The sequence below is a fragment of the Caretta caretta genome, chromosome 23 (assembly GCF_965140235.1).
Source record: "Caretta caretta isolate rCarCar2 chromosome 23, rCarCar1.hap1, whole genome shotgun sequence".
Classification (NCBI taxonomy): Eukaryota; Metazoa; Chordata; order Testudines; family Cheloniidae; genus Caretta; species Caretta caretta.
This window is the reverse complement of record NC_134228.1, coordinates 5,867,624-5,938,120: the sequence shown is the minus strand read 5'-3', so window position 1 is coordinate 5,938,120 and position 70,497 is coordinate 5,867,624. Positions and strand designations below refer to the sequence as shown.

The window sequence follows — 70,497 nt, the reverse complement described above, 5'->3', positions numbered from 1 at the left end:
GCAATGGGGCCCCCATCTCAGTGGGAGCCTTAGGCACGACCCTAACAAGCCTGATTAATAATAACCTGCTTTCGGCATTGTTTTGGGGCCTCTGGTGTTTTTCTGTTTATGTGTCTATTGCACCTGCCCCCCTGGTGCCGCTCTGTCTGGAACAAGTTGGAAGTTTGTATCTTTCCCTGGCACTTCCCCTCCCACAGAGCTCTAGGGAGGTAAGTTACAGGCCCCTGACTGCTGCGTGAAACTGACCAGAGCAGCTGTTCTCAACCTTTCCAGATGACTGTACCCCTTTCAGGCACCTGATTTGTCTGGCGTACCCGCAAGTTTCACCTCACTTAAAAACGACCTGCTTACAAAAGCAGACATCAAAATACAAAAGTGTCCCAGCGCGCTATTCCTGACCTGCTGCTTCCTTTCTCATTGTGTCCGTGTGACGTTTTAGTTTGCACCGACTTTGCTCGTGCTGTTTACGTAGCCTGCCTGTTGTAAAACCAGGCAAATGTCTAGATGAGTTGATGTACCCCCGGAAGACCTCTGCGTATCCCCCTGGTGGAGAACCACTGGACCAGAGCCAGGAGACGCAGACAGTTCAGGGCTGGAGCTGCAGAGTGAGCAAGGGCTGACATACCTGTTCCGTCTGGGTGGGTGGGGTGAAGCTCAAAGTGTAAACAAGCCAGACAAAAAGCCCCCTGTGACAAAGTGGGGATTTTCTGTGATATGTTTATGACGCCGATGTGTGCCTCAGTTTCCCCCTAAACTTCACATTGTTACCCAGTGGAGGGCAAAGGGCTAAGTCTGCTTTTGGAGGGCAGGTCAGGACACGAGGTGAGGAGGGGGCACACTCATGGGGTTCCTCCACCAGACCGCTTAAAAGCCACAGATCCCGTGGAGTTGTGACACACACAACCCCCCCAGTCACTTGATCTTTGACTGTGAGGCTGGATCAGGGCCAGTGAAAACACAGGGCGGGGGCTGAGAGGGGGTGTCTCATGGTTGGATTCTCTCCTGAAAATCCACCGGGAATTCCCCTGCTGCTGGGGTGGGGGGGCAGGAGGGGGAGAGAGCACCCCTGTCCTTGGCTTCCCTGCCACAGGCATCTGTAGGGTCCCGCATTTCAGGGCGGGGCCCAGTGGGGCGTTCTAACCCCAGAAGATTGCTTGAGGAGCCCTGAAGGGACTACCCCCTGCCCAGACCCGGCTGGTATGGATGCAGATGGGATCCAAGGGTTGCATCCGATTATAGGGGACTGGCACCTGTGCACTGGGGGGACTGTGCCAGGGCTGGGCCATGCTGGGGGCAGCGTTGCAGCGGGCAAAGCTCTTTAAAGGCCTTTGTGAGGGTCTGAGGCTCGAAGAGAGACAGCAGAAGGCGGATCTTGCAGACTGGGCAGAAAAGGGAGCGAGGCTGAGCCGTTCGGGGAAGAGGCGCGACCAGACACGCACGATCGGAGGCAGGCCTTAGAAAGGGTGATGCCGCCACAGGAGACTGACCAGAGGCAGAACCAAGTGCCAGCCCCAAAGCCGTGCCCAGTGGAGCGGCCCTGGCAGGGCAGGTGGGCGTCCCAGCAGACAGAGGCCAGAATGGCCGAGCGAGAGAGTTTGGGGCCCTCTCCCCGGGGAAGAGGGGGACAGGAGAGCACCCACAGCCCCCTGCACCGCAGCCGGACCGAGCTCACTGCTCCCACAGGTGCAGCTTGAGAGAGAAGTGCTGTCCGTGGGCCCAAGCAGCTTGCAGACCCCGGTGCAGGAGCAAGGGCGCAAACTGGAGAGGCGCTAAGCGTTGCTGCCAGAGTTGAACCAGCCCCAAAGCGCGGAGGGGGAGGTTTCCGGGGTGCAGAATAAAGGGGCTCTGAGTCACGCTGCGGTTGCGACCCAAATGAGGGGCTATGTAGGGACATTGGTGCTGGGGGCGGGCTGGGGCATGCCAGCTGTGGCTGAGGTTTCTGAGCCTAGAGCGGCGGGCAGCTGGGAAACGGACGGACGACAATGTGCGCAGCCGGCCGGGTTCCAAGAGGAAACCCAAGGGGAGCCGTTCCTGGATGGGCCCCTGGAGGGGGCTCCCCAGAGATGGGAAGGGGGAACCCCCAGTGGCAGAGATCTAGATGCTCTGACTGCCAGGGGACACGAAGGGGCAGAATGCCCAGGGCTCAGGCACCAGGGGGCCGGCAATGGCTCACAGCTGTTCAGTTACTGCCAACCCAGGCAAAGGGGCAGCCGGCACCCCGAATCACTGGAGCTAACAGGGAGGCAGTTCCCCAGGAGGGGCCACGATCTGCAGGATGCTGAGTTCAGTCCTCAGCCGACCGTGACTATCTCCCGCTGCTTTCTATTTCACAGGTTCAGGGAATTTAAGGCCGGAAGGAGTCATCCTGTCCACTAGGCTGACCTCCTGTCTAGCCCAGGCTCACATCTAGACGTTCACCCGCTCGCTCCCCCGTATGCCGAGCTCAACGACCCTAATTAGACGCCAGCGTTTGGGTCCTCGGCAGGCTAAACTCTTGTGTGCCACGTGCAGGGACCGGAACAGACCCGAGACCTGCCCAGATCCATGCCCCACCCTGCCGGAGAAGGGGAAAAACCCCAAAGTCCCTGCCGATCTGGGGGAAAATTCCCTCCCCACCCCAAACCTGGCAAATCAGTCGGGCCCTGAGAACAAGCTGCAGCAGTCAAGCTGCCAGAGAGGGGGTTCTCTGGACCGCCTGCAAGCAGTGAGGAGTAAAGGGGGGTGGGAGTCATTTCAAGAGTGGAAGGACAGCCTGGAGGTGGGGAAACTGAGGCACAGCTGGGTGTTGCTATAGCCAGAAGTGGGGAAACTGAGGCAGTTGAGTACTGCCCCACGTGGCTCCTCCCAGAGGGTGAGATGAGCACAAAGTCAGTGTAAGCAGCCAGGAGGCTGCTGCCTATAACAGAGGAACCTTTCCAGAGGGCAACCATGGATCTCATGGGACCCCCTTAGTAAGGGACCCCAAATCACTTCCCACCATGGGTGGGATGGAGAGCGGAATTTGGCCCCAGGGGTGTCAAATATTCACCCTTGGGTGTGAAAACAGATTCCTCGGACACCCTCAGCCCAGGAGTGGGGCCACCTCCCTGGGAAGGATGGGGGCAGGGCCCTGGATACAGGACCTGACCAGCTCTGCAGCAGGCCAGGCCTGTCCTAACCACCCTGACCAATCCAGGGGGTGCATCCCCATCCCCAAGTGGGGAAGCCCAGTGCCCAGTCGGTGTGGCTGGCGCCCTAAGGCACCAGCCATCATCGCACTTCATGATCCATAGCAGACGAACACGGGTGGAGGGGTTTGCAGGGTCAGATCACAGTTCAAACCCAGAGGCTTGGGGGTAAAAGGGGCACATGGGTTGCGTGAGAACACCCTATGTGTCACCCATCCGGTGCGAGCCACAGGGGGAAATCACCCACGCTGGAACTGAAAGGATGGTCTGGTGAGTAAGGTACCACCCTGGGACCCGACAAACCAGTGCTCAAGGCCCTGCTCTGCTATAGATGCCCTCTGTGACTGTGAGCAAGTCATTGCCGTGCTGTGCCTCAGTTTCCCCATCAATATGATGGGGATAATGGCCTTGTCTCACAGAGGGTATGTGTGGCTAAGTACCTTAGAGTCTTACAGATTGTGAGCTGCCCAAATACTATGGTGATGGCCAGATAAGCACCCGAGATAGGAAGGAACCGCTCTGTAATGACTTATGGATGTGGTCAGCTGGTTGGGGTGTATGGTATGACGTTTGAAAGAGGTGTTAGGATCTTCTGGGGTATCCCTCAGCTGACCCTCTTCAGAGGGGGAAGAGATGGGGCAGTTTGGGGAATGGATCTGGGTCCAGTTGAGAATTCCTGTTTGCTTTAAGAATCACAGCCCTCCGGGGGACTCGACCCTCTGGGAAGCTGATATCAGGCCATCAAGGGGCTATCAAGGCTGATGGGACAACAGGGTTGTGCTGTCTCGGGGCCAGGAAAGAAGGGGTTAAGAAGCCCCTTTGCAAAGCTGGTGTTCCTCACTTTAGCGGCCAGGTGGTCCCCCAGGAGTCACACTGCAAACCGGTCTGAGCCCAGGAGGGGGCCTTCAGAGCCCCAGGTGGACACCACAGCCAGGGCCGGCTAGCAAGGACTTTGGATCTGATGATGCCAGTGACTGGCCACTAGGGGGCTCCACCAGTGATGGTTGTTACTTTGTTAGATGGCTCCGTTTCCTGGCCAGCTGCTTTCAAAGCAAGTCACCTGGCCCTGACCCCAGCCCCAGACCCAGCATCAAGGGGCCAGATTTGGCCTTTGCCCAGTGGCCGACTCTCAGCAAACCCTGATGAGTCGGATCTCACAGGATCATAGAAATCTGGGGCTGGAAAGGACCTTGAGAGGTCACCTCGTCCAGCCCCCTGCACCGAGGCCAAACCAAGCCCACCTAGACCAGCCCTGACAGGGGTCTGTCCAGCCTGGTCTTAAAAACCTCCAGTGACGGGGATCCACCCCGCCTCCCGTTCCAGAGCTGAACTCCCCTTCTAAAGTGTGTCCTCAGAGCCAGCTTCACTCTTCCTTGCTGCAGAGTAAGCCCATCGCCTCTTGTCCTACCTGCAGTGGACATGGAGAAGAATCGATCTCCGTCCTCTTTGTAGCCGCCCTGAACGTATTTGATGACTGTTCTCAGCCCCCCCCCGGCTTCTTTTCTCAAGTTTTCAACCTTTCCTCACTGCTCAGGTTTTTTCTTGGATCATTTGTGTTGCTCTCTCTCCAATTCATCCACATGAAGGGCGGCGCCCAGATTTAGACCCAGCGCCCCCGCTGAGGCCTCACCAGTGGCGAGTAGAGCGGGACAATTATCTCCCGGGCCTGACAATACCACACTCCTGTGAATACACCCAGAATGATGCTCAGCCTTGTTAGCTGCTGCTTCATAGGGTTGATTCGTTCAATTTATGATCTGCTAGAACCCCCCAGGACCCTTTACAGCAGTACGATCGCCTAGCCAGTTAGTCCCCATTTGGTGGCTATGCATTTGATTTTTCCTTCCTAAGTAATTGAAACATGGGCACAAGTGTCTATTTAGGGTTACCACCTGGCCAATATTTGACTGGTCTGGTTGGGTTTTTTATGGATTTGCCAGTTGCCAGAAAAAATAATTTGATCTGCAGCGTTGTTTTTTTTTAACGTGGGTCTAAAGATTTGCATTATTATCCCAAGACAAGGGGATTAGCTAATCTTAACAGTTGCTGTGTCCAGCTAAAGATGCTAAGACGTTGCCGTTCAAAATAAGAAATTGCTGGAAACTACAAAATCAAAGGGCAAATACAAATTCAAGAGATGGACTCAATGGGTTTTCTTTATGTATAAAATTCCAAATAGGACTGGTGATTAATCGCAGTTAACTCAGGTGATTAACTCGAAAAATTAATTGCGATTAAAAAATTTAATCGCAATTAATCACAGTTTTAATCGCACTGTTAAACAACAGAATACCAATTGAAATGTATTAAATATTTTTGGATGTTTGTCTACATTTTCAAATATATTGATTTCAATTACAACACGGAACACAAAGTGTCCAGTGCTCACGTTATATTATTATTTTGATTACAAATATTTGCACTGTAAAAATGATAAACAAAATAGTATTTTTCAGTTCACCTCATACAAGTACTGAAGTGCAATCTCTGTATCGTGACAGTGCAATTTACAAATGCAGATTTTTTTTTGTTACATAACTGCACTCAAAAACAAAACAATGTAAATCTTTAAAGCCTACAAGTCTATTCAGTCCTACTTGTTGTTCAGTCAATTGCTAAGACAAACAAGTTTATTTATGTTTATGGAAGATAATGCTGCCTGCTTCTTCATTACAATGTCACCTGAAAGTGAGAACAGGCGTTCGCGTGGCACTTTTGTAGCCGGCGTTGCAAGGTATTTACATGCCAGATACGCTAAAAATTCATATGCCCTTCATGCTTCGGCCACCATTCCAGAGGACATGCTTCCATGCTGATGACACTCGATAAAAATAATGCATTAATTAAATTTGTGACTGAACTCCTTGGGAGAGAATTGTATGTCCCCTGCTCTGTTTTACCCGCATTCTGTCATATATTTCATATTATAGCAGTCTTGGATGATGCCCCAACACAATGTTCGTTTGAAGAATACTGTCACTGCAGATTTGCCAAAACGCAAAGAAAGTACTGAGATTTCTAATATACAGCACTCGACCCAAGGTTTAAGAATCTGAAGTGCCTTCCAAAATCTGAGAGGGACAAGGTGTGGAGCGTGCTTTCAGATGTCTTAAAAAAGCAACACTCCAATACGGAAACTACAGAACCCGAACCACCAAAAAAGAAAATCAACCTTCTGCTGGTGGCATCTGACTCAGATGATGAAAATGAGCAGGCGTCGGTCAGCTCTGCTTTGGATCGTTATCGAGCAGAACCCATCATCAGCATGGACGCATGTCCTCTGGGATGGTGGATGAAGAATGAAGGGACATATGAATCTTTAGTACATCTGGCACATAAATATCTTTATGTGCTGGCTACAACAGTGCCATGAGAACACCTGTTCTCACTTCCAGGTGACATTGTAAACAAGAAGAGGGCAGCATTATCTCCCGTAAATGTAAACAAACTTGTTTGTCTGAGCGACTAGCTGAACAAGAAGTAGGACTGAGTGGACTTGTAGGCTCTAAAGTTTGACACTGTTTTATTTTCGAATGCAGTTATTTTTTTTACCTAATTCCACATTTGTCAGTTCAACTGTCATGATAAAGAGATTGCATGACAGGACTTGCATGACGCGAATTGAAAAATACTATTTCTTATGTTTTTTACAGTGCAGATATTTGTAATCAAAAAATAATATCAAGTGAGCACTGTACACTTTGTATTCTGTGTTGTAACTGAAATCAATACATTTGAAAATGTAGAAAACATCCAAAAATCTTTGACTGAATGGTATTCTATTGTTTAACAGCTGCCGTGGGGGGGCAATGGAACCCTGCAGCTTCCAGCCACAGGTCAGGCGGGTGGCCCCGGAGCTCCCAGCCACCTGGTATCTGCCCAGCCACTTTCCTAAGATTTTGTCATGGATATTTTTAGTAAAAGTCACAGACAGGTCACAGCTTCCCTGAATTTTTGTTTATTACCTGTGACCTGTCCGTGACTTTTACTAAAAATATCCATGACAAAATCTTACCCTTAACTATAAGTGGCTGTTGAAGGGGGATGGGTTGCGGAGTTGCCTTGTGGTTGGGGTTTGAGGTTGTGGCAGGCTGGCCTTGTGGGGGGGGGGTGCCTTTTTTTTGCATTTCAAAGGTGGTAATGCTAGCGTAGATCCGAAGCGTCTCCACTTTGGGGATGGGACCACATTCTGATCTGAGCCCATTGGTGTAAATCCAGAGTGATTCCAGATTTATGCCAACATTACTGAGAGCAGGATTTGGCCCTGGTGGGGGATGGGGGGGCAGGAAAGGGGGTGACTGAGACCCAGGAGGATAGTAGGAAATCCCTCGGGAACCTGTAAGGCTATCTCCCTGCTCACCCCGACACTGCTATATGCCTCACCCCCGTGCTGGGGGGAGGGGGGGCAAGGGGTGGGCTGTGCTGAGGCTGCCAGTGAAGGGGCCAGCTAATGTCCAGTCGGGAGCTGGGCTGAGAACTCACAAACTCGTTTCACCCACAGGCTACCCCCCAGACACCCCGATGGGTGTGGAAGCTTCAGAGCCAGACACAGGCATTCGATAGTGAGCCAGCAGGGGATCCGATTTAACGCCCCGGCGCCGGTGGGCACTGCGGGGGGGACGGGGGGGCGCAAAGAGAGGGCCATGTGCTCCAGCCCCTCTCGGGGAGGAGCACATACAGTGCTGGATTTAGGGCCTTCATTTTCGGGGCCCCCCTCAGGACCCAGCCAAGAAAAAGAACATTCTCTCTTGTCTCCCCCCACCCCTGTTTTTCATTCTTTTTTTCTTTATCCTTCTCTTATATTATAAGACAAGTCATGGGAAGTAAATGAAAATAAAGTGAGGTACCTTGATTGGGGCAGGGGTTGGGGTGCAGGAGAGGGTGAGGGGGCAGGCTCTGGGCTGGGGCAGGAGGTTGGGGTGCGGGACGGGGGCAGGGGGGCGACACTTACTTCGGGCGGCGTGGCTCCCAAAGCGACCGGCACAGCCCTCTGGCAGCGGCTCCTAGGTGGGTGTTCCCGGCCAGCGGGAGCCTGCGGAGTTGGCGCCCGGGGCGGGGGCAGTGCGCAGAGACACCCCCACCCCTCACCAGGGGGCCGCAGGGACATGCCGGCCGCTTCCGGGAGCGGTGCAGCGCGGTGGGAGGGAGGCAGAGCGGGCAGGGAGCCACCTTAGCCCTGCTGCTGGCATGTCTCTGCGCGCCCCTTGGGGGCAGGTGGGCAGCGGGCAGCACACGGAGCCACTTCCCCCCACCAGGGACGTGCCAGCAGCCGGCCGCTTCCGGGAGCGGTGTGGGGCCACCGGCCACGGCGTGCAGGCAGCCTGCCTGAGCCCTGCTGCACCACCACCCGGGACTCGGGGGCAGGTTGTCAGATGAGATTTGTCCTGCATTTTGGGCGCCCCGGGCCACCGCACGGTTTGTTTCATGGTAAATCCGCTCCTGAGCATATGGCCCCCTGCCCTGTCTCACTTCCTCTTTGGGGTGGGGGGAAGGGCATGGCTAATGCAGACCAGGGCGTCCTATTGGCCAGAGGAGGGACACGAGTGTTGGCTCAGCAGCCCTGGCCCGTTTCATCTCCAGTCATCAAAGGTGCCCTGGCACTTGCTGAACGGCTTGAACTTGTGCACTGCTTGGCCGCCCCCGCCTCACCCCAGAGGTGGCTGCATTTCCAGTGGGTAAAGCCAGATTTCTGCTCCGTTTCTGCTGCTGTGACCTGGGCTGACTCCACTGAGTGGAATGGCTTTGCTCCGGTTTCAGAGCCCCCTTTGCTGGGCCTGTATGCTTGGCCTTGCCTGGTGACAGTTAGCGTGGCCTTGGGGCTGCTTTAATTCATGCTCTGCCTCCTATGAACCCTGGGGGGCAGTGAATAGCCACAGCACAGTGCACTCCGGTCAGGCCCCTGATCTGTCCCTGTGGACCCTGGGGGGCAGAGAATTGCCGCAATGCAGTGTGCTCTGGCCATGCCCCCGATCTGTTCCCTATGGACCCTGGGGGGCAGTGAATAGCCACAGGACAGTGTGCTCCAGCCATGCCCTGATTCATTCTCCTAGGGGAGAGGCAGGGCCAGGGAAGCCAAACGGGCTGAGACGAGATATTTGAGCTGGAACTGGCTGGATCAGCACCCATGAAGGACGGCCCCCTGGAAGATCCAACAGAAAAGCCCAGGACGGAGAGGGCCGTTAATGCATAAGGACCGGAAAGCCCCCGCAGCCTGACTGGGTGAACCCAGTGTGGCTGGGGGCCACAGGGCCGAGGTGCTGAGCACTGGGCTCCCAGCCACACTGGGTGCGTCTAGGCTGGAGCTCGAGGTGCCATTTCCAGCCCTAGGAGACGTCTGGGGATTCTCCCTCCTGGCTGCTGGGCAGACGCACCCCAGAGCCAGAGACGATGGCTGCATGCCAGCACCTGTGCTTGGCTAGCCCCCCAGGGTAAAAGGAGTTTGTCTGCCAGCAGAGGAACCCCCTCTCCCCGAACAACGGGGCCTTGAAAGCAATATCTGGCCGGCAGAGCCAGGCCTGGGTATGTTTTAAGCATAGACCAGCCCCAAAGGGACCAAGGCGTAGGGCAGCCCCCGTAAATCCATGACTGGACAATCCTCCAGGAGCCGTTCCTGCCCCGTTGATGCTGCCGGAGGGGTCTGAGAAACGGCCCCAGAGACGCCAGGGCGCCCCGTAACCAGCCACCCCACAAAACACGGCCTGCACATCGCAACCGTTGGCAGACGGGAGGGGAGTTTATTCCGGGCCAGCGCTCCCGCTGGCTTTGTCCATCGCGGAGGGGGTGTGGCTCCCGGCTCCCCCGGCAGGTGGCTCGCCCCTCATGTGTGGAAAGGCTCTATATTTTCTTCTCTGCAGAGAGACATGGGTGGGAAGGGCATAGGGAGAAGGGGACAAGGGTCAGGAGTTGGCTGGAGACATCCCCATTCTGCTGCGGCAGCCGGTGGGGCTCATAGGCTAGTAAAGTATGTCCCATTCCCAAGCTGTGATTCAGTATCCAAAAGGGAGAGTCGAGGGCACTCTCCCCTCATGGCCAGTGCAGGCCCCAATGCCCCAGTGTGACACTAGGGGGCGCTGTGCTGCAGGGAGCAGGGTGGGGGCTCAGTAGGGGGCGCTCTCCCCTCACAGTCAGTGTACCCCAGTGTGGCATAGAGCCCGAGCTCCAGATGATAATGCTGCTACCCCAATTTACACCAGCTGCGAATCTGCCTTATCAAACATAGGTTCTCCCTACTGCGGCCAGCTCTCTCTTTGGGTGCATCCACATCCACCCTCTTGAAGTTCCACTTAGACACAGGCTTCTGCACTTCCTGTCCTAAAGCACTGTGTCGCTGTTAAACAGCTGCTGGGCCCCACCCCAGAGGTGGTTGCATTTCTGTGGTGGGCAAGCCATCCCCACGTCTCCCTCACAGAGAAGGTTAATTAGGGAGCCCCAGATGGTTGACCCTATAAAGCCAAGAGTGGCCACCACGCCTTTGGGGGAGACTCTCCTGCCAGCCTGCAGAGCGCATTGCGAGGGCTCCTGAGGGCAGAGGATTCAGGGGGGAGTTTGATGCTAATTGGATCTGGTGGGTTTGAGCCAGGGGAGATGCCTTCCGGCTCGTAGCCCTCAGCACTGGTCTGGAAACTCCAGCTCCGAGTCTCCCATCTGTTGCTAGTGCAGGTAGGACTGCTCCTTGGGGGCCTCCGGACTGTGCTCCCAGCCTCCCACCCCTAGGAGGCAGCGCACAGGGATGCCAGGGCAGTGTGGAGCTGGACTGGGAGGAGGCGGGCTGTGGGGACAGAAATAGAGGGGAGCGGGGCTGCTGCCGGCTCAGTGCTGCTGGGGGGAGAGTTTAATGGGGAGTTCAAACCTTTTTCCTTCACGGCAAGTGCAGGCACCTGGAAGAGGACACACAGGACAGCAGGGGTCAGCTGGCTGCAGGGATCTTGGTGCTGTTCATCTCCTTTACCCGCCCTCTGCCCCTGCCCCCTATCCTAGAACCCCCAATCCCGTCTATACCCCAGCTTGTCCCCCTGCCTGTCCCACTCTGCCAATCTCCCCGGGTGCCCTGCAATGTCACCATGGGCAGATCCCCTGCTGGTGTGCTCTGACGCCGCTCTACAGGAGCCAATAGCGCGGTGCAGATTTACCCCAGCTCCGGATCTGCCCCCGCGGCTCAGCGAAATCAGGGCCATGCTCTGGCCTTTTCTGTTCCGCCTCCGGGTTCTGCGGCCGGGGAACCCTTCACGTGCGAGCAGCAGTGACGCGTACGCCATGGTCCCCCTTTCCTTGAAGGTCCCCATGATATTTACAGAGATGCTGGCAGGGCGAGCGAGCCCTGGAGTGAAAAGAAACCAAACCAACCCCCAAGGTTTTAGGGCCCCGAAAACCGACCGGAAACGTTGCTGGAGCTTTCCAATTCCAACGGCAACGTTTCGGCCTGAGATCACGTCCGCGGCTCTCTGGTGCCGGCAGCCCCAGCATCACAGCCTCAGGGGTTCAGGCCGCCGAGCTCGGCCCTGGAGTCCGTGGGCCCCCTCGCATGGGGGAGTGCCCAACGCCTGAGTGAGGGGCCCGTTGCCTGCCCTTGGAGGGGCCAGTATCGATGTCAAATAGACTGCGGTGGGCAGCGTCCAAGCCTTGGATCAGTCACTGCACTGCAACTCGGGAGAGCTGGCTTCGACTCCCAGCTCTGCCCCAGACCTTGGGGAAAGCACAGCCATGCTCTGTGCCTCAGTTTCCCCACCCCACCCTCTGTCTATTCAGACTGCAAGCTCTTTGGGGCAGGGCCTGGCTCTCACTGTCACCTTGTCCACACACTGAAGTCACATGGCTTTAACTCACTGGCTGTACGTAAAGGAGTACAAACTCCCTAGTTATACTGGTAGAAACATTCTTCTCCCGGGACAGCTATCTCCATACGGGAAGGGGGAATCAGGGATCTGGGGATAAGGAACCTTTCTACCAGCGTAAGGGTTTGTCTACACTGCAGGTGGGAATGGCCCAGCTCTGATGCTGTAGGAACTCCACCTCCTGGAGAGACCGTCTCTAGGGCGATGGAAGCATTCTCCCATGGACTGAGCTGTGTCTACACTGGGGGTTCGGTCAGCAGAGCTACGGCGTTCAGGGGGATGCATTTTTCACATCCCCTGAGCTCTGTAGCTCTCAATGTGAAGTGTAGGCCAAGCCTCGCTGGGTCTCTAATAGGGGTTGTATCAGTGTAGCAAGATGGGTAAAAAAAAAAAAATCACATCCCTAACCCATGCACAAAATCTGTATATAAAACAGGCCCATGTATCTGGGCAGCGCCCGACACAGAGAGATCCTGAGCTCGTTACTATGTGTCTCTTCAGTGCCCGGAACAGTGAGCCACTGATCTCAGTTACTGTGTGTCTGTGTGGCACCTGGCATGACAGGGCTCTGATCTCGGTCAGTGTGTGTCTCAGCAGCGCCCGGCGCGACGGGGCCCTGATCTCAGTCACTGTGTGTCTGGGCAGTGCCCGGCCCGACGGGGCCCTGATCTCGGTCACTGTGTGTCTCGGCAGCGCCCGGCGTGATGAGCCCCAATGTTGGTTATTGTGTGTCTGGGCAGCGCCTGGCACAATGAGGCAAGTCATCCTACTCCTGTTAATAAGTTAATTTCAGACTCTGACTCCTGCTGGACCTGTGAAAATTGGATTTTGACCCCCACCAAATACCCAGCCTGCCCCACAAAACATCGTCGGGTCGGACTAAGCAAACTGAAAGGCCTCTGACTCCTAGAAAGGGTGCATAAAATCCAACCCTTTGCTCCCGCCTTCCCAGTTCACTCTGGTAGGCGCTGGTATGCCAGGTCCTCAGCTGGTGTGAATGGGCCTAGTCCCCTTGGCTTCAGCGCTCATCTGAGTTCCAGTAGAAGGGGGTTTGGCCCCCGCGTCGGGTACTTACACAGCTGCTCTTCCAGGATGTAAATGTCGTCTTGCTGGAAGAGGAGAAAGAGAGCTGCTGTCCTTAACCAAACCCACAGGTTGGCTTTAAGCGTCTTTATCCACCCGAGTTCTCTGCCCCTCCAGCACATCCCAGGACAATGGGGTGTGGAGAGCAGAGCGCCCCCCTGTGGCAACACACTTCATTGCACTGCGGCTATTCTCTGCCTCCCAGGGCCCATCGGGAGCAGAGCATGATTTAGTGCAGCCTGAGGGCTGCTCTAAGTGACACTGGGGGCAGGGCCCAGAGTACAGGGAGGTCAAAGTCACTTTACCCTCTAAGCCAGGAACAGGATGGGGTAGCTGGGAAACAGCCCCAGTATCTCAGTAAATGCCCCCAGGCCGTCTGGTGCGAGCTCTCATCCTGGCTCTTGATGGGTTGGTGTCTCTGCAGGGTGCAGAGGTGCTACATAGAGGGTCCTAGAGCAGGAATCACAGGGTGCAAGGAACACCCCTAGGCAGGGCAGGGGCATTTAAAGGGGCATGCACACAGCAGATGAGCCCAGGGCTCACCTGAGGGTGAGGGGATGGTGTGTTAGGGCCAGAATGGGGCTGCCCATAACCCATAGTAGGATCAGGCCTGGAGGGTTGGGGTAACAGGGTGGGGTGGATTGGTGTGTGGAGCTGGTAGGATGCCAGGCGGTGCCAGGGCCATGTAGCCTCCCACACGGGCTGAGCCCAGGGACAGACCCTACGCCAGCCCACAGAGCCCCGCTCACCAGGCTCTCCTGAAGCTCCGTCAGCTGGATGATCTTCTGCTTGATCTTGTCGTTGTCCCTGGAATTCAGTGCAAACGTCCACGATCACGTCCCTCCTGCTCCCCATGCGAGGGGCGCTGCATGCTGGCGCCTGGATGGGGCCACCCCACACCGCCAATGCTGACCCTGGCACTGCTGTAGGGGGCGCTGTGCTGCAGGGAGCGGGGCTCAGCAGGGGGCGCTCTCCCCTTACTGTCAGTGCAGGCCCCCAGTGTATGGGATTTTGTAGCTGGAAAGCTCTATGCCTGAGGGCGAGGGCGCTTTCTGCTACCCCCCCCATTCTTCCCTTGAGATGATGCCCAGGGAGTTGTGACACTCCTCACTCAGCTTCCATCAAGGTTAGATGCCTGTCACCTCTTTTAATAGCTAGATAGTCCTGACTGCCAGCCCCCTCTGCTCTAACCCTTAGACCAGTCACATCTCTGGGACACACTGAATTGGCCCCTTGGTATCATATTTATTCTACTGCCATCTGGACCTTAAATAATGACAATCCCTAGCTCCCATATAAGGCTTTCCAAAGGAGGGCAGTGTCATTGTCCCCATTTTGCAGAGGGAGAAACTGAGGCACAGAGTGGGGACATGACTTGTCCAAGGCTGTCCAGGAGGCCAGAGGCAGAGCCAAGTCCCTTTGAGTCACAGTCCAGAGCTCTGGCCACTAGGTGGCCACAGACTGGCCATGATTCCCCCTCCCCCCCGCAATCATCTCTGTAACGTTCAGCCCCTTTTAGAATCGGGGACCAGATCTGGGGGTAAATGGGTGAACCTGGGGGGATCCGCCCAGGGATCAGGGAGGGACGGGATGGTCACGTACCTGAGAAGGATTTCCTCTGTTGACTTGAAGACTGGGGCAGGGGGATGAAAGAGTGAAGCTGTTACCAACATGTGTGGTATCGTACAGAGCCAGCTGCATTCAGCACCCCCAGCGCTGGTCACATGGCCAAGACCCAGGAGCGGGTTAGTCTCCAGCCAGGAGCAGGGTCTAGTGGCCAACATAGGTTTTGTTCATAGATTCCAAGGCCAGATGGGAGCACTGATCATCACCCCCCCCCCTCCTGCCCCCAACAATAATTCCTGGAGCAGATTTGTTAGAAACACATCCCAGCTTGATTTAAACAGGGCCAGCACTGGAGAATCCACCCCGAAAAATTTACAGAGGAGCGTGCTGGGTTCCCCAGCACTGACCATTTTAAAACCAGGATTGGATCTTTTCCTAAAAACCCTGCTGTTGGAATTATTGCAGGGCACGTCTCTGGCCTTTGTTATCCAGGAGTTCAGATGAAATCAGTGGTTCTCCACCCGGGGTACACGTCCCCATGGGGGTACGCAGGTGCATCAACTTATCTAGATATTTGCCTCGTTTTACAACAGGCTACCTAAATAGCGCTAGTGAAGTCAGTGCAAGCTACAATTTCATACAGACAGTGACTGGTTTCTACTGCTCTGTGTACTACAAACTGAAATGTAAGTACCAGATTTATATTCCAATCGATTTCTTTTAGAATTAGATGGGGAAAATGAGAAAGTCAGCAATTATTCAGTACTCGTGTGGCTGAGACACTTTTGTATTTTTAGGTCTGATTTTGTCAGCAAGTCGTTGTTAAGTCAGGTGAAACGTGGGGTATGCAAGAGAAACCAGACTCCTGAAAGGGGGAGAGTCGCCTGGAAAGGTTGAGTGCCACTGGGCTAGATGATCACAACTATCCTTCTGGCCTTAGAATCTAGGAATCTACGAAAAATTTCCATCTGAGCATTTGTCTGTCAGAAAATGCCCTCTGACCTCAGACCTTTCCTCGGGATTGTGGCAGACTTTCATTTCAGAAGAAAATGGAAAGGCCAAGTTCTGACAAGGTCCTTATAGCAGCGGGACTGTCCGAGTCCTCGTTTCTGGATTGATTTGATTTTATAGTAGCTGTGAATTACCAACATACTGCAATATAAAACAAGAACTGTCGAGAGGAAGAGGCGAACCTCGTCCCGTTGCCACAAGGGCCTTTCAGAACCGTTTCCGTTCCATTTTTTAGAGCTATTTGACATGATGGATTTTTTTAAAGGTCAAAATCAGAACAAAACCTTTTGATTTTATTCAAAAGGAGCACATCGGCATGCCTGACGTGATTTTATTTTTTTAAATTTCACACAATGGGACATTTCAAAAATGTTTGTTTTCAAATTTTGAAACGTCGGCATCTCCTGTGGAAGGGAAATCCCAAGCTTCCATCTGCTCCAGCTTGTGAATTCCAGGCTGCTCTGTACAGGTCTCTAATGGTACAAAATCATCCCCCATCCAATCGTAGTTGGACGCCCAGCTTGGCTCCCATCAGAGCCAAAGGAACGGCTACCATTGACCACTGTGGGATGGGCCAGTAATCTAGGGGCAGAGTTAAGAGGCCCCCAGTAATCTAGGGGCAGAGTTAAGAGGCCCCCAAAACAGGAATGCAAACCCAAGGGCAGAGTTCATAGATTCATTGATTCCAAGGCCAGAAGGGACTATTGTGATTATCTAGTCTGACCCCCTAGATAACCCAGCCAGAGAACTTCCCCTCAAATAATCCCTAGAGCAGATCTTTCAGAAAAACATCCCAGCTTGATGTATGTAGAGGTGCTATAGCCATATTGGTCCCACGGTATTAGAGAAACCGTACTGGTCCAATAACAGATATTACCTCTCCCACCTTGTGTCACAGACTCACAGGTCGTGCCCACTCTTGGCCCCATGTGGTCTCAGGAGGAGGACCCCCGAGAAGGGCTGTCTCACTGAAGGCCTGGCCTCCCTCAGCACAGTACATCCAAGTCTCCCCTGCATCCAGGTGGGCTCTGCCTGCTCTCTCTCCTGAGCCCAGAGTCCCCCTGGATGCAGGGGAGACTTGGATGTGCTGTGCTGAGAGAGGCCAGGGCTGAGGGCCCTGAGAGTTTCCTGTGCTGGGTTCAAACGCTCAATAAACCCTCCTGTTTTATGCTGGCTGAGAGTCGCTCCGGTCTAGAGATCAGGGTTACTTTATTCCCTTTGGGAGTGGAGGCCCTGGGGGTCCAGAGCGAGTGGACTCCCTGAGGGGGCCCACGGCGAGAGACAGGCGTGCTAAGGCTCCGAGAGGTGTGGTTCCAGGAGGTGGAGGGGCTTAACCCCTGAGAGAGAGTGGACCCCTGAGAAGCGCTGTCTCACTGAAGGGGGTTCCCCCCAGGGGCCAAGAGTGGGCACGACCTGTGAGTCCGTGACACCTTGTCTCTCCAATCTTGATTTAAACAGTGAGGAAGAATCCACCGCGACCCTTGGTAAATAGTTCCAACGATTAATCACACTCACTGCTCAATGCTGACGCCTTATGTCCAGGCTGAATTTGTCTAACTACAACTTCCAGCCATTGGATCGTGTTAGACCTTTCTCTGCTAGACTGAAGAGCCCATTAGTAAATATTTGTTCCCTGTGTAGATACTTATAGACTGTAAATGTATAGACTTAACTGTAGTTAAGGTTGTGTAGGCCCCAGAAATAGTAACCCAAACCCAGGGCAGAGTTAAGGTTATTCAGGCCCTTCAGTAGTAATATGATAGCTACCATCATACCAGGGCTTGAACCAGGGACTTCCAGAGCTAAATGCACTAGCAGCTGCAAGTTGAGCTAAGCATCTCAAGCCAGGAGGTGTAACAGACTCCTCGCCTCTGTGAACCAGTACAGCACATGCCCTGCAACACCCACTCACCAGTGGGTGACAGTCACCCAAACCCAGGGCAGAGCTGTGGTTATGTAGCCCCCAGAGTAGTCCCACAAACCCAGGTCGGCTACTGATGTCTCTGCCTCAGGTGGGTGCTGGCGGACAGCAGGGCTGGAGAGCTCAGGACAAAGGCAGAGGGAGGTCTGGTGCCCTAGTTAGAGTCCAACGTCGTCTCTAACCCCAGACAGGACCATTACCTACTGATCATGCCAACCTGGAGGCCTCAGCTAAGCCCAGGAGACCCCGACGGGCTGCATCCTCTCACCTTCGTTCTCCTCCTTCAGCCGCAAATTCTGTAGGGACAAGGGCAGACAGGCCAGCTTAGCGACAGGGGGAACGGCTGCTGCGTTTGCTACCGGCCTTGAAGAGCAACCGGCTCTGGGGGGGTGGACCCCCGTCTGGGCATTAGCTGGGGGCTCTGCCAGGTCTGACCCTCAGCCTGGGCATTGGCCGTGGAGGCCATGGGGTTCTGACGGGGCCTTCCCCAACATGGGCATTGGCCACAGAACTGTCTGGGCATTGGCACTCTGGGGCTACAACTCAGGCATATGAATTAAAGCTGCCAGCCCAGAGCCCACCAAACCCACCCTACCTCCAGCAGGGTAAGAGGAGCCTGGGCTGCTCCCGGGGCAGAGGCCAAGTGTCCACGAGGCTGGAGCACTCACCATGTACCGCAGGTTGGCGTTGGCTACTTGCAGGGATTTAATCTTCTCCATCTGGGGGAGGGTCATCCGGGAGGGAGAGAACAGAGGTAAGTAGGACTGTATGGGGAGCCGGGTTAAAAGTTCCCATATAACTCCCTCCTCCGCCATGTCTGAGCCATTATTACTAGAAGGGGAAACTGAGGACACCAGTGGATCCAGAGCAGGAGCGGGGAATACTCACTAGGGCTTGATTGCGCCTTTCCAAGGAGACCATCCTGCTGCTGCCCCTCCCAGCCATGCTGGAGTGCTGTGCAGAGAACAGTGGGGTGGGGGGTGTCAGATCAGCCCTGAACCCCCACAATTATTCTGCTGTGAGCATCTCCCCTAATCCTTCAACAAATGGGCAGGTCCCAGGACACAGCAGGGAGCTGCTGGAAGCTCAAGGAAAAAAGTCATCTCTGAGTTTGCCTCAGTAGTACACGATGCAGTGGCAACCTCCAAGTTCTCGAGCTAAGTAGAGCTTGGGTAGGCTGGCTGTTCTCAAAGGAGAACCCAGGTTGCTGCAACCCGATTTAGCAGGTGTTGGACAAAGGGGAGCTGTGCAGTGTGGGGGTGCTGTCCAGTGATTCCCCCAGTGTGGTACTAGGGGCTGAGTTCCCCTCCCAGCCAGTGCTGACCCCAATACAGTAATAATTCAGTGATGTGAATTCATGCCCAGGAGGGAGGCCGGTGCTGCTCTCAGCTATGGCCCTTTGTTGTCTCTTTACAGTCAATCACTGAGATTTTTGCTCCCTGGAAGCAGCGACCCTGCAGGATGGAGAAGCGGCTGGATCTGGGGATGGGGACAGAGCTCTTTGCCCTTTGGCCACCAGCTTGGCCCCAGCCCGTGAGGGACCCAAGCCACTGTAATCTGGTGGCCAGTTGGCCACTCCTATGACAGGACATTGGGTCTTGGGCCAGCTCCCTGCAGTTCAGATGTCCGTGTCACCGAGACCAGCAGCCATCAGTGACTCCTGGTCTGAGACCAATTGAACAAGGGACTTTCGAGAGTGGGGCGACCTATTGGGCCATCCTGACCCACATGGCTTGGGTCCCAGGGAAGGGCCCTTCCTGTTAGCCTCGTCCCAGTGAATGCGAAGGAGATGCCCCCTCAGGGCCCATCCCCACCTGGAGCAGGATCCCAGCAGAGATGGAGACACCCCCCTAGCCCGTCCCCACCAGGGGCAGGATTGTCCCCGCTAGCCTATTCCCCAGGGCTGGGCCCAGCCTGGTTCTGAACAGCCCAGGGGATGGGGCTCCCATGAAACCTCTCCCTGGGGCCTGCAAGACGGTTCATTACCTGGCTGCCACCTCCCTGGCCCCTCTGCGTGGTCGCCCCCTGCGACCAGGGACCCCCTCTGAAGGTTCCTTCCCTTGTGATGTCACCCATGATGTCATAGGGCAACCAGAGGGAGCTTGTGGCTGGTGGTTCTCCCTGGAGGGGGAGCAGGGGAGGGGACACAGGCGGTGGGGGCCTTGGGAGGCAGAGGATAAAGAGCAGGGGGCAGTGAGGAGTTCTGGGGGGCAGCCGCTTGGTGCCCCATGTACAAAGCGATTTTGGGGGTTTCTCAGCCCAGGGACAGGGGTCCCTACCACAGGCACCAACTTTACAGTGTGCCACTGAAGGCCCCCATCCCCTACAGCCCCCGCACAGGCTGGGCTCCCCACCACCACGCTGGAAGGGGGGGCCCTAGGGCAGGGGAGGGTGTCTGGGGGACACACAGAGGACTCAGTCTCCAGGACTCTCAATCCATCCCCAAGGCCTGGGGGGGACCCCTGCAATCGCTGGAGAGTGCTCCCCATGGCAGGGGCGTGGGCAGCCACCCAGGGCATCTTGGGGTGAGCCCCAGTGAACACATTTCATGGAGACAGCCAGCCAGGTGAGAGCCAAGCCACCAGGGACTTTCCCAGGTCCATTCCCAGCCCCCTTGGGCCCCTGGCTCTCCAAGTGGACGAGCTCAGCCCCTGGGTCTGGCTGCCTTCCTGCCCTCCGTGCCCCTCACCCCACCAGCAGGATGCGAGTGACCCCAGTCTCATTCAGCCAGGGAGGAAGCAGCCCCCAAACACCTGGGCCTTGTTCATGTGCAGCGACCCTACTGTGGGCAGCAGTGCCGCCTTCCCACCCAAATGGGCCCATCCTACCATGGCCAATGCCCCATTAGCCCCGTTGATTTCCGGGGCAGGGAGAGGGGGGGAGGGGTCTCTCCCGATCGCTCTGAGGAGGCGCCGACCCGACACCGCTGAGCCTAACTGTTGGAGTCAGTGGGGTCAGATCCCAGCTGGTGTCAATGGGCATCTCTCCATTGGAGTCAATGGGGCCAGATCCCAGCTGGTGTCAATGGGCGTCTCTCCATTGGAGTCAATGGGGCCAGATCCCAGCTGGTGTCAATGGGCGTCTCTCCATTGGAGTCAATGGGGCCAGATCCCAGCTGGTGTCAATGGGGCCAGATCCCAGCTGGGGTCAATGGGCCATAGCTCCCCTGGAGTCAGTTTACCCCAGATGAAGGCCTGGGTCACTCTGTTTAGCAGGGTCCGTGTCTCTTGCTCCCACCAGAGTGCCAGGCTCATAGCTGAAGGGGGGTGCCAAGAACCCCCCAATGCCCTCTGGCCCAGCGCGGCCTTTTGGGACGGAACCGTACACTTCCAATGTCACCATCCGTAAAACCCAGGGGCTCCTTATGGCATCTAAGGGCAAATTCTGGCCTCGTTGCTTGGCCTGGACTGCCCCCCAGTAGCAGCTGCACTCCCGTGGGGCTGCAACTGGGTGTGTGCTTTGGCACCACGGAGCCCTTCAAGCGCCTTGTTTTCACTCACCTGCCGGCACCGTTGGCCCGTGGCCCTCTGCTGCTTGGGGATCCAGCCCCTGGCCTGTTGGCCTGACGGTGCCTGAGTCTCAGTCCTCCTCCAAATACCCACCCGCACCCCACCTCCATCTCCAAACCGACTCCTGCCCCATGGGTCCCTCCAGTCCCAGGTTGGCCTGGTGACTTTATAACCCACGTCCCCCATGGCCACTTTACTGACCTCATTGTGGGCTTCTTCTCCTTCTGCCCTGCAGGGGGCGGTACAGCACCAGCTGGGCTCCATTCTGCCCTGCAGTGGAATCCACCAGTGGCATCGAGAGCCCAGCTGCGGTGCCAGCCCCCAGGGGACTGCGGAGCAGGTCAGAGATTCCTCTCTCGCCCCGTTTTGCAGGTCTGACATAAGCACCCAAACGAAGCGCAAGGGAGCGTTGGTGCCGCCCGCTGGCACCGGGCAGGGTGGGGATGGCTCACAGACAGCACAGATGGGGAGGGGAGGGGCTGATGGAACCGCCCAGCATGCTGGATGGAAAAACAATGGTGGGTGGGGTCAGAAGGGGGCTCAATCGAGTTTGTAGTCATGAGGATGAGCAAAGGCGGGAGGGAATGGGCCTGCCATCCAAGAGGGTGTCTCTCCTCCCCCCCGCTGCCAGTCAGAAGCCCCCGTCCTCCAGGAATGGAGGGTGGGGGAGCAGGACCCTGCTTTTGCCGCCCACCGAGGCTGCTGCCTTCTCTGGATTCCCACTGCCAGCAACCCCAAACCAACACCCCAGCTGACCTGGCTGGGAAGGATCCCCCATCACCGCTGGGTGCTAAGGGGCGTATTCGCTCCCCGCCCACCCCAGGGGGCTGGCACAGCTGCACATGTAACTGGACAGAGACACGTGATCCCCTGGCAATCATGCCATTGCAAACCCCTGGGGTGCTGGGTTAGACAGGGTAGTGCCCCCCAGGGAGAGAGCATGGCTGGAGGCTGAGTTACCCTGCAGGGCTCTGGGATGTGGCACATGGTGACAGCAGCAACGGGCAGGGCCCCCGTACCCCTCACTCCAGTTCTTGCCCCTCATTTTCCCTGTGACACCCCTTGGGAGCCCACGCTCTCCTTGTTCCAGCCTGGGGGGCAGCCATGCCAGACACGCCCCCCGCTTCCCAAGTGAGACTGGAACCAGCTATCCCAGGCGACCACTGCCCATTGCTTCTAATGCCACCCTTAGCCTCCCCCATGTACACGAGCATCATCGATGACTTTGGCCCACCCCTGCCCAGAGAAGGGAAGTGACTTGGTACCATTACATGGGGAGTCGGTGGCAGAACTGGGAAAGAACCCAGGAGTCCTGACTCCCAGCCCCCTGCTCTTACCACTAGACCCCACTCCCTCTCAGAGCTGGGGAGAAACCCCAGGAGTCCCAGCTTCCAGCCCTCCTTGCTGCTAGCATTGGACCCCACTCTTTCTCCTCTCCCAAAGCTGGGGAGAGAACCCAAGGAGTTCTACCTCTCTGGTCTGTGCTTTAACCGCAAGGCTGCCCCTCCCTCTGGGCACCTGTAGGGGGAGCTGCTGAGTGAGCTTGGCGCATGGCTGCTCTCAGCTCTGTCCCAAGGGTCACTGGTGCCCTGGGTTTCCAGCGGTGTGTGTGGAGTGGGAGGGATGTGGGGGACGCAAAAGGCCAGGGTGGGGGTGGGGACTGAAACCCTGATCAGGGCAGCCCATGCAGGGATGTGCCTCGCGCTCTCAGAGCCCAGCCCTGCAGCTGAAAACCCACCTCTCTGTCTGGGCACAACCAGCTGGAGGCGGAGTCCTCAGCCAAGGTTGAGACAGCAGGTGACAAACCCCAGCCCCAGAGCAGGCAGCTGTCACGGGGGTTCCATGGAGCACATGGCTGGGAGTGGGGGCAGGGGTGGGTGCCCTGCTGCTGTCTGGGACCTGTCATTGCTGGGCTGAGGAGGGTACCAGCCAGTGTCAATCAGCTGTAGCTCCATTGGAGTCAATGGGCCAGATCCCAGCTGGGGTCAATGGGCCTTAGCTCCATTGGAGTCAATGGGCCAGATCCCAGCTGGGGTCAATGGGCCTTAGCTCCATTGGAGTCAATGGGCCAGATCCCAGCTGGGGTCAATGGGCCTTAGCTCCATTGGAGTCAATGGGCCAGATCCCAGCTGGGGTCAATGGGCCTTAGCTCCATTGGAGTCAATGGGCCGGATCCCAGCTGGGGTCAATGGGCCTTAGCTCCATTGGAGTCAATGGGCCGGATCCCAGCTGGGGTCAATGGACCTTAGCTCCATTGGAGTCAATGGGTCGGATCCCAGCTGGGGTCAATGGGCCTTAGCTCCATTGGAGTCAATGGGCCGGATCCCAGCTGGGGTCAATGGGCCTTAGCTCCATTGGAGTCAATGGGCCAGATCCCAGCTGGGGTCAATGGACCTTAGCTCCATTGGAGTGTAGGGGGCCAGATCCCCAGCCGGTGTCAATCAGCAACAATTCATCTACTTCACTGGCGTTCTGCTGATTCCCACCCATGGAGGATCTGGCCTGGAGTCCTCAATATGGCAGCAACCGGCAGCACAAAACACATTGATCAATCTGCTCTGGAGTGCTACCAATACTGCTGTGGGGCTCTGCCCCTCCCCACTGCCTACCTCTGCCCCTCCCACCCAGTGGCATCCTGGGCTCTGGTTCCCCCCCCATCCCACAACCCTGCCAGCCTCGCTCCATTAGTAATGGGTTAAAAGTGTTGTGAAATGCAAAGAAAAAACGACAACAGAAGACGGAAGTGATGCCATGAATGAACATTTATCATGACAGAAATGAGTTAATAGTATTAAGCACTAAAAATGCTGACTCCACTAAGCACAAGTTAATACACAACTTTACACACACAAACCTACCGGAACACTCAGATTTCGCTACTTAGCCATGGTAATGGAGGTCTTGGCTCTTTAAAACAATGACACATAGTCTCGACCCTTCCCTTTAACAGATCGCACCCCCCCACCCCACACCCACGCCCAGAAAAAAATAATAAAAAATGATTCAAATAAATAGGTTGTTAAAGAGAGAGTCAATGGAGAGGGAGAGAAAATGACCAGAGGCTGTTGCATAAAATGAGCTGGGCTTGGAGAGTTCCAGAATTCTTCTGCTGGGGGGCCGGGGAAGCAATCAGCTGTCTCCTCAGGATGGGCTTTGCTGTCCAAGAAAAATTCAGGGAGTTGAAGGCCAGAAGAGATCATTAGATCTTAGGCCCTTCGCTTTCACCCCATTATGGAGCCAAATAACTTGCGTTTGACTTTGACTTAAGCATCTAGATCTGGCCGTTGTTGGGCTTGTGGGCGCTGCAATGGCTATTGGGGTGGTGACCGAGTCGCCAAATCCTCTCTGCTTCCCCCGTTCTAGCCACTAAAAATCCCGCTGCCCTCGTAGAGGAAACAGATCCCCGGACACCTGGCTTCCTGAGCCCACTCTCCTAGCACCTAGACTGTCCTAACTCCCGGAGCTGGGAACAGCACCCAGAAGTCCTGACTCCCAGCCCCCTCCCCCCCACTCAAACCACTCAAACCACCCACTTTCAGTGCAGGAAATGAGTCAGCAAGGCCTGCCCAGTTTTGTCGTCCCTGCCTCACCTCGCTTCCCCGTCCCCTTGAGAAGAAACGAAAGCAGCTATTCTTCCTGGGCCTCCGGCCTTCCCCAGAATGAATACATCAGCCTCAGCTGGGGCCTGTCAGCACAGCCACCTGGGCATCAGCAGAACCGCTGGATTGACCCCAGCTAAGAAGCTGGCTCATCGATGCGCCAGGGAGCCAAGGAATGTCATCTGTTCAGAGAGACCCTCCTACATGAGCTCAGGGCCGCCAGTGTAAATAGGCGTCAGTCCATTTGCAACAGCTTGATGGCAGGAATGGCTGTGGGGCTGAATCTCAGGGTCACAGGCCAAGCTTCCTTTCCCTCGGGAGCCTCTGTCTCAGAGACAGCTTCGCCCTACACTCGCGGTCCAAGCCCAAACATTTTTATGCACCAGCTCCTCTTGGACGTCAAACAGAAAATGTTTTCCCCTCTGACAATTGAACAAAACTGAGTATTTACAATGAAGCAATGAGATTAAAGGGAAGGGGGGAAAAAAATCATTCCCCACCCCTCATCCCTGGGAAAAATGAGATGATCTCTGATCGTCCAGGTTAATAGCCGATGTGCGGCCATTCAACAGTCTTTGCTTCGCTTCCTTTCTATATCGATAGCTCTAGAAAGAGAATTATCAGATATAGAATTGCTTTGTTGGTCTTTTTAACATGGAAGATGGGGGGGGGGAGTCCAGAAAACAGATTTGATGGACACAGAAAAGGGGGGTGGGGAGGAGTGGGGCGTTAAAAAGTTCAAGATGAGGGTGGGGTGGAGGTCAGAAGTTCAGGAGACGGTGGTTGGAAACAGGATGGCTCTCCGCAGCAGCGACAAAAATTCGAGATGAATCCCGTTCAGATGAGGCAGAGTTTGGTGACAGGTTGTCTCTGAAAAGCAACCAGCTTAGAAATGTTCTCGATGCAGAGAAGATGAGTGTGGATTTAGAAAAGCAGTCCCGAGGTAGCCGGCTACTGTGTCTTTAGTCCCTCGCTGATTAGCTTTTTGATATATAGATATATATAGTTGGCCTATATATATTTATAGAGATTTGTGTGTTGCGAGTGTGTCTGAACTCATCGATGTGTATGGAGGGGTGCTCCGAATGGATGTCCGGACAGAAATTAAAAGGGAGTTAGGATGATCGGGAACTGCTTGGCACTGGAGGAAGGAGGCACGAGAGACAAACACAGGGGTCGGGGACAGAGGTGTTGGTGCCTCCTTCTGCTCTGGTCAATATCACGTTCTGGGAGATCAAACAGTGACATGGTAAATGGGAGGGAACAGGTACTGGTGAGCAAATGGAAACAAGACAGGGGTGTCTGTCCCCCCCCTCCCAGCTGAGATCCTGCCCCCTGGGGCGCGTGGTACACTCCCAGAGAGATGCCGTGTCCTAAAGAGTTCACGCCCAGCACAGGGGGACCTGGATCAGGCTCAGAGCAAATCCCACCAGCTCCTTCCCCAACTCCAGCCCCTCCTGTTTGAGTCTCTGACTTTATTGCCTTTAAATACAAGAGGGGTAGGGAGGGGAGGGTGCCAGGGCTCAGCAAATCAGATTCACCCTCCTGCCCCGAGAGCACCCCCCACGCTCTGCTGAGGGTGGAGGCCGGGGAGAGCGGGGACAGCCTGGCTCTGCCTCCACCGCTGCTGCCCTTCCGAGCGGGACGGGGAAGAGGAAAGACGACTTCCATTTGGCACTGCGAAGGCTCCCGGAGCCAGAATGGGGTGGGGGCGAAGCGGGTCCAGGAGGGAACCATCACATTCAAGAACCGCTGCTGTTTAGATGGGGGGAAGGGTGGGAAAAGGGAGAGGGGACCCACATCCAGGCCAGGCCCAGCCCCAGTCCCTGGCTGGCACTCCCCTGGCAGCGGCCGGCTTGGGAGGGACCTGGGAGGAAGAGGTGGCTTCTGCACCAGTTGGGCAAGGGACTGATCTCCCCAAAGCCTCTCCAAGCTCCCCACATGCCAATGGGGAATTGGGACCCCCACAGCCCTGGCTTTGATGCATGCGGAGGCATCAGGACTAGACAAAGCCTAAACTACAGGGACTGCCAGGGGCTCACATCTTGGCTAGAGGGGCCAGCGGGCTGGGTGAGCGCCCCATGCGTGGCGTCCCGCATCCAAGCAGCCCCCACCCAGCACTGGCAGCAGGCACAGGTTGATTTCCAAGGGTCCCGGCTCATCTCCCGACCCCTAAATTACAGCCTCTGCCTCCCTCCCCCGGTCCCCGTACCAATGAGCCACCCGCTGGCGCAGAACGAGCTAAAAGTGGCCCCGACTCCACTCTGGCAGCTCAACGCCCAGGGTGAAGGTGCAGCCCGCAGAATGCAGCCACGGACCCCACCCCCTGTGCCACAAGGCAGCGGTGGAACGGGGCGGATACAGGACACTGCAGTGGCATCCCTGGGAGGCGGGACACAACAGGGCCAGCAAACCATTGTCGACGGAGATGTCTCACTTCCTAGTCACTGAGGCTATAGCCCAGAGACCTGGGCCCAGGTTGCCCAAGGGATTTAGGCACCTGCAGATGCAGCTAGGTGCCTAAATCCCTTGGAAAACCTGGCCCAAGGACTCTCTCTTTTAGTTTATTATGCTTTTTTTTATTATTTTATTAAATTTTCTTTAAAAGCCACTAAGAAAGGACCCAGGGTTCAGATCCGCTAACATGATCTATCGTTTATGTCTCTTTTTCTATTTTATTTTTTTCCCTTTTTTAATTTTTTTTTTAAATCTTGTAGAACATCTAAAAACTTCATTCCCCCTCCCCCCACCCCCTTTTTAATAGCTGCATGTTCTCTATAAATAAAAAGTTTGGCACTTCAAAAAAAGTTTGGTCGGGTCTTTTTCAGATAGATGCCGCATAGGGAACGGATCCCCTCAGGACTAGCCTGGAATACTCCATATTAGCCCCAAGATGCTACAGATTGCTGCAGTATTTTGGGGCAGTCCTGGTGAACACTAGTATTTTCTAAGGGTTTGCTTTGAGCAATAATACCACCTAGTTTTTGTATAGCCCGTTTCTTCTGTAGAGCTCAAAGTGCTTTGCAGAAGAGGTCGCTACCTTTATTCCCATTATACAAATGGGGAAACTGAGGCAAGGATCTGGGAGGCTCATTGTCCCCCAGCAGGCCGAGCTGGGAACAGAACCCATATCTACTCCAATTCTCCACCCATTCGTCCACACTGCCTTTACTGATGAGCCACAAACACTCCAGTATTTGAGTAACAACCCCGTCAAATGCTGCACCTTGAAAGAATGTTACCACTGCACTTGGAGATCTTATTGGTGAATGCTGTAGTAACAATTTACAATTGGAATCTTTTATAAGGGTATCTTACAACATTCTACAGGAATGACCCCAAAATACAGCAGTATCATTGATTAATAGCCCCCAAAAGCTACCTAGTGCAGTGGGGTTATGACCGTATTCGGGGGGGATACTGGAGTATAACAGTAGACTTACAGCATTCTGCTGATGATCCCAGACACTACGGCACTATAAGGTCCTAGTCCTAACATGCTACAATTCATAGTAATGTTCCCGCAGCATTTTGCCGGGTTAATGAACAATGTGATAGTATCATTAGAAGCGCCTCCTAGCACTCTACAGGAAGGATCCAAAATACTCCAGCGTCACAGAGTAATAGTCTGAATATGATGCCCCTTCATAGTCCCATTGCTGCAGTATTTGGGGCTGGAGTGTTTTTGATTCAGGTATCCTAGCATTCTGCAAGGAGCATCCAAAACACCACGGCACTGTAAAGTGTTAGCCCCAGATGCTACATCTCCATATCGGGTTAGCTCCGACAGCGGGGGGGGAAATGTCATGTAAATTTCACTGGGATTTGGAAAGTATTTTTGTCCCGTCATGTTTGGAAACGGACAGATTTTTCATTTTCCTAATTGCTTGGGTAGTGTTTTTAATAGCAGCAGCCATCTTCTGTGTCTGGACAGCACCTGGCACGAGGCCGATCTGGTCCATGACTGGGACTCCCAGATGCTACCCTCCTACACCATCAAATTTTTGGTATTTTTTTAAAAATGGGCAATTTCAGGAAAAATACATTTTTGATGCTGCCTAATATATTCCATCTTGCAAGGAAGCCTGCCACCCAAAGTGGCTGGATGAAGACAATGGCAAGCCAAAATGAGGGCGCGGGGGAGAGTTCGTGAAAAATATCTTTAGAAAAATTCCCCCCAAAATTAGACATGTCAAGAAAACCAAAATGGTTTTGTGTTAAGAACTTAAAAATAACTCCCATTTTTGGTTCTAACCAACTGTGACTGATTTTATTTATTACAGTATTTGGGATAGTATTGAAGAATGCTGGAACATTTCACGTTACAAGTGTATCCTTATATCCTGCTACAACAGCGACTGAAAGCTCGACAGCTCAGGTTAATGCTACTGAAGTATTTTAGCCAATACTGTAGCATTTTTGTACAGGTGCCTGTAGGAAAACACTCCAGGTTATCCTAGGTTTCAGAGGAACAGCCGTGTTAGTCTGTATTCGCAAAAAGAAAAGGAGTACTTGTGGCACCTTAGAGACTAACCAATTTATTTGAGCATGAGCTTTCGTGAGCTACAGCTCACAAGTGAGCTGTAGCTCACGAAAGCTCATGCTCAAATAAATTGGTTAGTCTCTAAGGTGCCACAAGTACTCCTTTTCTTTTTGCCAGGTTATCCTAGTGTTACTGAAGTATTCTGGAGTGTTGTAGTATTATAGGATATTGCTGTGGTACTTTTAAAAGGGTATATTTATGAAAACATACCCTGACTTATCATACTCGAGTACTTTGGGGTGTCACTGTAGTGTTTCAGGATATTACTGTAGTACTTTTATTCGGGTATCTTTATGAAAACATTTCAGGCTATCATAGCGTTACTGTGGTGTTTTCAGATATGGCTGTGTATTTTTAATGAGGATGCCATGTTAAACACACCCCAGTATTACCCAGCAATGGGGTAGGTTTTCCAGCATAGCCTTGGGCCATCAGAGTAGTTTTGGGGTTAAATCAGGTAATCCCTCTGTGACCCGGTGTGCCCTTTTGCAGCCTGCCCTGACCTTGGCATTTCCAGTGAGGGCTGCCCCAGGCATGCCGGGTCACATAGGGCTGCCCCAGGCACGTCAGGTCACACCCTCTATGCAGGCATGTATCGAAAAAGACAGACAAATATTTTGGCACAAAAAACACCTCCCTACCCCTCCTCCCGCCGCCCTTTGCAAAGTTTGATATGCAACACCCCTACCATAGGCTACAGCAGCACGTTTTGTTCGACACAAAAAATCCCAGAACCATTCGGGCCACTCCCACAGCTAGCAGGAATGGGCGGAGCTCCCAACATGGGCGGAGCAAGGCCTATTTACTCCAGTGCAGGATCTGGCCCGACCCATGTAAAAGGGCCAAGTCTCCTGGCCCTGCCTCTCTGCCTCTCATCTCACCTCCGAGATTCAGTGCAAGATGCTACTTAAATATTGCTTCCTTTTTAGTAGTAAATATTTTCACATTTGTTTTGTTCCCTAGTTTAAAAGGTTACAAACCCCCCTCCCTCAGCCCTCGGCTAACGAATGGAAAATGATTGATGTCTGCTAGCTAACATGGAGGGGCCCCTCTGTCCCCCAAATCCCAGACCCACCGCTAGCCCCTTCCCCTGAGTCTGTCCCCAATTCCTGTCTGACTGTCTACCTGCTGGAGCAACGTGGACATGGCTGCCCTAAGGTGAGCTATGGAGCCTGCCAAGTGCCATGCAAAGCAAATCCGCCTGTGCCAGGGCTGATGGCCAGCTGGGGGTCAGGAAGAGATTTTTCTTCTCAGGGTAAAATATTGCACAAATCCACAGATCGCCACTGGGGTCAGGGGTGAACGGCCGGTGTCACATGGGGAGGGGGCTCCTTTGGGCTCCTGGCTGGGGGCGTTATGGGGTAAGTGCCAGTGTAAGGCAGGGAGGATAATGGGATAAGTGCCAATGCTAACTGGGGTTGGGGTGGGTTACGGGGTCAGATGGGGAGGGGGGTCCCTAGGGCAGGGGAGGCAATGGGGTTCCTGTGGGGGTCAGACGGGGAAGGGGTCTTCTAGGGGCTGTGATTGCATTTGGACCTATGAAGCAATTAAGTGGACGGCCCATCTCCCCGGGCACAGGGTCCCGACTTGAGGGGGTCTCTCCAAGCACAGCACTGGAGCAGAGCCGCTCACCGTCCCCACCTGCCACTGGTAATATGCTTATTTCATTCCTGCCTCTTCCAATGCTCATGAGTAACCCCCTCCCCGCCCCCCCGCCCCGATACCAATCCGGCCCCGGGCTCACAAACAACCCTCTGGAAACAAACCAGCATGTTCAGCCCAGGGCTTCTGAGCAACCCGACAATAACAATCCAGTGTATATAACCCAGGGCTTCTGAGCAACCCTACAATAATAACCTGGTGTATATAACCCAGGGCTCCTGAATGACCCTACTATAACAAGCCAGCGTATACAACCCAGGGCTCATGAGCAACCCTACAATAACACACCAATGTAAGAAGCCTGACACACAGGAGCAACATTACAACTAACAAACCAGCCTGTTCAGCCAAAAGCTTCAGAAGGATCCTACAATAACAAGCCAGCCTGCAGCAGAGCACCCCCGGGCCACCCTACAACAACAAGCCAGTACAGACAGGGGTGGGAGCAGGTCAAAAGGAAAACAGCCCTGTTTCCAGAAGCCCTGGAGGGCCCTGCCAAAAGCGGTGCATCAAAAAGGGGTCAGCTGTAAACACGGTGCGGAGAATGGCCCCACTGATTTGATCACAGAATAGCTACCGGATACCCTGGCACTAGCCCAGGGGCTTCTGGGCCTGATCCCAGTGCTAGCCCAGGGGCTAATGGATACCTCGGCACTAGCCCAGGGCTATTGGGCATCCGGCTCTCATGGACTGCCCTGAGTCACTGATATGTGAAGCAAGGTCCTTTCCACGCTGCCCACAGGCTGCACTGGCAGCAGGAGGAGCCCTTGGCCGGCTCAAGGTGATAATACTGCTTGAGGCATCAAGGAGATCCTGGGGGAGGCGGGGGTTCTAAGGAAGAGGGAGAGGAGCAATGTTCCTTCCCTGGAGCAATGGTGGGAGGCAGTCGTGAGGTCCATGGTGAAGATGCCAATATCCGCCCCTGGTGCTGAGAAAATAGCCATCGCCCCAGCCGGGCTTTAATACTGAGTGGTAGCTGCGAGGAGGCAGCTGCCTAGTGCTTCACTTTCCTGGCCGTAACAGCCGCCCGGGCCCTGTGCGAGCGGCGGCAATGGCGGGGTTCCCTGTCCCATCGCTGCTCCAGCGGGACGGGCTCGGCCGCTCGCGTTCCCGGGGGTTGTGTGGGGAGAGATTCCTCCCTAGATGGATGTGACACCAGCATTTACAGAACACCTCGGAAGGAAAATAAAACCCCACCCGGACGGTTTGGCCCTGTCTGTCACAGGAAGCAGGCTATGACATCACAGGAAGCAGCCTGACGTGTCCCAGGCAGGTGTTTATACCACAGCAAGTAGCCTCGTACATCACAGGAAGTAACATACTACATCACCGGTGATGTCACAAGAAATAGCCTATCACATCACAGGAAATAGCCTCCTACACCACAAGAAGTAGCATACCACATCACTGGTAGACACTTGTGGTGCCACAGGAAGTAGCCTATGACATCACAGGAAGTAGCCCCCTACGCCACATTACATCACATACTACCATGCATGTTGTCACAGCTTCATGTTCTGCTCCTTATCTCCCCACCCTCCAATCACCCGGTCTGGCAGACGCTGCCGAGCGAGACGACAAAACCCAGCCCTGTGGCTACTCCGTGGACAGACTCCCACCCCACTCCCCACGGGCACAGCCCAACCACCTTTCCAGTTACGCCCTAGAGATATGTTGCTTCCTTTCTGGAGGAAGATGGGGAGTGCGTCCCCCCACTTTTGCTGAAGATATGAATAACTACCCCCCCAACCCACAAAAACCACCCCCAGTCCTAACTTAACCCCCCCGCTTCCGCCCCGAGTTCAACACAATTTGACTATCTACATGCAGAAAATAAAATGCATCAGTGAAACGCCGCGTTGCAGCTTAAGTTCAATAAGACCCAGCTAACAGAGGGGGTATGTGGGGGATTTACGGCAGCTGTGGCTCATGCCAAGACCCCGTTCCCCACCCCCCCTCGTCTCAACACGGGTCCAGATCGGCTCCAATCACCCCTCCCCCAGTTATGGATCAAAATCCAATTCCCCCCAGTCTTAAAGGGATCCACTCCCCAAAGTGCGATCTGCTCCCTGAATAGAGAGAGCAGGGGATGGGGTGGGGTCTGGCTGGGGGGGAAGGGGGGGCAGAAAGAAAATTTGTAAAGAAAGGAAATAAAGAGAAAATTTGACCCATTTTCTTTTTCTATTAAAAAAAAAGAAGTGCAATATATACATATCAGACAGAACGCACGGCAAGGTCCGCGGGCCGATCCGGAGATCGCGTCTGGATCGGAGCTGGTCATTAGATTGGGGGGGGACCCCTCCCTATTGGAGAGGATGCATGTCTGGGGGCGTGCGGGGGATGGGCAGGGTAGGGGATGGGGGGCCTGTTGGTTTGTTTGTTTGAAATTTAAAATGGATTTCTCCCTTTCGTGGCTCCCTCCGGCCCTACCCTACTTTCTGCGGGTTGGTGGCTCGCACCCCCTGCTCATACGTCACTCGCTGGCTGATGAGGTACTGAGCGGCCTGCGTGGCTGCCGGCGTGCCGGTGATGGTGACTTTACGGTTCCTGGTGCCCGGGATAAACTCTCCCTTTTTGGAGATCTGGATCCGGGCGCCCGTCAGCTCCTGATACTCCACCAGCGTCTTGCCCCCTTTGCCCAAGATGGCCCCCACCAGATTCTCTGGCACTGCAATCTCCACCATATCCTTGGCACTCTCCACCAGCTTCTCCGTGGCCAGGAAGGAGCTGGCCACCAGCGGCGAAGCCGTGCCCAGGTAGCCGTTGGCCGCCCCGGTGGCGGCCGCCAGGGAGCCCAGGGTGAAGGCCCCCACAGCACCGGCCGGCGTGCTGGTGCTGGCAGAGGCGTCGCTGGCGTAGGAGGCCAGGAGGTTGGCGGCCGCGGCCGCGGCGGGATTGGCCCCAGCCGCCACGGCGGCCAGCACGCCGGAGGCGGCGGCAGAATTGAGCCCCAGCCCCAGCGAGTTGGTGTTGTATCCGTAACTGGCCAAGGTGTTGAGGGCCGTGCTGATGGCCAACAGGTCGCTGCCGGAGAAGCCCGGCAGGGCCGCTGGGAAGGCCCCGACGCTGGCCAGGCTGGTGTGTCCCAGCAGGCCCGAGGCGGTGGCGGCGGCGGCGGCAGCCGGCAGCACGTCCGTGGAGTTGGCGTAGGGCGAGCCGGTGGGGTTGGAGTTGGCCACGGGGCCGGTGATGTTGGCGTAGCTGATGTTGAGGCAGCTGCTGCTCTGCGGGTCCTCCTGGATTTTCTGCACAATGATGTCCACCGCCTTGCGGATCTGCTCAGGCTCCCCGCTGACCGTCACCACCCGCTCCTGCAGGTTGATGCCCTCCGGCTTCTGGCTCAGCTGCACCCAGGCCCCCGACTGCTCCATGATGGCCTTCACCGTGGCACCCCCTTTGCCGATGATCAGCCCAGCCGTGCTGTTGGGGACGATCAGCTTGGCCTGCCAAGGGGAAGAGACGGGGGGGGGGTGTTAGCGGGGGGGGGGGAATGAGCTCCAGCAGCTTCCATTGCCTTTTGCCAGCGCTGAGCTGCAGCCCCATCTGGGATGGGGTGTGGGGCTGTTTATACAAGGACCCCCTAGAGCTGAGCTGCAGCCCTCTCTGGGGTTCCATATGACATATAAGGATCACTCGTCCCCCACTCCCTGCAGCACATCGCCCCCTAGCACTGCATGGAGACAAGCATGCTCCAATCTCCATGGAGGAGCCTAGCTGGGGTGTCGTACCCACTCAGAGAGCTGGGCGACTCCCAGAGACACATGGGCTGAGCTGGGAACGGGTGCTGCCCAGACACTGCCTGCCAGAGCTGGGTTGCCCTTCAGCACCATGGAGAGCAGTGACAGCACCCAGCACGCCCAGACCTAGGCACACCCAGAGCTCGGTGCACCCAACATCCAACACACCCAGAGCTCGCTACACCCAGCCCTAGGCACACCCAACACCTGGCACACCAAAAGCTCAGTCCACCCAGAACCTGGCATGCCCAGCCCTAGGCCCAGCCAGCATACCTAGAGCTCAGTACACCCAGAACCCGGCACATCAGAGCTCAGCACACCCAGAGCTTGGTACAACCAGAACCCAGCACACCCAGCCCGAGGCACCAGCACCTGGACACCCAGCACCTGGCACACCCAGAGCTCAGCACACCCAGTATCCAGCAAAGCCAGCACCCAGCACACCCAGCCCTAGGTACACCCAGAGCTCAGCACACCCAGCCCTAGGTACAACCCAGCCCCAAGAGGGAGTCAGGGAAGGGCTGGGAGGATGATCTTGGCTTGGAGGGCCTCAATCAGGCTGCCCTTGGGCCCTCCCCAGACTGGCCACCTGCACCTGGCTCTGCCTGGGAAGGGAGGAGGATGCAGCCTCCCCACTCTATTACTTAACCACAGCCCAGGAGCAAAGGAAAACACCACAGCAACTTAGCCGAGAAAATCTCTCACGTAACAAACTCTGATGCAGGCCCTGACCCTGCCGTCGGGCTAGACTAACCCACAGGAGAGACCTGCAGCTTGGCTTTGCCGGTGACCCTGAGCCCTGACCTACAGCCATAGGCGCTGACTCCGTGGGTGCTCTGGGGCTGAAGCACCCATGGGGGGAAAATGGTGATTGCTGAGCACCCACCAGCAGCCCCCCTATCAGCTCCCCCCTCTTCCCCAGCGCCTCCTGCCTGCTGGCGTCCCCAATGATCAGCATTTCCCACTCCCTCCCCACTTCTCCTGCCTGCCCGCCCGCCCGAACCAGCTGTTTCAAGGCATGCAGGACGCTGGGGGGAGGGAGGAGGAGTGATGACGAAGCACACTCGAGGGAGGTGGTGGAACGGGGCGGGAAGAGGTTGGGCAGGGGCGGGGTGGGGGTGTAGCCTTGAGGAATGGGGTGGAGTTCAGGTAGGGTCTGGGGCAGAGCCAGGGGTCAGGCATCCCCCAACAGAGTGGAAAGTTGGTGTGTGTGCCCGCAGCCCCTTGCTACCCCAGCCCTGGGCTTCCCCATGACACCAGGGTCTTCAGCGGAGCTGGGGGTGGGGAGATCACAGCTGGGGTAGCAGGGGGCTGCGAGTCGGGAGTGAGGGGCACTGGCAGAGCTGTGGGGGGGAACTCAGGGCTGGGGTAGCAGGGGGCTGCGAGTCAGGAGTGAGGGGCACTGGCAGAGCTGTGGGTTGGGGAGCCCAGGGCTGGGGTAGCAGGGGGCTGTGAATCTGGAACTGACCACTAGGACTGGGATGGGGGGACTGTCACTAGTTCCTTCTAACAGCTCCCTCCTCTGCACATAAACCACCCAGCTCCATAGGAGGGGAGTGCAGTCCAGTGGTTATAGCAGGGAGCGGGGGAGCTAGGAGTCAGGATTCCTGGGTTCTAGCCCCAGCTCTGCCACTGACTGGCTGTGTGAACTTGCTCACATCCCAGCGCTGCCCTGTGACTCAGTTTCCCCACTTCACTGGGGCATATGGCTCAGTCTGTGAAAGCTTGTGCAGGGCTGTGAGATCCTGAGGGACAGGAGCTGGCCCCTGCCGTGCGGGAAGTGGGGGCTCCCTGGACCCAGTTCAGGGAACCTCTGAGGGCTCAAGGGGCAGTTTGGGGCTGACAGCCTCCAATGGGGGGCAGGGGAGGACAGCGAAAAGGGGGGAGAGAGGAACAGGCAGGAGGGGCTGGCGAAGGTGCACTCAGTCCCGCCAGCACACCCAGAGCTCAGTCCACCCAGCACCTGGCTTACCTAGCACCTGGCCTGCCCAGCCCTAGGCACACCCAGCCGATCTCCCTCACACAGACAAACTCTGCTCAGGGCCACCAGCCAGGACAGAGCCCCTGGCGCCCCACTCAGACCCCATTGCTGCCAGACCCCCCCGCCCCAGAGCCCTCCCTCTCTCAACACAATGGTGGCAAGGCCCTGCCAGGCCAGGCAGCCTGACACATCACAGAGCCTGCCCCCTGCTGCCATGGCAAGGGGGCCCTGCAGGGGTGGGAGCTGCTCTCCTAGGCCGGACCGGCTCCTGGGCACCACCTGGCTCCTGGTATAGACCCCATGCCCCCTTCCAAATCCCCAGCTGCCACCGCATCCTGGATACCACCTAGCAACAGCCTCCCTTGCAACCCCCGCAGCAGCTGGATCCCCGGCCTCAGCTCCACCCTCCCCGCCAGGATCTGGGCACAGATTGGTGCCATGCAGCTTAGTTGCAAGCCAAGGGGCAAAAAATAGAACCCAGGAGTCCTGGCTCCCAGCCCCTCCCCTCCACTGTAACTACTAGACCACACTCCACTCCTGGAACTTCTGAGCATATGTTTCCTCCTACACGTTTCCTCCTTCCTCCTGCAGCAGCCCATGGACTTTCCAGAACCTGCTGTCCCCCCACCCCCACTGATCCCTTCAGGCCAGGGATCCATGAGGGGAGCAGGGGGTGCCCCATGGTGCCAGCTGCTCCCGTCCCACTGCTCCTCAGCACAGAAATTGTCTCCTGCTCTCCCCTGCCTGGGCCGGGAGCCCTTTGCGGGCAGCCAGGCCTGGGATGGATGGGGGTGCCTAAAATACAGCCCAGAGGGGCATCTTGCACTGGAAAAGAGCTTTCCCTGCCCTGGCCTCCAGCGCTCCCCCCTGCCAGCACAGGGTGAGCCATGTCCCCAGGGGCTCAAAGGGGCAAGAGACCCACACTGCGTCCTGTTCAACTGGAGATTTCTTGGCAGATTTTAGCAACCCCGGCTTCTCCCAGCGGGGGACGCTGTGGGGAGCAGGGCAGGAGCACTGGCTGTGGGAGGAGCTCCCGGCTATGCCAGCCCCAGCCTCTCCCAGCGGGGAGTGCTGTGGGGAGGGGGACAGGAGTGTGCCGGGCAGAGGGAAGAGTCGGACTTTTTCCTGCTCTGTTTCTTTGACAGTCAGGAAAGTAAAGTGAGCCCTTGTTGCCTTTGAAGCAGCCAGGCCTGGGCGGGAGTGGGGGGTGCTGACCCAGTGCACCCACAGCTCCATCCCTGTCAAGGGACTGCCCGGGGTGACCTGTGCTGTGGGAGGAGATGGCGGGGGGTGAGCAGGAGGGCTGCAGACTGTGACCAGGCCTAGTCCCCTGCCTGTTTCCTGCAGACAGGAGGGACAACAGGATGCAGGTTACAAGGGCAAAGGGGCCTGGGGGAGCGAGGACATGGGCGGTGTCAATCCCATTTCCCTGGTGGGAGGGAAAGGGGAGTTAAAGCCAAGAGTCAGGATTAGAACCCAGGAGTCCTGATTCCCAGCCCCCCTGCTCTAACCCAAGAGACCCCGTCCTCTCCCAGAGCTGGGATAGAACCCAGGTATCCTGATTCCCAGCCCCCCTGCTCTAACCCAAGAGAGCCCGTCCCTTCCCAGAGCTGGGGAGCAAACCCAGGCGTCCTGGCCCCCAGACTGTGGTCCTAACCCCTAACCCCCAGAATTCCCACCTTGCTGCAGTCCTATTGACCCTGGAGGCTGGGCTTGTGATTCTGGGGAAACAGACCAGAGTAGCTATTGCCCTGTGGGGGAATGGCCTGGAGGGAACAACACTCCCCCACACCCGCCCAGGGGAATGGACTGAGTGGATGTTCCCTCCCTGGCCCCATAGGGCTGGACAGGGTGAGCTAAAGGAGACATGAAGTCATCTCTGCACACTTTCTTCTTGGAATGACAAGTGCTGTCCTGAGGGGACCCTGGTGTCCGGGCAAAGGCACATGGGCCTCAGTCTGGACATGGCACATCCTTGCACTGGATGGTGCCACTTGAGGACCTAAGGGAGGGGGTGGGGATTGGGGAGAGTCTACTGGGGCCTTTGTGACCAATGGGGATACCCTGCAACCCCCTCCGCCTTCCTACAACTCTTAGCGGCAGAAGAGGAAGAGATGCTCTGTGGGATAACTGCCCAGAGTGCACCGCTCTGTGGGACCCCTGGACCCAATCCTGATCCACAACCCAGCTCCGGGGCTCCTCCCCTCCTGTAGCTCTGCCAGGGCCTCTCAATCCCAACCTGCAGCCCCCTGCTAGCTCAGTCCTGGGCTCCCCCACCACAACTCTGCTGGTGGCCCTCAATCCCAACCCACAGCCCCAGGCTCCCCCAAGCTCTGCCGGTGCCCCTCAATCCTGACCCAAAGCCCCCAGCCCAGCACTTCCCCTACCTTTCCCAGTTCTGCCAGTGTCCCTCAATCCCGACCCGCAACACCCCACTATCCCAGCCCTGGGCTCCCCCCACACACAGCTCTGCCAGTGTCCCTTTCTCCCAACCCGCAGACCCTGGCTATCCCAGAATGCAGCAAATTCCCCACTAAAAAAGAGACCCAACCAACTCACTTCACGTGTGACCAGAGGCAGGATCTGAACTCAGAACCCCAGCGATGGAGGTTGGTGGGGGATGGACTATGAAACTCCACTTGCCCCCCAGCAATCGCTGCACTAACCCCTGGGCAGTGTTGCCCTAGCCCCACGCTACAGCATCCCAAAGACACCAAGGCCTTTGTGGCTGCTGATAGGTGCGTTACAACCTCTGCATATTACGGTGGGTGTGCAGGAGGGTGCCTACCGCCCCTGCCCTGGCTGCTGAGGGCAGTGTGTGCTGCTGACAGCCCCTGTGTGGTGACACTGGGCAGCGCTGGCTGGGATTTGGGGAGCTCAGGACAATCACAGGGTCTGCCCGTGTCCAGCCTCCCCCGCAGAGTCCTGGCTGCTCCCTGGGGGCAGGGGTGGATTCCTGGGGCCCCTGCCCACACCTTCCGCCTGTGGTCCCACCCCCGTGCTACCTCTTCCGCCTGCGGCCCTGCCCACAGCCCCACCCCTTTCTGTCTCTTCCCTGGGCCCCGCCCCTGTTCCATCCAGGGTCCCCCCATTCTGCCCCCGCACTGTTGCCCCACAACCTGTTTGCTCCTTTCTGCCCTCCCCCCAAGACTGTCCCCCCGCTCTGGCCCCAGGGCCTCAGCAGGGAGTGAGACCTCCCCCAGCCCTGCGGCCGCGGCAGGGAGCAAGAGCTCCTCCAGTCCCGGGGCTGCAGCCAGGTCCGGGCACTGGGGCTTCCCCCACCATCCCCAGCACTTCTGTGGGGGATCAGGGTCGGGGCGCTGGGGCTTCTTCCGCCCCACCTGCGCAGTGCTTCTGCCAGGGCGTGGGTTCGGGTCGCTGGGGCTTCCCCCACCCCGCATGGCGGCCTGGGCTCTGGGCTTCCGCTGCCCAGCGGTGGATTTTTTCCGGGGCCCTCCCACTGGCCCAGTGGCTAATCCACCACTGCCTGGGAGAGTGTCCAGTCCCCCGGATCTCACCTGCTTGGCGCGGTCTGGGTTCATGGTGGTCTGCGGCTGCAGGATGTTGACGGACTCTGGCTTCACCACGGACTGGGGGATCTCGCGCACCTTCTCGGCGATGAAGTTGTGGACGGCGTTGAGGGCCTCGGCTGTACCCTGCACGAGGCACACCCGCTCTGTGGTGCCTGGGGAGGGGAGAGCATGGGCAGGTTAGCACCCAGAGTTCTGGGCACAGAGGGCACCAAGCTGGAGAGGGATGCGCTGATGTGGGCTTGCAGGGAGGGAGCATGCAAAAGGGGAGAACAACTGACACCAAAGGGGTGAGTGTGCAAATGGGAAGTGAGTGTGTAAGGGAACTGATACCAAAGGAATGGGGGTGATGGAGGAAGGTGAGTGTGCAAGAGGAGAGGACACGTGTAAGAGGGCAACAACTGATGCCAGGGGAATGAGAGTGTGAGTGGGTGTGCAAGGGGACAACTGATCTCAAAGGAACAAGTGTCCAAGCAGGCAAGTGTGCATGAGGAGGATGCATGTGTAAGAAGGGAGTGAGTGTGTCCGCTGAAGCTTTGACAAGCCACCACTGCCTTGGCCTCCCCTCACCCAACCAACGCCTGCGTCCCATCCCCCTCCAGCTCTCACCCAGCTAGCCCCAGCTCCAGAGGGGCCCAGCGTGGCACATAGAGGGTTAACGTGTTCCTGCCATGCCCCGCCAGCTGCTGCCTGTTTAAAGCCAACAGCTGGCAGGGCTGCCAATGAGGGCCCCACACCCCCTTTGCTCCCCCCGGGATCCCGGCCATTGGACAGAGCTGGTGTCAGCCCCCCTCCCAGGGAAGGGAGCTCTTGGCACCCCCCATCTCCCTTGATTCCCAGCCTTTCACCTCCACCCTGTGACCTCTCCCATCGGCTGATAGGGAAACTGAGGGGGGTTGGGACTTGCCCTCCCCAAGGTCACACGCTGAGCCTGTGGCAGGGCTGGGGATCGACCCCAGGAGTCCTGACGCCCAGCCCCCCTTCTAACCACTAGACTCCACTCCCCACCCAGAGCTGGGGGGAGACCCCTGGTGCTCAGGGTCTAAGGCTTTGGGACTGGGGGTTCTGGTTCAATCCCTGCCGAGCATTCGTTCCCCATGGTGGGGAGGTTGATCCCCAGGGTGTGGGGTACGGCCCTGGGGGGAAAACGCCCTCGCCTGGTGCCAGAGCCATTGCACGGGGGAGCCACGCAGGGAGGAGAGGGAGGAAAACCAAGGATTTTTGGTCTCTCTCCTTCCCCACAACATCCCCCAGCCCATGTCCCCCCTCCCAGCTCTCCTCCCCACATCCCAAACCCTCTTCCCCTCTCCCGCCCCTCCCCACGTCCCCCTCCTTGGCCCACATCCCCCTCCCCATATACCTCTCCTCTCCCCACATCCCTTTCCCCACTTTCCACTCCCCATGTCCCCCCTCCCCACATCTCCACCTCCCCCTTCCCCTCTCTCTCCCCTCCCCACGTCCCCCTCCTTGGCCCACATCCCCCTCCCCATATACCTCTCCTCTCCCTGCATCCCCTTCCCCCTCCCTATATCCCCCCTTCTCTTCCTCCTTCCCTCCCCCTACATCCCCCCTGCCCCTCCCAGTTTGCCCCTCTGCATGGCCCCCCTCCCCCTCCTTCCCCACATCCCCCATCCCCCTCATTACCCCCCGCCCCTCGCCATGCCCCCTCCCCCCCAGGGTTTCCCCCAACCTCCCCCCCTCAGCTGCTGCCTCAACAAAACAGGCACAGCCAGGTTACCATGGCAACCTGCAGCGTTTTGAAACCCCCTCCCCCCCCAGCAGCCGTGATGGAGCCGAGGGCTCAAGGGCCTGTCGCCATGGCAACCGGCACCCCCTCATCTGCCATCCGCCGGTTACCTGGGTGATGAGGGACCCTTTGTCCCCAGCAATGAGCCCCCCCGCCGCGGGGTGCGGCGAGGGGCCCCAGGCGGGAAAGGGAGGAGGAGAGCTGGTGGGGCGGGCCCAGTTGCCCCACAGCGAGGGTTGGGGCCCAGCGCAGGCTGGAGAGCCCCTCCCCCCGGGGCCTGGCATCAGGGGCTCAAGGATCCGGAGGGGTGGGGGGGCACAGCACGAGGCCCGGCTCCATCCCCACATCCCCCCATCCACACACAGAGGTTCGGAGAAGACAGGAGGGAAATGGGGAGAGGGCCCTGAATGAGTCAGGGATCCTCAGGTTGGCTCAAAATGTAACCCCCTCCCCATCCCATGACCACCCCCAGCCTCTCCGAGCCAGCCAAACCGGCAACGCCACTGCCCACCCTGCCAACCCCCAACTCTATGGCCCACCTCGGCAACCACGGCACCACAGCCAACCCTCACCAACCACGGCCCATGACACCATAGCCCACCCTTGCCGGACACTGACACTATGGCCTAGCATGGCCAACCAAGTCCCATGGCACCTCAGCCCGCCTTCATCAACCACGGCCCATGGCACCACAGCCCACCTTCACCCACCACGGCCCATGGCATCTCCGCTCACCTTCACCAACCACAGCCCATGGCAAACGCCCACTTTCACCAACCATGGCCAATGGCACCTCCGCTCACCTTCACCAACCACAGCCCATGGCAAACGCCCACTTTCACCAACCATGGCCAATGGCACCTCCGCTCACCTTCACCAACCACAGCCCATGGCACCTCAGCCCACCTTTGCCAACCATGGCCCATGGCACCACAGCCCACGCTCACCAGATACTGACACTGTGGCTTAGCATGGCCAACCACAGCCCATGGCACCTCAGACCACCTTCACCAACCACGGCCCATTGCAGATGCACACCCTCACCAACCACAACCCATGGCACCTTAGCCCACCCTTGCCAGACACTGACACTATGGCCTAGCCTGGCCAACCATAGCCAATGGCATGTGCCCACCCTTGCCAACCATGGCCTATGGCACCATGGCCCACCCTCATGAATCATAGCCCATGGCACCACGGCCCACACTTGCCAACCACCAACATTGTAACATTAGGGCCCACCCTTGCCAAGCATGGCACCACTGCCCACCCTTGCCAACCATGATGCTATGGCCCACGCCCATTCTCACCAACCACATCCCATGGCACCACGGCCCACTCTCACCCTCACCAACCACAGCCCATGGCAGCATGGCCCACCTTTACCAAGCACCAACACCATGGCACCATAGTCCACCTTCACAAACCATGGTCCTCGGCCTACCCCCACCAACTACGATGCCATGACCCATGCCCACTCTCACCAACCACCAAAGCATGCTCGCCAACCACAGCCCACAGCACCACGGCAGCACAGCCCACGCTCACCAAACCACAGCCCACGCTCAATACTCCATCAGCACCACAGCCCATGTGCGCCGCAAACCACCTTCACTACACCACACACCTCCCTCCCTGCAATCCACCGCTAGCACCAGAGCACAGACCACCAACCGCCACGAGCACTGCCCACCGCCCTCCCCAAAGCATCAAAACCACAAACCATAACAGCCATCCGCACCCTACCGGAGGCCACTTTCACCAACGCACAAACCACCAGTCATCCCACATCTCTTAGTAGTTAGAGCAGGGGCAGCTGGGAGCAGGACTCCTGGGTTCTATCCCAGCTCTGGGAGGGGAGTGGGATCTAGTGGTTAGAGGAGGGGGGACAGGAACCAGTACTCCTCGATCTATCCCCAGCTCTGGGAAAGGAGTGGGGTCAATGCAAGCAAGTCATGGCCCTCAGAGACTGAGCACAGGTTCTGGAGACCAGAGTGACTGAACTGGAGATGCTGAGGGAGACAGAGAGGTACAGAGAGGAGACTTTCTGGGGCACAGCAGAGTGGGTCCCACTCCCAGTCTGTGCTGCGGAGGAGGGAAGGAGAACATTAAGCTGGAGTGGAGGGAAATGATCCCATCACTGGGACCCTCCTTCCAGACGCACTGAGGAGACCTCTTATCCCTGCCATATAAGACAATAAATTTGCATGCTAAGATCTGTAAATCTGTATTTATTCTACACAGGTTCAGAACATTCTAGGAGGTTAGTGAAAAACGAATCCATATATGGAGGAGTGGGAGGGGGAGGGGACCCCAGTTATTAGGAAGAGCCAGGTCATAGCGATGTGGAAGTCGATTGTTAGAAATATGGATAGTTGTGTTTGACTGGGAGAACCGCACAGTGCATTGCCTGCCGGGTGTGAAGGATGCAGAGCCCATGAGACATCTTGACAGACTTATGTACAGTGCTGGGGAGGAGCTGGTGGTACATGTCGGAACCAGTGACACAGGGAAAGGTAGGAGAGAGGTCCTCGCGGCCAAATTTAGGCTGCTAGGTAAAAGGTCCAGGAACTCCATGGTAGTATTCTCTGAAATGCTTCCAGTTCCATGCACAGGGCCGGTTAGACAGGCAGAGATGCAGGGTCTCAATGCATGGATGAGACAATGGTGTTGGGAGGAGGGGTTTAGGTTTATTAGGAACTGGGGAACCTTTTGGAAAAGGAGGAGCCTATACAAGGAAGGATGGGCTCTACCTAAATAAAAACGGAACCAGATTGCTGGCATGTAAAATTAGAAAGGTCATAGAGGAGGTTGTAAATTAAGGGCTGGGTGAAGGCCGACAGGTGCCTAGGAGCACACGGCTCAGACAGAGACATCCCTTAGGGGAGGATTTATCTAAGTGCTAGTAAAGAGGAGAGGGTAGAAGTCGGTAAAGAACAGGCAGGAACTGGAGAGAAACAGTCGAAGGAAAAAGAGCCCCATTCAATTACATCACAGGAAGGCAGACAACTAAATACTGGCAAATTTTGTAAGTGCTTATATACAAATGTGAGAGGTTTAAATATTAAGATGCGTGAACTAGAGTGCCTGGTATTAAATGAGGATATTGCTATAATAGACATCACAGAAACTTGGTGGAACAATAATAATCAGTGGGACGCGAGTACCAAATACATAGAAATGACAGAGTAGGTCGTGCTGGTGGGGGTTTGGCACCACTACATGTGAAAGAAAGCATAGAGTCAAACACAATAAAAATCTTAAATGAATTAAACTGAACCATCAAATCCCTATGGATAGAAATTCCATGCTTGGATAATAAGTGCATAGCAGTAGGAATATTCTACTGATCACTTGACCAGGATGGCGATGGTGACTGTGAAATGTTCAGGTTGATTAGAGAGGCTACAAAAACAGAAATCCCAAGAATAATGGGGGATTTCAACTATCCCCACAGGGACTGGGTACAGGTCAACTCAGAATGGGAGGCAGAGATAAAATTTCTAGACACCATTGATGGCTGCTTCTTGGAGCAGCTAGTCCTGCTGGAACCAAGAAGGGGAGAGGCAATTCTTGATTCAGTCCTAAGTAGCGCACAGGATTTGGTCCAAAAGGTGAATATAACTGAAACCAGGGCTGGCCTTAGACTAAATGGTGCCCCAGGCAAGGAGTGTCTTTTTGGCACACCCCTCCCCATTTGTTAAACTTTTGAATGCCTTATTTTTATTGCATTTGTAGCCCATTTAATGACTTTGATACACGATTTGCATGCCTGATTTATCCCTGTCCTATAAGACGATAAATTTGCATGCTAGGATCTGCAAATCTGTATTTATTCTACACAGGTCCAGAACATTCTAGGAGGTTAGTGAAAAATGAATCCACATAGGGAACACCTGAAATATGTCACTTCAAACATTCTATTTCCCTTTTGTCGCTAACAACAAAAACAGCACCCCGAGCCTGGCTCAGCCCAAGCCCGGCACCCCAGGTAGACTCTTGGATCTCCTGCCCCTAAATCCGGCCCTGTCTTAATCATTTGGTAACAGTGACCGTAATGTAATTAAATTTAACAGCCTTGTAGGGGAGAAAATACCAAAGAAACCCATCACGGTCGCATTTACCTTCAAAAAGAGGAACTGCAGAAAAATAAGGAAGCTAGTTAAACAGAAACTAAAACAGTCACAAGAGAGAAATGCCTGCAAGATGCATGGAAACTATTTTTAAACACCATAATAGAGGCTCAACTTAAATGTGTAGCCCGAATTAAAAACAAACAAACAAACAGACAGTAGGATAACCAAAAAAATACCTCCCTGGCTAAACAGCAGAGTAAAAGAAGCGGTTAGAGGCAAAAAGGCATCCTTTAAGAACTGGAAGTCAAATCCTACTGAGGAAAATAGAAAGAGCATAAATTCTGGCAAGTCAAGTATAAGAGTATAATTAGGCCGGCCAAAAGAGATTGTGAAGAACAACTAGCAAAAACCTCACAAATTAACAGCAATATGTTTTCAAGTACATCAGAAGCAGGAAGCCTACTCAGTGGGTCCACTGGACGATCAAGGTGCTAAAGGAGCACTCAAGGAAGACAAGGTGTTTGTGGAGCGACAAAATGAATTCTTTGCATCGGTCTTCACTGCAGAGGAGGTGAGGGAAATTCCCACACCTGAGTCATTCTTTTGACGTGACCAGTCTTAGGAACTGTCCCACATTGAGATGTCAGTAGAGGAGGTTTTGGAACAAATTGATGAATTAAAAAGTAACAAGTCACCAAAATCTAAAGTAATGCCAATATATATATATATATAAAGTTCCAGAGGTGATCCTGGCAATTACAGACTGGTAAGCTGTGACGAAGTGGGACTGTTCTTAATGTTTCCTCTGAATAGTGTGAGGGTGCCTCAGTTTCCCCTATGCAGTTCTTAAGTATCTAGGTGGTGGGGTAAGGATGTATGATCATTGCAGAGCCCTAGAGGGCAGGTTTGTGCAGGGGTCTGGACACAGAGACTGGCCAACACCCTGTTTCCTGGCAACTGATGGCCTGGGCCCTTCCCCCCTGCAAGGTGAGAGCTAAAGGGTTGGAAAGGAATCAGGTGACCTCCTTGCCCAGGAAAGGGGAAAGCCCAGAGGAGGAGGGGTTGGAGGGAGTTTGAGTTTAGGGCTGGCTGGGACATGGAGTGACGTGCAGACGTGGTTGTCTGGCTCACTGCTCCCCAAAATGGACCCAGCTGAGGGGTCCTGTTCTCTGCATCTGCAAACTCTGTTTTAGACCATGTCCCTGTCATCTAATAAACCTTCTGTTTTACTGGCTGGCTGAGAGTCACGTCTGTCTGCGAAGTTGGGGGGCAAGACCCTCTGGCTTCCCCAGGACCCCGCCAGGGAGGACTCGCTGGGGGAAGCGCACGGAGGGGCAGAGGATGCTGAATGCTCTGAGGTTAGACCCAGGAAGGTGGAAGCTGTGTGAGCTGTGTGTCCTGAAGACAGGCTGCTCCCAGAAAGGAGACTTCCCCAGAGTCCTGACTGGCTATGTAGGGAGCAGTTCCAGAGCATCGCCCAGGGACTCTGTGACAAGCCTAACTTTGGTACCAGGCAAACTGGTTGAAACTATAGTAAATAACAGAATTATCAGACACATACATAAATCATAGAACAGTAGGACTTAAGGGACCTTGAAAGGTCATCTAGTCCAGTCCCCTGCACTCAAGGCAGGACTAAGTATTATCTAGACCATCCCTGACAGAGGTTTGTCCAAACTGCTCTTAAAAATCTCCAGTGATGGAGATTCCACAACCTCCCTAGGCAACTTATTCCAGTGCTTTACCACCCTGACAGGACGTTTTTCCTAATGTCCAGCCTAAACTGCCCTTGCTGCAATTTAAGCCCATTGCGTCTTGTCCTGTCCTCAGAGGTTAACAAGAACAATTTTTCTCCCTGCTCCTTGTAACAACTTTTTATGTACTTGAAAACTGTTATCATGTCCCCTCTCAGTTTTCTCTTCTCCAGACTAAACAAACCCAGTTCTTTCAATCTTCCCTCATAGGTAGGGTAACCAGATAGCAACTGTGAAAAAACGAGACAGGGGTGGGGGGTAATAGGCACCTATATAAGAAAAAATCCCCAAAACAGGGACTGTCCCTTTAAAAACGGGACATCTGGTCACCCTACTCGTAGGTCATGCTTTCTAGACCTTTAACCATTTTTGTTGCTCTTCTCTGGACTTTCTCCAATTTTGTTCACTTCTTTCCTAAAATGTGGTGCCCAGAACTGGACATAATACTTCAGTTGAGGCCTACATAATATCTTGGGGAACAGTCAATGCAGATTTTGTAAAGGGAAATCATGCCTCACCAATCTATTAGAATTCTGTGAGAGGGTCAACAAGCATGTGGACAAAGGCGATCCAGTGGATATAGTAAAAAGAGAAGGAGTACTTGTGGCACCTTAGAGACTAACCAATTTATTTGAGCATAAGCTTTCGCGAGCTACAGCTCACTTCATCGGATGCATGCTGTGGAAAATACAGAAGATGTTCTTATACATACAAACCATGAAAAAATGGGTGTTTACCACTACAAAAGGTTTTCTCTTCCCCCACCCCACTCTCCTGCTGGTAATAGCTTATCTAAAGTGATCACTTTCCAGCACAAATCCAGGGTTTAACAAGAACATCTGGAAATGGCCCACCTTGATTATCATACACATTGTAAGGAGAGTGATCACTTTAGATAAGCTATTACCAGCAGGAGAGTGGGGTGGGGGGAGAGAAAACCTTTTGTAGTGGTAAACACCCATTTTTTCATGGTTTGTATGTATAAGAACATCTTCTGTATTTTCCACAGCATGCATCCGATGAAGTGAGCTGTAGCTCGCAAAAGCTTATGCTCAAATAAATTGGTTAGTCTCTAAGGTGCCACAAGTACTCCTTTTCTTTTTGCGAATACAGACTAACACGGCTGTTACTCTGAAACCAGTGGATATAGTGTATTTGGGATGTCATGGGATAAGAGGGAAGGTCCTCTCCTGGATTAGTAACTGGATAAAAGACAGGAAACAAAGGGTAGGAATAAATGGTCAGTTTTCACAGTGGAGAAAGGTAAGTCCCCAGGAGTCGGTACTGGGACCAGGGCTGTTCAACACATTCATAAATGATGTGGAAAAAGGGGTGATCAGTGAAGTGACAAAGTTTGCAGACAATACAAAACTAGTCAAGATAGGGTCCAAAGCTGACTGTGAAGAGTTAGAAAGAGACCTCACTAAACTGAGTGACTGGGCAACAAAATGGCAGATGAAATTCATCATTGATAAATACAAAGTAATGCACATGGGAAACCCTAATCCCAACTACACATATAAAATGATGGGGTCTAAATTAGCTGTTCCCACTCAAGAAAGAGATCTTGGAGTCATTGTGGATATTTCTCTGAAAACATCCTCTCAATGTGCAGCGGCAGTCAAAATAGTGAACAGCCTGTTAGAAACCAATAGGAAAGGGATAGATAAGATAAAGATCATAATGCCTCTATATAAATCCATGGCATGCCCACACCTTGAATACTGCGTGCAGATCTGGTTGGCCCATCTGAATAAAGTTATATTAGAATTGGGAAAGGTAGAGAGAAGGGCAACAAAAATGATTAAGGGGCTGGAACAGCTTCCGCGTGAGGAGAGATTAGAAAGCCTGGGACTGATCAGCCTGGAAAAGAGATGACTAAGGGGGGATATGATGGAGGTCTATAAAATCATGACTGGGGTGAAGAAAGTGAATGAGAAAATGTTATTTACTCCTTCCCATAACACAAGAAACAGGGATCATCCAATGAAATTAACAGGCGGCACATTTAAAACAAACATAAGGAAGTTCTTCTTCAAATAATGCACAGTCAACCTGTGGAACTCACTGCCAGGGGATGTTGTGAAGGCCAAAACTATAACTGGGTTAAAAAAGGAATGAGATAAGTTCCTGGAGGATAGGTCCAGCAATGACTGTTAGCCAAGGTGTACAGGGACACAACCCCACGCTCTGGGTGTCCCTAAGCCTCTGACTGACAGAAGCTGGGACTGGATGACGGGATGGATCACTCGATAATTGCCCTGTTCTGGTCATTCCCTCTGAAGTGTATGGCACTGGCCACCTGGGCTAGCTGGCCCATTGGTCTGACCCGATCTGACTTTTCTTACATTCTTATTGATGGGAGCAGGCGGGGCTGGGAGTCAGGACTCCTGGGTTCTATTCCCACTTTCATCTAGAGATTGTATCCTTCCTTCCTTCCTATCCTAAAGCACAGCATTGCTGTTGGTGGTTAAACATCTGCTGGGTCCCACCCCAGAAGTGGCTGCAGTCGTGCCCTCTTCCCCTGCCTCATGGTGTGTGTGTGTGGGGGGGAGGAGTTGTGGACTCAAGGGGCACGAGGAAGGTTTTATGAGCTATTGGGAACATCCATTCCACTGTCTGCCCATTGGGCAGGGGTTCAGGAAGGCCCCCCTCAGGGCTCTTCCCCCGGCACCCCAGGATCAGGTTTCCCCAGATTGTGACAAAGCTCCGCTGCTTACCTGAAAACAATAGGGCCTGTCCCAGCCAAGGCCTAATTAACGCTGGATAAATAGGAAAGGGTGTGGTGAGTGCTGGCCCCTGGCCATGGGCTGGGGCAGAGGTCACAGGCAGTCGAATGGGGCAGGGGAGAGGCTGTTCCTGGGAATCATTTTTGTCACCCCCCTCTTGGTACCAGGTGCTCCTCCCTCCCGCTCACCTGGGGTTACCCCTGGAGGAGGGGGATGGGATGGGGGGCACAGTGGAGAGTTCCCGGGCAGGGGTGGATGATGGTCACTGGTCGCACAAGGGAGCGGAGGTGCAAGGGGGCACAAGGAGGGCAGGGTATGAGGCAGGGCAGGTGTGGGGGGAAGGCGTGCAAGGGGATGTGGCGGTTCCACAGGCTGGCACACGATTCTGAGAGTGTGAGCAGGGCACAAGCATGTGTAAGTGGAGGCTGTGCCAGTGCAACAGGTGGGAGGGGAGGAGGTATGGGGGCTTGCCCCAGGGCAGAGCCAGGGATCAGGGGCAGGGAGGTCCCAGGACAGAGCTGGGGGAAGGGCACGGGGGCCCCAGGGCAGAGCCAGGGATCAGGGGCAGGGAGGTCCCAGGACAGAGCTGGGGGAAGGGCACGGGGGCCCCAGGGCAGAGCCAGGGATTAGGGGCAGGGAGGTCTCAGGACAGAGCCGGTGGAGGGGCAGAGGGGTCTCAGGATAGAGCTGGGGGGTAGGGACGGGGGGGGTCGCAGGATAGAGCCAGGGCACAGGGACAGGGGTCCCAGGACAGAGCCGGGGGTAGAGATGGGGGGGGTCGCAGGACAGAGCCGGGGCACAGGGACGGGGGTCCCAGGACAGAGCCGGTGGAGGGACAGGGGGTCCCAGGATAGAGCCGGGGCGCAGGGACAGGGGGTCTCAGGATAGAGCTGGGGGGTAGGGGGGGTCCCAGGACAGAGCCGGGGCGCAGGGACAGGGTCCCAGGACAGAGCCAAGGGATAGGGACAGGGGGTCCCAGGACAGAGCCGGTGGAGGGGCAGGGGGTCCCAGGACAGAGCTGGGGTGCAGGGACAGGGTCCCAGGACAGAGCCAGGGGGTAGGGACAGCGGGGTCCCAGGACAGATCTGGGAGGCAGGGGGTCCCAGGATAGAGCCGGGGCGCAGGGGCAGGGGGGTCCCAGGACAGAGCCGGGGCGGGGGAGGGACCAGCGCGCACAGCTCTGGCCTGACTTATCAAGGGGAGCATTTCCTGCAATTGAAGCCATTTCCCTCCCAGCCTGGCCCAGCCCTGCCCAGCTTCCTGCTTCCTCCCCTAGCCCTGCAGCTGAGGGTGGGGGAGGCACCCAGGGCCCTGCAGGCTGCAGAGAGCCGCTGTGGTGTCCGTGTGGCTCCCTCCTCCCTCTCTAGGCCCCTGGGATCGGCCACACCAGCCCCTGCCCGTGGGTTAGGGGATCTTTCCCCTCCCTGGGAGCAGGTGGGGGGACCCTGCCACCCCACTCCATGAGACTTCCAGTGGCCTGGAACTGCCCCCTTCCCCCCACGGGTATCCTGGGCAGGCCAGGCTGGGCATTCAGCCAACAACTGAAGAAATGGGCAGGGATTAGCAGCACTGCCAACCCCAACAGCACCAGTCAGACCCTGAAAATCACGAGACTGGCTTATAAATCATGAGATCCTTCCCAAAGGTTTGCTTTTCCCCCTGCCTCCGCCCAGCGCATGCGGGACTAGCCCGGGGCTGCCTCCTCTTGCATCTGTACGGGAAGGAAGAGGAGCTGGGGTCCTGCGGCAGGAGCGCTCACAATCATGCAAAGAGCCACTCTGGAGCAGGGCCTGCAGGGATCATTCCCCGTCCCTTGCCCTGCCAGGCCACGGGGCAGTCACTTGTGCCCATGCAGGACACTTTGCACCAGTGTGAAAAAGTCCCTCGTCTCCCCTAAATGGTCCCCTGCCCCTGTCTGGAGGGGAGGGGGAACCACCGCATGGAACGTTAAAGACTCGCTCACTGATGAGGACCATCACGCCTGGAGCTGCCCAAAATCAATGAACACCCCCGGCCTTTTGTGACCCTACGATTGCCTGACCTCCTGCTGCGCTCCTGCCAGAAGCCCTCCCTCACGATGGGGGGATGCAGAGGAAGATGCTGCGATCCTCAAAGCAGCAGCAGAGTCCAGAGGAGGTGCTGGAGGAAGCTGAGAAACCCGGGCCAAGCGCCAAGCAGCTGCCAGGGGAGGCGACGTACAGCCCCGGCAGGGGAGGTGTATTGAAGTGTCTCCCCAAAACAATGGGCACCCCAGGGCAGTGGGAAGAGGTGGGTCGGGGAGCTGACAGTGGGACCCAGTGGAGCCCCCGGCTCAGACTGACAGTGGGAGCCCACAGAGCCCCCATCCCAGGCTTATAGCGGGACCCACTGGCATCCCCGGTCCCAGGGTTGACAGCGAGAGCCAGCAGAGCCCCCAGTCTGGGGCTGACAGCGATTTTTAACTAAAATTAAGCCTCACTCATGTCAATTTGCGAGAGTTGGAATGTCTGGAGGTGACTCCTGTGAAGCCATTGCTAACTGGGGGAGAATAGAGCCCAGGAGTCCAGGTTCCCAGCCCCCCCCCCCCCACTCTAACCACTAGACCCTCCCTTCCCCCTGAGCTGGGATAGAACCCAGGAGTCCTGGCGCCCAGGTCCCTGCTCTAACCACTAGACTGCCTTCTCACAGTCCCAGAATCCCCAGCCTCCTATATGCAGACCTGATCAAGCCCTTCATGCCCTCAGGGTTAGGAAACGCCTCCTCAGGACCAGACCCCAGACTTCCCTTCCCTACGCATCGTGGTGGTGGGGGATGGTGCCTCTCCCTTTCCCAAGGGATTGGAACAACTCCCTTTCTCCTGGGGAAATTACCAAGCAAAAAGCTGCCCCCTCCCCTCTCCAGCCCCTTGGCAACATCCCCCTCATCCCTGGAGATTTTCTGCCCAATAATCCCCCAGTCAAGAGCAGGAGATGCAGAGAAAAGCAGCTTAGCTGGGATGGCCTGGCTTTGTGTGCCCCGCAATCAGGGCACAGATTATGGCTGGGCCAGGGCTGCCAGCTTCCTCCCCACCATCCAGCACCACCTGCTAATCTTCCGTGCTTGACCTGAAAATGAAACCTAGTGGGACTGGCACAGTGCATTCCCCGGGGGCCGTGGCTAAGTGCTGCAGAACAGAACCCAGGAGTCCTGGCTCCTAGGCCCCCCATGGAAATCAGTACACTCCACCTATCTCCCAGAGCCAGAAAGAGAACCCAGGAGTCCCGATTTCTCATACCACGGCTGAAACTACAACACCCCATAAGAACATAAGAAGGGCCAGACTGGGTCAGACCAAAGGTCCATCTAGCCCAGTGTCCTGTCTCCCGACAGTGGCCAGTGCCAGGTGCCCCAGAGGGAATGAACAGAACAGCTAATGGCTAATAGCCATTGATGGACCTATCCTCCAGGAACTTATCTAGATCGTTTTTGAACCCTGTTATAGTCTTGGCCTTCACAAAATCCTCTGGCAAGGAGTTCCACAGGTTGACTGTGCGTTGTGTGAAGAAATACTTCTTTTTGTTTGTTTTAAACCTGCTTTTTTGTTTGTTTGGGTTTTTTCATTTTTTTAGATCTCAGTCTGCTTTGGACTTAACTATCTTGAGTAATTTTGTATCGTCTGCAAATTTTGCCACCTCACTGTTTATCCCTTTTTCCAGATCATTTATGAATATATTGGATAGGACTGGTCCCAGTACAGACTCCTGGGGGACACCACTATTTACCTCTCTCCATTCTGAAAACTGATAATTTATTCCCACCCTTTGTTTCCTATCTTTTAACCACTTACTGATCCATGAGAGGCCCTTCCCTCTTATCCTATGACAGTTTACTTTGCTTAAGAGCCTTTGGTGAGGGACCTTGTCAATGGCTTTCTGAAAATCTAAGTACACCATATCCACTGGATCCCCCTTGTTCACATGCTTGTTGACCCCCTCAAATAATTCTAATAGACTGGTGAGGCATGATTTCCGTTTACAAAAACCATGTTGACTCTTCCCCAACAAATTGTGATCATCTACCCAACTCCGATCCCAGGGCTGGGACCAGAACCCAGGAGTCTACCCACTCTAACCACTACACACCACGCCCCTCACAGATTCACAGATTCCAAGGCCAGAAGGAACCGCCGTGATCAGTCTGACCTCCTGGATAACACAGGCCAGAGACCTGCCCAGAAACAACACCTGTTTGAACTAGAGCCGATCTTTACCGCAGATCCAATCCTGATTTAAACATTTCCAGGGATGGAGAAGCCACCAGGACCCTTGGTAAATTGTTCCACGGGTTAATCGCACTCACTATGCCTTATTTCCGGTCTAAATTTGTCCGGCTTCAATTCCCCGCCATTGGCTCATGTTCAACCTTTGCTAGACTGAAAAGCCATTATTAGATCCTTGTTCTCCGTGTCGGCACTGATAGATGGAGACCAAGTCCCCCCTGACCCTTCTCGTTGTCAAGCTAAAAACACTGAGCTCCTGAAGTCTCTCGCTCTAGGGTAGGTTTTCTAACCCTTCAATTGTTTTCGGGGCTCTTCTCGGCAATTTATCAACATCCATCTGGACCAGGATCCCAGCCACGGTCGCACCTGGGTCAAATCCAGAGGGAAAATCACCTCCCTGCTTCTCCTGAGATTCCCCTGTTGATGCAGCCCAGGATGGTGTTCGCCCTTTTGCCCACAACTAGAGACCACTCCCCTCCCAGAGCCAGAAGAACCCAGGAGTCCTAGTTCTGGAGGAATTCGCCTGCCCCAGCTCAGTCCCCTGTTAAATCTTGGTGCCTTATTCCCAATCTGAATTTCTCGCCTCAGCTCCAGCCATTGGCTCTTGCTCTGCCTTTGCTCTCTGTCTCTGCTCTCAGAACCCCCCCCCCCCCCCGCCCCCAGGGCAGTGCTGGCTACCTGGGATCTGGTCACCTCTAAATCTTCTCTGGGGTAAATGAAGTAGAGCCAGCTCCTCCAGTCTCTGGCTCGGAGGCAGATTCTTGGGCCTGTTGCTCTTTTCTGACCCCTGGCCGAAATGTCAGGATCCTTGAAGGGCGGACACCAGAACTGGCTGCAGTAACCAGCCTCAGCAGGGCCAGCACCCTGCTCCCCCTCACCATCCCCTGCTCGCTCACCCAACAGCCATGCTGTCTGAGAGGGGGGAGCCGCCCCAGGTGTAGTTGACACAGTGACACCACCTGAGTCTGCAGAGAGCCTGAACCAATTGCTCCAAGAGGGCTGCATTTCCCCATTCTCCTGAGGGAGCCGTTATCTCTGGAGCCTGGTGACAGCAATTTCTGTCCTCATACTCAGCACATTCCCATCATGACTCCTGAGCCCTTTCCAGAGCTGCTGCTTGCCCCCACACAGTCCCCTGCCTTGCAAGCCAGACTGGCAGCCTTGCCTCCGAGATGTACGACCTGCATTTGTACTGTTCCATGCAAGGGGCATTTTCCCCCTGGCCTCTCAAAGCCAGGCATGGGCTGGCCACCTGGATGGCATAAATCTATCCCAGCCAGCGCCCTTTGCCCACCTCCCCAGGACGGATCGCAGGGGTCCGGAGCCCAGGCATCAAGGCAAACCTGGTCCCCTCCTGTCCAGCCGCCACAGCAGGGGAATATCACTGGGGGAGAAGGTCCCAGCCTCCCCACCACCACCTCAGTTATCAACCCTCAGATCTGCAGGGATTCACAGGAGCCCCTGGCCCACCTCACCTGGGTAGAAGTCCTTAGACTTGGAGAGCTTGATGGTGGCGCCCGTCTCTTTCTGCAGCTGGACAATGGTCTGTCCCCCTTTCCCGATGATGGAGCCGGCCGCATAGCTGGGGATCAGGACCTTGAGGAAATATTCGCCCTCTTCTGGAGGAGAGGGAGGAGAGAAGCAACCCATTAGCAATGCCATGCCAGGATGGGGCAGTGGTGGGGGATATCAGCCCCCAACGAGAGCTCTGTGGGGCTAGACACCTCCTCTGGAGGCCCCCCACTTTTCCCAACCTGCCCACTGACTATTCCCTGAAAGGGTAGGGCAGCATCTGCCCTGACCCTGTAGCGTATCAGGCTATTACTGGGGAGTACTCGAGTAATAATGCCAGCAGTACTGGAGTAATCGTGCCAGCAGTGCTTAGCTCTTAGCCAGGCTTTTCATCTGTCAATTTCAAAATACTCTCCAAAGAAGCAACAGTACCACCGCCCCCATTTCACAGCAGTGGAAAACTGAGGCACAGGGAGGGACCGGTCCAAGGTCAGTGGTAGAGCTGGGGATAGAACCCAGGCGTCCTGACTCCCAGCTTCCCCTGCTTTAACCACTAGACACCACTCCCTTCCCAGAGCTGGGGAGAGAACCCAGGCGTCCTGAATCCCAGCTTCCCCTGCTTTAACCACTAGACACCACTCCCTTCCCAGAGCTGGGGAGAGAACCCAGGAGTCCTGGCTCCCCATCCTCTTCTGGATTTTTACAGCACCCAGCACAATGGGGTGGTGGTCCAAGACAGGGTGTCCTTGGCTCTGCTGAACCGCTAAGAAGAAACGCCATCGCTCGGGCGTTACACAGACAGGCGCATTCAAACCACCATGGGGGCCTTATCCAGGGACCCCCTGGGGAGAGAACGAACTACACGTGTGACAGATGTCAGTCACACCGCTCAATGTACGACTGGAAGGTCAGGTCCCCCCGAAACAGGTGTGAGATAAGAATAGAATTGATGTTAAGGGTGCTAGCAGGAGGCTGTTGCAGTCGCGGTACCTGGCCACTAGTGGGAGACATGCGCCCCCCCACCCCCATGCACTTAACCAGCATGTTGCATTTGGGCCAGAGATTAGCCATCACAAAGAGACGTGGGGCTGTCGTCTCATTGGGAAGGTGGGACGGGGGCATGCTCCCAGCTGTAGACTAATGATACCTCGCTCTTTCTTCAGTAGATCTCAAAACGCCTAACAAAGGAGGGTAGCATCATTGTCCCCATAGTACAGATAGGGAAACTGAGGCATGGGGGGGGAGGGGGAAGTGACTTGCCTAAAGTCTCCCAGCAGGCCAGGGAGGAGAAGCCACGCCTCTTGCATATCAGCCCCGTGCTCTACCCACTAGGTCCCACTGCCTCACTAAGCACTATGCGCCCACACTGATATCGTCTTCTCCGGGGTGGAGGAAACAGCGAGATCCGCTGACGCCACACAGGATAGTTACTTTGGGGGCAGGGCATGAGCCGTGATGTGCCTCACTCAAGCCCAAGGTCTGGGTCTGTATTGCTACCTGCATCCCCGAAACCTCCAGCAGCAATTCAGTTCGTTCCGTTCTGCCATTACCATTACCCCAGCACCTGGGCACACACCAGCCCAGCCCCTCCACCAGCAATGCGGCTCATGTATGAAGGATGAAGAGGGACGAATTCTCGCCTGATCAGGGGGGCTGGGCATGGGGGAAGCAAATGAAGCCAACATGAAGTAAAAAGCTAAACTACCTAGGAACTTAGACACAGTACTGGAAGGGGCCTGCATTGTAGGCTAAACAAGCCCAGCTCTTTCAGCCTTCTCTCGCAAGATCGGCTTGCCAGTCACCTGATCGGCCTAGCAGCCCTGCTCCAGTGGGAACTCCTCTGTCTCGAACAGTGCTGGACACAGTCCCTGGCTCTCCGTGGGACATTTCATCTGGAGCTGCTCCATGGTGGCTTTTTCCCTCACCCAGTATGTTGCTCTCTGAAATAGCTGCAGATCCAAGGCAGCTGGTGCTGGGGCGAATGACCGAAGGGCCACATGCAAATGACTCTCTTCTTTGCACCACCCCCCTGCTAGGTTGCATGCGCAACGCACGTGAGGGTGACAAGATGTGTAATACTTGCACAGATGTACTCTCGCCACATCAGCATGTGGGTGTAAATTATGCATTTATACACACATGGATATTGGGGGTGTAATTATAGGTTTGAAGGCCAGAAGGGACCATTTGATCAGTGGCTCTCAGCATTTCCAGACAGAATCATAGAATATCAGGGTTGGAAGGGACCCCAGGAGGTATCTAGTCCAACCTCCTGCTCAAAGCAGGACCAATCCCCAATTTTTGCTCCAGATCCTTAAATGGCCCTCTCAAGGATCGAACTTGCAACCCTGGGTTTAGCAGGCCAATGCTCAAACCACTGAGCTAACCCTCCCCCCAATGACTGTACCTCTTTCAGGAGTCTGATTTGTCTTGCCTACCCCCAAGTTACTTAAAAACAACTTGCTTACAAAATCAGACATAAAAATACAAAAGTGTCCCAGCCACACTAGTACTGGCCAATTGCTTCCTTTCTCATTTTTACCATCTAATTATTAAATAAATCAACTGGAATATAAATATTGTACTTACATTTCAGTGTACAGTACATAGAGTGGTATAAACCAGTCATTATCTGTCTGACATTTTAGTTGGTACTGACTTTGCTAGGGCTTTTTATGTAGCCTGTTGTAAAACTAGGCAAATATCTAGATGAGTTGATGTACCCCCTGGAAGACCTCTGCATACCCCCCAGGGGTACGTGTACCCCTGGTTGAGAACCACAGATTTGGATAATCTCATCTGACCTCTTGTATTATGCAGGCCAGAGAATCCACTCAGTGATTCCTACACTGATCCCAGATCTGGTGGTCGAGCTAGAGCAGAGATTTTAGAAAGAGACACCCGGCCTCCAAGCGACGGAGAAATCCCCTTGTCCCTGGGTCTGCGGTTACACAGGTTAATTCCCCTGCCTGGGTAAAGTGTGCCCCGTATTTCCAGTGTGAATTTCCCTTGTGTCTGCCGCAGCCATTAACTCCCGTTCTGCCTCTGTCACTGATAACACACACTGCAATCCATCCACCCGCAGGGGGGCACAGGCATCATGGCAGCCAGCATTCAAGTTCTGCAAAGCAGTTTAGGGATTTGAGTTTTCGATTCCTAGTCACTGTCGTGGGGTTACTCTCCTCGCTCAAGGTTAATGTTGCCAAGAACTGGCCATTGAAATCCCACAGGGAAATTGCAGCCCATGTGGACATGGTATGTGTATCTTCAGTGGATGGGTGCGCATATGTATTGAGTGTGTGAGTGTGTGTTGAGTGTGCATGTGTGTGTATTGAGTGTGTTTGTATGTGTGTGTGGTGAATGTGTATATTGCATGTGATCATATACAGTATGTGTGTATTGAGTGTGTGCGTATTGTGTGTGGGTTGAGTGTATATCACATGTGATTGTGTTGTGTGTATTGAATGTGTAGTGAATGTCTATTGCATGGGATTGTATACATGTATATTGCATGTTCATGCGTGTACTGAATATACATTGTGTGTGAGTGTATTGTGTGTATATTGCATGGGTTTGTATATGGGTGTATCGAATGTGTATTGTGTGCATTGACAGGTTTCAGAGTAGCAGCCGTGTTAGTCTGTATCTGCAAAAAGAACAGGAGGACTTGTGGCACCTTAGAGACTAACCAATTTAATTAAGCATAAGCTTTCAGGAGTGTATTGAGTGTATATTGCATGCGATAGCATACATGTGTATTGAGTGCATGTGAGCCGAGTGTGATATATTGTGCATATTGAACAGAACTTTTAGATGAGACATCTGATGAGCCAATCGGGACGCAGAGATCTGCATATTTTGCTACTTGACTTCACATAACTCTATTATTGGCTGCTGGGGACCCAATCAGGAGGCAGCCTCTGCCTGCGCAATCCAATTGGCTAGCACTGTCCCAGGGCTTGGCCCTGCTGAGCTTTGAGGCCTAGGACAATAGGAAGTCCCAGAGTGGCCAGCCTGGTGCTCTCCTCGTTAATGAGGCCCGTCAGTCCCACAGCACAGCTAGATCCATTGTCCCCCAATCTGCCTGGGGCCTCCTCCCCTCTCGCCTGGACTAACAGCTCCCAGATCTGATGGTCCATGCAGAATGGGCTGCTCCCACGGTGCCAACTAAGCACCCATCATCTCAGCTACTCGTTAAATAATTACCTCATTACTATTCCAGGTTAGCATAATGACCCCCTCTCCCCCTCCAAGTCATCAGCAGGCTTCGGATTCGGGGACCACAGCACAGCCCTCTGCCACTTCTGCTAAGGGAGTCGCTCCACAGCTGGCAGCAGTAGCAGGCTGTTATATAGATTGTCCACTAGAAGAGGGGGTGTGGCACATGCCTGGTCGCTGGGTTACATCAGCCACTGCTGTGGCTGACTCTGGGGTGTGAAGCTGGTTATCAATGGGAGGGGAGGCGTGACCATGAGGCCACCAATGGGAGGGGAGATGTGGCACAGCCCACCAAGACATCTCTTTGAAGCTGAGGTCCATACTCCCGCTAAAGTCTGGGCTGTCCAGGCCCAGAGCTTATTCCAGGTCTCATCCCGCACAGAGAGTGAGTGGTGGGTTGCCCCTCACCCCACAACAGTAGTGGTGTTGCCTGGGGATCGGCCATGCCAGTGCATCCACTGAAATCTGCAACAGACTGGCAGGGAGCACAGGAATGAATATCCCGCCACAGGGCCCATCTGGCTTAGCGTCCCATCTCCTACAGTGGCCACCACCTGCAGCTGAGGGAGAAACCCCCAGGCAGGCAATTGTGAGATACTGGCTCATGGCCTGGGAAGAGGGAGGGGCTTTTCCCCAACTAACCTAACCCATTCCCATTATCCTGCTACACTCCTGGCGCCAACTGCATCCAGTGGCAGGGAGTTCCACAGACAGAGGGAGGGAAGGACTGATGGACACAGAGATGGACAGAGACATGTGCTACAAGCTGGCAGGTCAAAGCTCTATTGTTCTCTTAGCCACCCCTCCCCCCCCCCCGAGCCTCCAGTTAGAACATAAGAACAGTCATACAGGTCCAGACCAATGGGCCATCTAGCCCAGTGTCCTGTCTCTGACAGTGACCAGTGCCAGGTGCTTCAGAGGGCATGAACAGAACCCATCAATCACTGAGTGATCCATCCCCTGTTGCCCATTCCCAGCTTCTGGCAATCAGAGACTCAGGGACAGCCAGAGCATGGGGTTGCGTCCTGTGACCATCTTGGCTAATAGCCATTGATGGACCCATCCTCCCTGAACTTATCTCATTCCTTTCTGAACCCTGTTATAGTTTTGCCTGTCACAACATCCTCTGGCAAGGAGTTCCACAGGTTGACTGTACATTGTGTGAAGAAATACTTCCTTTTGTTTTAAACCTGCTGCCTACTAATATAATTGGGTAATCCCTGGTTCTTGTGTTATGAGAAGGACTAAATGACACTTCCCTAGTCACTTTCTCCATCCCAGTCATGATTTCATAGACCTCCGTCATATCCCCACTTAGTCATCTCTCTTCGAAGCTGGACAGTACCAGTCTTTTCAATCTCTCCTCATACAGAATCGGTTCCATACCCCTAATCAATTTTGTTGCCCTTCTCTGAACCTTTTCCAATTCTAAGATATCTTTTTTGAGATGGGGTGATCAGAAGTGCCCACAGGATTGAAGGTACCATGGATTTATATAGTGGCATTATGATATTTTATCTCTTGTTATCTACCCCTTTCCTAATGGTTCCCAGCATTCTGTTGGCATTTTTGACAGCCGCTGCACACTGAGTGGATGTTTTCAGAGAACTATCCACGATGACTCCAAGATCTCTTTCTTGAGTGATAACAGCTAATTTAGACCCTGTCATTTTGTATGCATAGTTGGGATTATGTTTTCCCATGTGCATTACTTTGCATTTATCAACATTGAATTTCATCTGCCGGATTTCTCCTGGCCCTGTCTCTCCCCTGGACTCTCTCCAGTTTATCCACATTTTGCCTGAAGTGCGGCACCCAGAATTGGACACGGGACTCCAGCTGAGGCCTCCCCGGTGCCGAGCAGAGCGGGACAGTTACCTCCCATGTCTTACATACAACACGCCTGTTAATGCCCCCAGAATGATATTAGCCCTTTTCGCAGTGGTGTCACTTCGTTGGCTCATATTCAATTTGTGATCTGCCATCACCCCAGCTCTTTTCCATCTGCGCTGTTGCCTAGCCAGTTAGTCCCCCTTTGTATCTGTGCATTCGATTTGTCCTTCCCCAGTGCAGTTCTTTGCACTTGTCTGCATTGAATTTCATCTTGTTCATTTCAGACAAATTCTCCTATTTGTCAAGGTCGTTTTGAATTCTAATCCTGTCCCTCCCGAGTGCTTGCAACCCCCCCCCCCCACCCTCCCGCCCAGCTTGGTGTCATCCGGAAAATTTATAAGCAACCTCTCCACTCCGTTATCCAAGTCAGTCATGAAAATATTGACTCGCACCAGACTGGACCGAGGACTGACTCCCCCCAGATGCCTTCCCGTTTTGACTTCGAACCATTGATAGCTGCTTTTTGAGTACGATCCTTCCACCAGCTGTGCACCCGCCCTACCGTCACTTCATCGAGAGCCACCTTTCCCTCGTTTGCGAATGAACCCTGCAGTGAAGGGACTGTGTCAAAACCCTTCCTGAAACCAAGATATATCCAGTGGCAGATGAGCCACTGGGCTGACGGGGCCCGTGCCCAGGGGCCCTGGCCAATTGTGGGGCCCTGGAAAAAAACCCACCGCTGGCTGGCGGAAGCCCGGAGCCCTGGGAAGAAGCACCAGGCAGGCGGGGGAAGCCCCTTTTCCTGACCTCTCTCCTCCCAGCAGAAGCGCTGGGTGGGCAAGGCGGAGCAGGGGAAGCCTCCACGCCATGACCCTGGTAGCAGTGCCAGGCAGGCAGGGGAAATCCCTGCACCCTGCCCCCACTCCTCAGCAGAAGGGCAGGGTCGGGGAGGCCCCCACACCCTGACCCTGCTCCCTGGTAGAAGCGCTGGGCAAAGCCCCAGCAGCCAGACCCAGCTGCGGCCCTGGGACTGGACGAGCTCTCACTCCCTGCCATGGCCTCAGGGCTGGGGGACCTCTTGCTTCCTGCCATGGCCTCAGGGCTGGGGGAACTCTCACTCCCTGCTGTAGCCACGGGCCATGGTGGCAGGGACAGAGCTTCTCCAGTCTTGGCGGGGGGGAGGGTTGAGGGGGGCGGAATGGGGCAGGATCATGTGTGGAACAGGGGTGTGACGGTGGGGGGGAAGGGGCAGAACAGGGTGTGGCTGTGGGCGGGGCCGCAGGCAGAAGGGGTGGGACCATACGCGGAAGGGGAGGGGAGGGCCCCCACACTTGCTCTGACCCAGGGCCCCACTGCTTCCCCGAGCCACTAGGCCTGTAACCCTGTCAAAGAAGGATATGAGGTTTGTTTGGCATGATTAGTTCATCGTGGCTATTGTCCTCCAGGTGCAAACAAATAGATTGTTTAATAATTGATTCCAGTATCTTTCCCAGAATCAAAGCTAGACTGACTGGTCTATAATTCCCCGGGTCCCCTTTGTTCCTCCTTTTAAAGCTAGGTTCTGTGTTTGCTATTCTCCAGCCCTTTGGGACTTCACCTGTTCTCCGTGAGTTCTCCAAGATAATTGCTAACGGTTCTGAGATTGCTTCAGCTAGTTCCTTAAGTACACTGGGATGAATTTCATCAGACCCTGCCAGCTTGAATTCATCTACCTTATTTCAATATTCTTAACCTGTTCTTTCCCTATTGTGGCTGGCATTCCTTCCCCCCGATTGTTACTATTAATTGTGTTGAGTATCAGGTGAAGATTGAAGCAAAATAGGCATTAAACACCTCCCACTTCTTCATGTCATCCATTGTTAGCTCTCCTTCCTCTCTGTGTAGAGGATCTGCACTTTCCTTCCGCTTTCTCTTGCCCCAATGCAATTAAAGAATCTCTTCTTATTGCCCCTGCCATCCCTTGCTAGGAGATACTCATTTTGTCCCTTAGCCTTCCTGATTTTGTCCCTGCGTGATTGTACTGTTCTTTTGTACTCCTCCTTAGCAATCTGTCCATGTTTCCACTTCTTGTAGGATTCCTTTTTGATTTTCAGGGCTTTAAAGTGGAGCCATACTGGCCCCTTACTGTTCTTCCTAGCTTTCCTTTGCAGTGGGACAGTCGGCAGTGGTGCGTTTAATATTGTCTCATTGAGCAGCCACCAGTTCTCCTGACCTCCTTTACTCCTTAGTTTTCCTTCCCAAGGGACATCACCTACCAGCTCCCTGAGGTTGTTAAGAACCCTTTTTTAGAAGCCTCCCATCCTTATTCTCACTCACTCCTTGCCTTCCTTGGAATCATGAAATCTATCATTTCACGGTCACTTTCACCCACATTCTCTCCACCTTCAGATTTGCTACCAGTTCCTCCCTGTCGGTCAGAATCCGATAACTGCCCTCCGGTTACGTCCTCCACGCTCTGAAACAAGAAGCTGTCCCCGGTACAGTCCAAGAACTTATTGGAGAGTTTAAGGTTTGCCGTGTGACCTTCCCAGCAGAGGTCTGGGTAGTTAAAGTCCCCCTTTACTACCAGGTCTTGTGTTTTGGATACTCCCCCATCCACCTCTATAGTAGACCTCTATCGTAACATCACCCCGATTTTTCCCCTTATACGCTAGGTGCCTCCTAGTTCTGCTACTTGGAAGTAGCAGGAGAATGCCTTGGCCCTTCTACCCAGCCCCGGATACCCGCAGGGCTGTGACTGCCCATCTCCCAGCCACCAGCAGGGCCCACACTGCTTCATGCCAGCCCCTGTCCAGAACACCATTCAGAGCTGGGACTCTGGGGCCCATACGGGGAGTGTAGGCGCAAGACCCCGTGTCGCCCATCCCCCAGCAGGTGTCTGCCCCGCCCTGAGATACTGGCATATCTCCAGCTCAAGCCTCCCTGAGCTGCCAAAGAGCCGGCTTGACGGGGACGCTTCTCAGCCCAAATCCACTTAAAGAGGCACCTCTGGGGTAGATTAAGCCAGTTAAGTAATTACAAGAGGCAATGAATTCCGAGCCGATCCTCGCAGAGCATCTGCCTCCACCAGAGCCCTGGCCACGGACTGGGACCCCCCCGCTCTGCGTCAAGGGGGACCCTGATCCCTGGGAGATTTGAACCTGAATCTGCCCCTCCCCCAGGATTAAGGCAGGGGCTCCACAGCCCTCTGGGCGTGCGAGGTACATCCCAAGAAAGAACTTTCAGGTCAAGTCTCCTACTCACAGCTCTGAGAGGAGAGTCGGGGCCAGTGGTTAGAGCCAGGGGGCCTGGGAGTCAGGACTCCTGGGTCCTATTCCCTGCCACTGTGCAGGTGGTCAAGCACCCCTGATATTTTTTCTGCCCCCCTCAATTTGTTTTAAGCAAAGGCACCATATTCTGCTTACACCGGGGGAAGTGCATGAGTGTGGGGAAGGTGGGTTGGGGTTTCTGCTCATCATTAATTAGGTCTATTACAGAAGCTCCTAGAGTTCAGGGCCCCCTAGTATCAGGCACTGCCCAAACACAGCGTGACCCACAGGAGCTGGAACTAGGGGTGCAGGTGGTGCTGCTGCACGCCCAGGCTTGAAGTGCTTTTCATTATATACAGGGTTTACAGTTTGATTCAATGGCTCTCAACACCCCCACTATACACATTGTTCCAACACCCCTGCAGGAACTGAGATCAGGGCCCCATCGCACCGGGCGCTGTCCAGACACACAGTGACCGAGGTCAGGGCCCCTCTTCTGGAGGGCCCGTGCCAGTGTGCGCCAGGAATCCTGCCACCCCTCCAGCGCCCAGCACTGCTGTCCACACTGCGAGGGCTGAGGGAACCCACCCAGCCCATCCTTTTGGGAGCAGTCGGACCAGCCTCGCTGCTGGACAGGGTCCCGGAGCAAAGGCTTTTGGGAAATTCCCCCAGTGCCTCGTGGAAGAGCATGGCCCAGCTCAGCCAGCTGGGCCCCATGGACCCTCCCAGCCATGGTGGTTCTGTGGGCCGAGCCGGTCTCAGCCCCAGGGGATGGGAACCAGGAACTCTGGCTGATCCCAGCTGGCTTGCTCCAGCCTGGCTCCAAGGCCCTGTGCCCACCTCGCTCACCGCCCTGCCCTTGGCTTTGGTCTTCCTTGCCCAGGGTCACCAGGTGAACCCATCACCACGATGCCCTCACTGCAAACCAGGCCAAGATCCCTTCCCCATCATGCAATGGGGTTGCCAGTGAGAGACGGCCACACCGGCCCTCCCTGCTGAGGGAAAGGACCCTCAGGCCAGAGGGCATCCTGCTGTCCCATCCCCTGGCAGCAGCTTGGACCAGGGCCAAGGGCCACCCAGGTGCTTTGAGGGGTTCAGCTAAGATGAAGCCCGGTTTGCAGGGGACCTCTCTCCCCACAGAACCTGGGTTTAATGGGGACCCCTTTCCCCACAGAGCCTGGGTTTGCAGGGGATCCTTCTCCTCAAATAGGCCGGGGCGCTACACACCAAACCCCACCCCATTTCCACTCTCCCCTCCCCCCCCCGATCTTTTCCCACTCAGACCCAGGACTCCCCAGCACCCCTTGCATCCCCCACCCCAGGTGGCTTGGAGCCTTCACCGGGATCCCTCCCCTTGCTCGGCTCTTGCGCATTGCCCTGGCAACCGGCCTCCTTTTGCCAATGCAGGCCAGATTCCAACAACCCGACCTGTCTCTACATCACGGCCCCCAATCAGAGATCCCCCCCCACCTCAGCCCCGTCGTGATCAATCCGACCCTGCCACGTCCATCCTCGGTGAAAGAACAGAGACGCCACAATGCAACCGGCCCGAAAGGGATGGAGAAACCAAAGGCCAAATACCCGGGTAACAGCCCAGATCCTTGATTCAGTGTCATTTCCCTCATTCAGTGTCATTTCCCTCAGGGCCAGTCATTCCAGCCCTTCCCGCGGAGCTAAGATGCCCCAGTTCTTTTAGCCTGGTGTCTGGTCTTTTATCGCTCTAATTCACGCCTCGCTTTTGGAAATCTCCTCCCTGCCGGTACATTAGCCCCATCAGTACAGCGATGATAATCCGCCGGGCCGATTCCCCAGAGGAATCTGCGTTCAGCTGCAATATTTATCGCTCCTCACCAAAAGGCCAAATGCAAACAGCTCTAAATGTTAATTACATCACGAGGGTTATGGTGGGTGAGCGTGGCTGCAAGTTCACACACACACACACCTGCACCATCCTGGGCAACAAAGACACGCCACTGCTGAGACCCAGCAAGGTGGCCCTCGGCTCCGACCCAGTGCCTGAAATTTCAGCGCCGTCCTCCACCTGGTGCTGAGGATTTCAGCCCCTGCCAGTTTCCTCTTTCGTGGCGGAAAACATGGATCTGGGTGGCTTTGGAGAAAGGGCCTGTTCGCATGGGGCTGGTGGCGAGCTGAATGCGGCTGGGCCGCTTACTGTTTGCATTCTGGCACCGGTGGGGGAAGACAGACAGCTCCGGCATCTTGGCCCTTTGCAAAGAGCGAGCCGCTCGATGGATATGTATTGTTTGCCGAGCCTTTCCCCGCCCCCCCCCCCCCGGCCCTGCCCCACGCACGCAGTGTCTTTCAAATACCCCAGCTGCCACCCTCCCTTGCCCTCTGCCGGCATCCACGCCGCTTCCTTCCTGCCCTCTGCCCCCTTCACATCCTCCAGCAAAGGCTGGGAAGATCTGACAGCTTTGCCATCCTGCGTGTGTGTTTGTGTGTGTGTGTTTGTGTGTGTGTGCGGGTGTCACCCCCTCCCGTCTTCCCCCACCAAGCCGCTATCAAATGGACAGTTATTCTCGCCTCCATTTTGACACTGCAGCTGGATATAGATATGTCTGTTGCAATTTTTTTGTGTGTTGCGGGGGGACGGACACACAGGGAAAAGGGAGGAGAGGGCTGGGATTTTACATCTCCTCCCCCCCACCCCCCCGGCTCGAAGGCTGCAGATGCTTGCCGGAGCCCAGCATTTCACAGCAATCGGATTATTATTTTTTAACGCTAGGATTGCGGGGGGGTGGGGGCTCAGTCCCAGGTGGGGAATCTGAGCAATAGGGTTTACATGCTAGATGGAGGGGGGTGGCTTGGGCAAGAGGGGGGCAGGATGGAGGGGAAATCTCCATCCATGGGGTGGGGGGGCAGGATGGAGAGGTGGGTTCCCTATCCGTAGGGTGCAAGGCAGGATGGGGGGAATTGCCTATCCTTGAGGTGGGGGGGATGGGCAAGATGGAGGGGAAATCTCCATCTGTGAGATGGGGGGCAGGATAGGGGTAGGATCACCATCTGTGGGGTGGGGGGAAGGATGGGGGGTGGTATCCCCATCTGTGGGGGGCAGTATGGGGCACATCCCCATCTGTGGAGGGGGCAGGATGGGGGGATCACCATCCTTGGAGGGGGCAGGATGTGGGGTGGGGATCCCCTCTCCAAGTGGGTGGGTTGGAAGCAGAGAAGGGGATAGTTGGGGGGCGGATCGGGTTGGTGTGGGGAAGGGGGGGTGGAGCAGGAGACCCCTGTCCTTCGGGCGGGAGGTGGGGGTGGAGCGGGGCGGGGGGCCAGGCTGGTGTTCGCGGCGGGGGGGGGGGGTGGAGAATCTGCCCTGGCAGCACAGGTCCCGCAGTGAGAAGTGGGGTGCTGCAGACTCCCCCCTTTCACCCTCCCCCCCCCGCAGCTTACCTCCTGTGTTGCTGCGCTTGGTGCTGATGGCCTCGGTGGGGGTCTCCAGGGGCCTCTTCCTGGAGTCGGGGGGGTCCGATTCCATGTGGGGGGGCGGCGGCTGCTGGGGCTGCTGGTGGGACGCCGAGAAGATGCCGTTCTGGTGCACGGAGCCGCCTGCCATCATCTTCATCCTCAGGGCGAATCTCCCACCCCCTGCTCGGGATCCGGCCGCCTAGCCAGGAGGAGGAGGAGGAAGAGGGAGGATGCACGGGCGCGGGGGGGGGGGGGGGGAGTAGAGAAGGGAGGGGGAGGAGGGATGCACGGGATGGGGGCAAGGGGGTGCACTGGGGTAGGGACAGAGGGGTGCACGGGGTGGGAGCAGAGGGGGGTGCACGGGGTGGGGGCAGAGCCTAGGGGTGCTAGGAGTGGGGGACAGAGGGGTGCACGGAGTGGGTGACAGAGGGGGGTTCAGGAGGCGGGAAGAGGGGGGATCAGGAGGGGAGAATGGGGTGCACGGGTGGGGGACTGAGGGGGGTGCACAGGGGGGTGCACGGGGGGGAGAGGAGCCTCCAGATGCAATTGACAAAGGAGGGCAGCTCCAGCAGCCAGGCTCAGGGGGGTGATACGAGCTCCCCCCCACCGCTTCCCTCTAGCCCCCAGCCCCCACGGGAAGGAAGGGGGGTGCAAGGCGGGCGGCGGGGGCTTGGGGAGGAACAAACACAAAGGAGGCAGGAAGAGAGGGATGGAGGCGGCGGGGAAGGGCGCAAAGGACCCTCCGCTCCCCCCCAGCAGAAGGGCTCCGCGGGCTGCCCCCCGGGGGCAGGTGGGGGGAAAGGCGGCGGAAGGGTTGAGCAGGTCTGGAGGGAGCTGGGGCGGAAGGGCCGGCCGCGGGCACAGGCGAAGGGCTAAAACCTCCCGCGATCGCTGCAGCCCGAGGCGGAGAGCGCGGCCGCCGGTCCCCAGTGCAGCATCCTCGCCCCAGCGGCCCGGCTCGGCCGAGCTCGGCCCTGACGTCGGAGACGCCCCCGCCCCTCCCCCCGCCCCAGCACATTGGCTGCCGGCCCGGCCCGGCCCGGCCCAGCTGCCTGCGGCTCCCCGGAGCTGGGGGCAGGTGCGGGGACGGGGCTGGGCGGGACGGCGTGACACGGGTGGGGGCGGGGCTGGCAGAGGGGGGCAAGAGAGGGGTGTGTTTGGGCGTGGGCCACTGTCATCCGTCTATCCCGCTACGCCCCCTCTACCTAGGGATAGACCTGTCAGCCCCTCCCCACACACCTGTCTGCCCCCACACACCCCGATCCATCCCCATACCCCGCATCTATCCCTCCCTCCATCCATCTGCCCCTCCCCACACACCTGTCTGCCCCCCCACCCCAATCCGTCCCCATAAACCCCATCTATCCCTCCATCCATCTGCCCCTCCCCACACACCTGTCTGCCCCCCCACACCCCGATCCATCCACCCATCCCCATAAACCCCCATCTATCCATCCATCTATCAACCTGTCCCTTCCTACCCACCTGCCTGGCCCCATATACCCCGATCCGTCTATCCATCCCCATACTCCCCCAGCTATCCATCCATCTGTCCCTCCCTACCCACCTGTCTGCCC

General features: G+C 55.5%; 1 protein-coding gene across 1 annotated transcript; it reads right to left on the bottom strand.

Moving 5' to 3' along the window:
- Positions 1-33,043: 33,043 nt before the first annotated feature.
- Positions 33,044-69,170, bottom strand: NOVA2 (NOVA alternative splicing regulator 2). The gene is made up of 4 exons (XM_048833345.2): positions 68,906-69,170; positions 56,159-56,302; positions 40,129-40,295; positions 33,044-34,335 (listed from the first exon to the last, which is right to left on the bottom strand). Exons 1-4 carry the CDS (start codon positions 69,075-69,077, stop codon positions 33,319-33,321), a joined length of 1,500 nt encoding a protein of 499 aa, XP_048689302.2. The 5' UTR covers positions 69,078-69,170; the 3' UTR covers positions 33,044-33,318.
- Positions 69,171-70,497: the final 1,327 nt, after the last annotated feature.

Excerpts from the sequence above, each read along its gene's own strand:
- NOVA2 (XM_048833345.2), bottom strand. The coding sequence starts at position 69,077 with ATGAAGATGATGGCAGGCGGCTCCGTGCACCAGAACGGCATCTTCTCG. Across the intron at positions 40,296-56,158 it reads GTCTAAGGACTTCTACCCAG|GCACCACAGAGCGGGTGTGC; the intron begins GTGAGGTGGGCC and ends TCCCCTCCCCAG. Across the intron at positions 34,336-40,128 it reads ACCCAGACCGCGCCAAGCAG|GCCAAGCTGATCGTCCCCAA; the intron begins GTGAGATCCGGG and ends TCCCCTTGGCAG.